General features: G+C 56.9%; 6 protein-coding genes across 14 annotated transcripts; 2 read left to right on the top strand and 4 right to left on the bottom strand.

The window, feature by feature from the left end:
• Positions 1–4,644: 4,644 nt before the first annotated feature.
• On the top strand, positions 4,645–5,250 carry LOC307067182 (transmembrane emp24 domain-containing protein 2-like; the record flags this gene model as incomplete). Its single annotated transcript, XM_079724558.1, is given in 2 exon segments — positions 4,645–5,091; positions 5,095–5,250. Coding segments are annotated over 2 exon segments (603 nt in total).
• A 2,995-nt stretch (positions 5,251–8,245) lies between these two features.
• On the top strand, positions 8,246–20,410 carry PGAP3 (post-GPI attachment to proteins phospholipase 3; the record flags this gene model as incomplete). Of its 7 annotated transcripts, none has more annotated exons than XM_079724547.1 (8): positions 8,246–8,426; positions 9,655–9,752; positions 10,546–10,698; positions 18,173–18,235; positions 18,905–18,966; positions 19,310–19,446; positions 19,700–19,904; positions 20,248–20,410. In XM_079724547.1, 8 exons carry the CDS (start codon positions 8,246–8,248, stop codon positions 20,408–20,410), a joined length of 1,062 nt encoding a protein of 353 aa, XP_079580673.1. The 7 variants fall into 7 exon arrangements, with proteins under 7 accessions (XP_079580673.1, XP_079580675.1, XP_079580674.1 ...); XM_079724549.1 differs by lacking the exon at positions 20,248–20,410 and adding an exon at positions 20,075–20,138; XM_079724548.1 differs by lacking the exon at positions 20,248–20,410 and adding an exon at positions 20,025–20,138 and having other exon boundaries at positions 19,700–19,908.
• Positions 20,411–22,508: 2,098 nt separating this feature from the next.
• On the bottom strand, positions 22,509–24,128 carry PNMT (phenylethanolamine N-methyltransferase; the record flags this gene model as incomplete). The annotated part of the gene is made up of 3 exons (XM_079724563.1): positions 23,818–24,128; positions 23,074–23,281; positions 22,509–22,950 (listed from the first exon to the last, which is right to left on the bottom strand). Exons 1-3 carry the CDS (start codon positions 24,017–24,019, stop codon positions 22,509–22,511), a joined length of 852 nt encoding a protein of 283 aa, XP_079580689.1. The 5' UTR covers positions 24,020–24,128.
• A 2,153-nt stretch (positions 24,129–26,281) lies between these two features.
• On the bottom strand, positions 26,282–27,042 carry TCAP (titin-cap; the record flags this gene model as incomplete). Its single annotated transcript, XM_079724561.1, has 2 exons — positions 26,282–26,675; positions 26,933–27,042. The coding sequence occupies 2 exons, from the start codon at positions 27,040–27,042 to the stop codon at positions 26,282–26,284; spliced, it is 504 nt and encodes a 167-aa protein (XP_079580687.1).
• A 1,800-nt stretch (positions 27,043–28,842) lies between these two features.
• On the bottom strand, positions 28,843–39,327 carry STARD3 (StAR related lipid transfer domain containing 3; the record flags this gene model as incomplete). Of its 3 annotated transcripts, none has more annotated exons than XM_079724543.1 (14): positions 28,843–29,603; positions 30,058–30,151; positions 31,284–31,388; positions 31,478–31,557; positions 31,927–32,022; positions 32,189–32,251; positions 33,981–34,073; positions 34,441–34,496; positions 34,704–34,802; positions 35,007–35,124; positions 35,523–35,576; positions 35,700–35,777; positions 36,167–36,244; positions 39,118–39,327. In XM_079724543.1, 14 exons carry the CDS (start codon positions 39,325–39,327, stop codon positions 29,499–29,501), a joined length of 1,329 nt encoding a protein of 442 aa, XP_079580669.1. In that variant the 3' UTR covers positions 28,843–29,498. The 3 variants fall into 3 exon arrangements, with proteins under 3 accessions (XP_079580669.1, XP_079580670.1, XP_079580671.1); XM_079724544.1 differs by having other exon boundaries at positions 34,704–34,815; positions 35,713–35,777; XM_079724545.1 differs by lacking the exon at positions 35,523–35,576.
• Positions 39,328–52,781: 13,454 nt separating this feature from the next.
• Positions 52,782–60,312, bottom strand: PPP1R1B (protein phosphatase 1 regulatory inhibitor subunit 1B; the record flags this gene model as incomplete). The annotated part of the gene is made up of 7 exons (XM_079724560.1): positions 52,782–52,831; positions 52,926–53,045; positions 54,371–54,577; positions 57,716–57,791; positions 58,209–58,231; positions 58,517–58,577; positions 60,232–60,312. 7 exons carry the CDS (start codon positions 60,310–60,312, stop codon positions 52,782–52,784), a joined length of 618 nt encoding a protein of 205 aa, XP_079580686.1.
• Between the last annotated feature and the right edge of the window lie 7,740 nt (positions 60,313–68,052).

Genomic DNA, 68,052 nt, shown 5'->3' with positions numbered 1-68,052 from the left:
GTGGGAGCTGCTGATTCGCTTCTCCCCTCAACTGCCCCTCCAGCAGGGCCTGCCAGGGCAGCCAAGGAAAGGGGATATCTGAGGGACAAAGGCGGGGGGGGTGGGGGTGGGTAGGGGGGTGCCCTCGGGAGGAGAAGGGAGGTGGCCAGGGGACTTCCAGGGTTGCTGGAGGAGCCTCAGAGTTTGCCAGAAGGGTCCCGTGAGGGACCCAGGGAGACAGAGACAACTGCAGAGGAAAGGGGTGGCAGCACACCAGAACTGCCTGAGACGATCTTTGGGTGGCGGGTGCTGGGTCTGCGGGCAGTGGAAGTGACTGCTGGCACTGAAGAGGCAGGAAGGGGCTCTGGCTTAGGGAGGTGACCTCGAGGGGTCAACAGGCTGGGGTCTGGAACCAGCGGCCTGTGAAATGCCAGTCAATCATTGACCAGCCCCCAAGACTGGGGGCACAGGAGGCCGTGTGTGTGTGTGTGTGTGTGTGTGTGTGTGTGTGTGTGTGTGTTGGCACCAGAGTCTCCTCCTCTCTGCCTACCTCACCAGCCAGTCTGCGGTCAGAGGATTGAAAACAGACAGAAAATGGGAGGAGATGCGGTCCACAGTCCGAGGTCCAGGCCACAAACTGGGGCCTACCCCACAAGGCCTCTAGTCTGGGGCATAGTTTGCTGGGGAAGTGTCTGTATTAATTAGTTAGTTGGAAGGAATACCCTGAGAGTAGGCACAAGGCCTCTCTGGGGCCACAGGAGAGTAATCTAGAAGCTTCTGATTAGAAAACCTGTCCTTCCTGAAGGTGGCCTTTTCAGAACACTTGCAACCTAACCTCTGGGGGGCCCCTCTGTGGGCCCAGGATTAGCCCCAGTCCCCAGGTTAGCCAAGGGGCGGGCCCCAAAGGGCACAGCAGACACGCTGGACCCTGAGCGTGCCGATTGCCTCCCTCAGCCCCTCACCCTCGTCTCAGGAATGCAGGCCCAAGGCCTGCGTAGTTTGCCTTCCTCCCTCCCTAGGCTGCTTGTGCTCTGGGCCTCACCTGGCTTTAATGCCTGTGCATGAAGCACCGGGGCCGTCCATCTTGGCCTGTGCACACACAGCTGTCACGGTTTGTGATCCCGTGTCCTGTGCTGTCGGTGTGTTTGTGCTGGCTGCTCACCATGTGTCCTTACTTTCTCTGGGGGTCTGTCCTCAGACGGTAGCTGGGCCGTGCGGCCTTGAATAAGGCTTCGCCTTGCCATCTGAAATATGAGAGAGTTGGACTGAATGGTCCCTGGTCACAGTGTTTTAGGATTTGGCGTGGGGGTCGTGACCCTTTCAACCCCTACACTTGTCCCTTGAAAGCCCCATTGAGTCATCTGTTTGGCAGATTCCAGATTCCTTGTTTCACAAGCACTGGGTCTTCCTGCTCCATTCAAGCCTTCAGGACCCCAAGCTCACCCCACTTGCTTCTGTAGATACAGACCGCTGGGGTGTGAATGAGGACACTCTTGCCTCTGGCTTTTGGTTTGGGGAAGAGGAGGCTAGGAAGCTTCCAGAAGCATAAAGCTAGGGCAATCATGAAATCCTGATCTGGGGGGACAATTCCAGTTTCAGATGATTTCATTCATGGAACCCGCATTGTTTATGCCTGCCTTTCTTTGCCCTTTCCATCCAATCATCTTTAAGATCTATCAATTCCCCTTCCAATACATCTAAGCTTTTCCCATCACCAGTCTAAGCCTCTGTCAGTTCTCAGAGGTGAAAGCGCTGGCCTTTGATCTTCGTTCTACAGCTCTTGCCCCATTTCAATCTGCCCCCTTTTCCCCCACAATACCAAAGTAAATGTTTCACTATAATTCAAAAAGATACATGCACCCCATATTCATAGCAGCACTGTTCACAATAGCCAAGACATGGAAACAACCTAAATGTCCATCAACAGATGAATGGATAAAGAAGATGTGGTTGGGCTTCCCTGGTGGCACAGTAGTTGACAGTCTGCCTGCCAACGCAGGGGACACGGGTTTGAGCCCTGGTCTGGGAAGATCCCACATGCTGCGGAGCAACTAGGCCCGTAAGCCACAACTACTGAGCCTGCGCGTCCGGAGCCTGTGCTCCGCAACGGGAGAGGCCACAACAGTGAGAGGCCCGCGTACCGCAAAAAAAAAAAAAAAAAAAATAAATAAATAAATAAATAAATAAAAATAAAAATAGGGCTTCCCTGGTGGCGCAGTGGTTGAGAGTCCGCCTGCCGATGCAGGGGACATGGGTTCGTGCCCCGGTCCGGGAAGATCCCACATGCTGCAGAGCGGCTGGCCCCGTGAGCCATGGCCGCTGAGCCTGCGCGTCCAGAGCCTGTGCTCCACGACGGGAAAGGCCACAACAGTGAGAGGCCCGTGTACTGCAAAAATAAAATAAAATAAAAAATAAATTAAATAAAAATAAAAAAGTAAATGTTTTAAACATAAATCAGATCATTTCATTCGCTTTGGTGCTAAAACACCTCCTAATGGCTTCCCATTGCCTAAACTCTTCCCTGTGACCCGAGACCTTCTAGAATCTGGTCTCTGGCCTTTGCTTCAGGCTCACAGCCTTCCACCCATGCAGCCTTCTTTTCTATTTTTCAAAGATGCCAAACTTGTTCCTGCCTTAGGGCCTTTGCACTGGCTGTTCCCTCAGCCTAGAACAATCTGCCCCCAGGTGTTAGCAGGGCTGGCTCCCTCTGGTCATGAGAGTTTCAGTTCAAATGTCACTTTCTCAAAAAGTCTCTGACCACCCAATCCAACGTAGCCTCCACCTCCCTCCCCACTCCCTTGCCCTCCCTCCCTCACTTACGTTGTTATCCAATTATATAACTCAATGCTTGTGACTACATGAAATTTTTTTTTTACATTTTCTCTTTCTTTTTAACTGATGACATACACAGATGGCACAAATTTTTCAAAGTACAAGAATAAAAAATATCCCTCACTTCCCTGTTACCCAGACACACAATTCCCCTTCTCCTCAGAGACAATTATTTCCACTTTCTTATATATCTTTCTAGATACAGTCTCTAAAATAACAAACATAATATATACTCTTATTTTTCCTCACATGAGGTGATGTGTAAACACACACACACACACACATACACACACACAGACACACACACTGTTCTTATACTTACCAAAACTATCATGAAGACTTTTCTATGTCAGGACATTATAAATCTGCCCCATTCTTTTTTTTTTTTTTTTTTTTTTTTTTTGGCTATTGAAAATAATGAACAATGCTACCATGGACAGCTTTGTACTTACCCCATTTTGCACTTACGTAGGTATACCTAGAGATTGTGTAGCTATACCTAGGAGAGAAATTGCTGGTTAGAGAGTCTATGTAAATTACCGGACTACAGGTTATGTATATTTTACACAGTGCTAAATGATCCTACCTAGTGATCATACCAATGTGCCTTTACATTAGCAGTGAAATTATCTTAGTCTTTTATTTGATACTCATTTATTGTCTGTCTCCCTCCTCTGACCATGAGAAGGATGGCACCTTGTTCATCACTGTCCCCAGAGACTTGCACATCGTAAACTGCAATACATATCTGATGAATTAGGAACCCTCATTGTAGACTATCTTCCAATTTTTATTCTAAGAATATGGTCAGTTTGCCTATGAGCCCTCAGCACACTATAATGTTTGCTTTGTCTTTCTCCTCCCTGGACTGGGGAGTATTTCTGATTCACCTATTTTTTTCCTAGTGCAATGGCTGACACCCAGCAGGGCTCAGTGAGCCTGAGTTGAAGGAATGAATCAATGACTTTGCAGGCTGTGAGTCACATAAGAAACCAAATGCAAGGTAGGAAGCAGATTAAGCTGAGGGGGCTCTGTGGGGAAGGAAAGGAGGGTCTCTGTGTTGAAAAGTGGGGAGATGGAGAAGCCTGGTAATTGTGTAGGGCTCTTCTGGCAGGCAAAACTCTCAAGAGATGTCCCAGAGAAACAACACCTCATCTCCCGCCAGGACAACATGACAGAGGTCTCCACCGCCCTCTCCACCTCTAACATAGGATTGTTTTCTCCATCAGGTAGCCATGAGTTTTCAAGGACCTATGAAACGTTTGAGACATGAACAAATTTTCAATGTTAGCTCCAAAATACGATAAGAAAACTACAAAAAATTAATATTTATTCAAAATGTACAAAATGTAACAATATGTCAACTATTTACAGCAACTCAATTCAACTATATATAGTTATTTATACATTTCTTTAATGTGGGTGTTGCCACATTTTAGTATGTTTGATATAATATAGGATGAGGCTTCCAAAACTGGAACCTTAAAAGTTTTAAAAGAGCTCTATTTCTACCTTGGTTTTCTCTCAAAGGGAGAATTCCTGCTTTGTCCGTATTTCATCCTCTTCAATCCTAAATTTCCTCATCTTTAAATGGGGATCCTCATAAAAAGTTTCATCCAAGTGTTATAGTAAGGACAAAACAAAATAATGTATTATAAAAGAACTGATCTATCACACAAAATTGTATAAACTATACTTCAATTAAAAACTAAAAAATAAATTTTTAAGATTAAAAAAAAATGGGGTGGCGGCGGCTGAGATGACAGCGGTGGCAGCGGCGACGGCGGCTCTGGAGGCCGCAGTCCCGGTCCTGGCTTCGGCCCCAGCCCCACCATGGTGACGCTCGCTGAGCTGCTGGTGCTCCTGGCCGCCCTCCTGGCCACGGCCTCGGGCTACTTCGTCAGCATCGACGCGCATGCCGAGGAGTGCTTCTTCGAGCGGGTCACCTCGGGCACCAAGATGGGCCTCATCTTCGAGGTGGCCGAGGGCGGCTTCCTGGACATCGACGTGGAGATTACAGGGCCTGATAATAAAGGAATTTATAAAGGAGACCGGGAGTCCAGTGGGAAATACACCTTTGCTGCTCACATGGATGGAACATATAAGTTTTGTTTTAGCAATAGGATGTCCACCATGACTCCAAAGATAGTGATGTTCACCATTGATATTGGGGAGGCCCCCAAAGGACAAGACATGGAAACAGAAGCTCACCAGAATGAGCTAGAAGAAATGATTAATGAGCTTGCAGTGGCGATGACAGCTGTAAAGCATGAACAGGAATAAATGGAAGTTCGGGAGAGAATACACAGAGCAATTAATGACAACACAAACAGCAGAGTGGTCCTTTGGTCCTTCTTTGAAGCTCTTGTTCTAGTTGCCATGACATTGGGACAGATCTACTACCTGAAGAGATTTTTTGAAGTCCGGAGGGTTGTTTAAAAAGCCTTTTCCTGATGATCTGAAACTCATAATTCACTGTTTACCAAACATCTTGGTCATAATAATGTCATTAGTTTCTACGCTTTTATTTTCTAAACTGTACATTCACAGCTTCTGTTTCTTTGTGATTAATAGATATTGGGGAAAACACTTTTTTAGGAAAGTTATAGTGAAAATTTGACATGTGATTGGCATGATTTCATATTTCAGTTCTTTCTCCATATACAGGTCCTTCCAGAACTCAAAGACTGTAAGTGGACTATAGGTGTATAGTCCTTATTATATCTTCTTTCCTTTTGTTTTCATAGTAAAATGCAGTCTGTTCAGGATAGTACTTTACTGATAGTACTTTACTAAAAATGATTGCACTCTTGGGATCCCTTATCCTGCAGTTCATGTCATTAAAGGTTCATTTTGTTGTTGAGTCCTTATCAGAAACAACAATCTGGATCTTGACATTTTCTATCCAGCCTAATGGCAGAGCTCTGTGACTAGAGGATGCTACCAGGTTGGTACTTTTATACTTTGTCTGTCTTGTTTTTGCTTTAAAGATAAGACTTAAACCAACAACCTTTTTCCCCTTTAAAGTTTTACCTTGAACCTTAGAACTCAATCACCTCCACTTAAAATTGTTGACACAAGCAGCTAATAACCATTTTTTGGTTTCTGCCTAACCTTGTAAGAAGTCTCTATTAAAGCCAATTCTCTGGGTGTTGCAGTGAACGGTGGTTCTTTTTCTTTCTGTGCTGGCACATCCACTTTCTCTACTCTTGGAACGGAGGAGGTATGCATTCACATAATTGGAAAAATCTGGATTTCTGAAGCCAAAGGGTTAAAAGCCTCTTGGATTTCTTTGCAGTGATATAGAGCCACTATTTTATTTTTGATCAGTGGCATTTTGGCTACTGTTTAATTAGTGTACTGAGCATTACTGTCAGTACTAGGGTATTTGTTTTTGTTTTTCTTGGGTCTTTCTTTTTTTGGCACATGTGAATTTTGTATAAAACGAAATGACTTTCTCTTGGCCTCTGATGATGGGTTTAAAATTAAAGGAGCATCTAGTTTTGGTGTGGGGATGATCCAGGATTATGTTGTGACTGATGTATATTGATTACTTGTACATTTGTTTTGGATCTTTGCAAGGGGAAAACTACAAGTAACGAGTTTTATATAATTAATTTAAATTTGTTACAGGTTTTCATGTTCAGGATAAACAATTTTTCAACCTTGGGTGAAAATACTTGCAACAGTTTAAGGTGACTGTGTTTTACCTTAGGACAACTGTTGCATGCCAATTTGTGTGCGTGTGTGTGAAAACACTTCAAAATTGAGTAAAAAGATGTAAATTTAAAATTGGTTGTGTATCTAATCTGCCCCAGGCCCAGTAAATAAACAATTCTTTAAAAAAAAAAAAAAAAAAAAAAGAACCGATCCATCAGATGCAAAGTAGTATTAGCACTCTATTGTTTTCCATCAGCTCCTGGAGGGCTGAGTGGTTGTTTTGTTCATTTCAGCTTTCCAATCAGTATCAACTGGGTGCCCAACTCCAGGGGACACTATTCATGTTATATTTAACTGGAAGAGACACCATTCACAGAAAATATAATGTGAATGAAGCACCCCTGAGCGCCATTCACAGAACATACAACATGAATGGTGCCTCCTGGAGTTGTGCCTTGCCACCTTGGTGCTAGGGCTAAGTGCTCAGGAAATGTTTGCCAAACGAGTGAATGAATAGAATCCAAATCCAATTTTACTTCCAGCTCATTTCACCTCCCAAGATAAAAAGCTGACCAGGGGTGAAGAGAGTGGAGAGGAGGAAAGGCAGTCATTAATCTACACACACACTAATTATGCATCTAGCTACAAGGCGTCAATGCTCCAATGAGACGGGTGTGTGTGTTTGTGCTGGTGGTAGTGTGGGGAGGAGGGGTGATACCAAAGCGAGTGTTCTCCTATTCCCAAAGATCCTCCGGTTAATTTTTCTTGAAACAGGACACCTCTCCTATCTCAGCGTGGTCTGAATCACACTGGTGATTTGACAGCCCTGGTTTGGCGCCCAAATTCTTTCGATGAATTACGTTGTTCATTTACTTAAAAAAACAACAAACACAAGAGCAAAAACAAAAACAAAAAAACAACGCGTTCTTAGCGAGCGCCTACCCTGAGGCAAATTCTGTACTAGTGCTGGTAGTAGAGTGGTAAACAAGACAAAGAGACCACTGTATGTTATAGCACCCTCCAGGTGTTATCACCCCCAGAAGTAGTGTTTAAGTTGAGACTAAAAGAATCAGCAGGAGTGATACAGACGAGGTAGAGCCACGGGGCTTGAGAGACATGACCCCTTGAGGGGAGTCTGGGGCAGACGAGTGAGGGAGACCAGTAGCCAGGGGCCAGATCGTGCAGGGCTTGTGGGGTTATGATTTTATCTTGAGGCAAGTGGGAGCCAGTAAAGAATTTTATGAAGGAGGATGACATGGTCAAATTTGAATTTTTGGAAATAGAGCATGGGCTGGAGGGGTTTAAGTAGAAGTAGGGGGATGTGTTAAGAGGCTAATGCGGCTGCCTCGGCGACAGACAATGATGTCTTTAACTAGGGTGGCGGTGCCAGTGGAGATGGAGTTAAATGGACAGTTCCGGGTACATTAGGGAGTGGAAACCCGACAGGGCTGGGGACAGAAAACTAGCCTTAAAGAAAACTAGCCCTACCTGAAATAAAGAGGCCCTGGAAAAGAAAGAAGACGGATGTTGATAAAATACCACTTTATTTTGCTTCTTAACCCACCTGGTGCCCCCCCTCCCCTAACCCTGACGTCTGTTACATGCAGATAACATTAAGGCGAGGGGCGGGGCAGGCGCCCAGAAAAATCCGGGAACGTTTATTTAAACTGAGGTGGACTTCAGCGGAGAGTAGATGAAAGAACACAAGGCACTTCCGGTTACTCCGGAAGTGGACTCCTAAGCTCCTCCGCCGGCGGAGGGCCAGGGTGAAGGGATGGCTGGGCGAACGGTGCGGCTGGTGCTGCTGGTTGGGGCAGCCGCACTAGCAAGCGGCTCCCAGGGCGATCGCGAGCCGGTGTACCGCGACTGCGTGCTGCAGTGCGAGGAGCGGAACTGTTCGGGGGGCGCCCTGAAGCACTTCCGCTCCCGCCAGCCAATCTACATGAGCCTAGCAGGTAAGCCCCACCCCGCGGTAGGCCCCGCCCATTTGACTTGCCCTGCCCTTTTCGACCCCGAAGACCACTCTGCAATCTGTACCTTAGTTCCTCCCCCGGGTCCATTGTGAGTGTGAATGAGTGGAGCCCCAGAGTGATTAGATAGTCTGTCAACCAGGAGCTTCATTTACTTTTTATTTAGTGAGTCAAATGGGCATTTACTACCTCCTGGGTACAAAGACCTGGAAGGACACTGAAATCAGACCAGGGTCCTGACTTCGGGGCTCACAGTCCCCAAGGGGACTTTAGCCTTCGCAAGTGCAAGGGAGAGGATGATTTGAGCCCCAAAGGACTCTTAGATTAAGTAATAGGGAGGAAGGAATCGTTTCTGGCTTTGAGGAGGTGGGGGCAGTGATTATCTTGGAACATTCTCGAGAGGAAGGGCTTCTGGATGGATGCATTAAATTTAGGCCTGTGGCCATAGTGGGCACTTACTTTGTGGCAGGTGTCAAAATAGTTATTTTTCACAACAACCCTTTGAGGTCAATTCTCTTAACCTGATTTTTGCAGATGGGGAGACTCAGAGAGGTTAAGTGTCCTGCCCAAAATCACACAGCCAGTAAGTGGTGAAGTGGAGTTTTTAGTTCTGGCCTGTTTGACTACACGTTTCTTCTCTTTACTATCCCTTTGCATACCAGACAGAAAGAACCGAGAGTGGAGGCCCTGGACAGATATGGACACATCCAGCAGCTTGGTTTACTCAGGGAGAAGGGTGCATGAAAAGGAGTAGTGGGAAATAAAGTTAGAAAGGCAACATGGGGCCTTAAAAGTCAGACTGAAGAATCTGGGCTTCATTTTCATAGATGGGGTGTAAAATGGCAAGGGTTTCTCCCTGGTGAGTGAGAGAAAATCCTGTGTTCAGGAAAGGCAAATATAAACCCAGGTATCCACAGATGAATCCATCAGATGCCAAAGTCTCCATCTTGGGTGAAAGGAAAAGAGAAGAAACATCTCTCCTTGCTCACTGTACACTCCTACCCCCTAAAACACACACACACATGCCTTTCCCTTATGTATATTTTACACCATCTCTCATCCATCCAAGCAGGAAGCTAGAGTTTTCTGATTTCTTCTGGTTCTGTCCAACCTGCAGGACCTCTTGGCCTGTGTTTGAGTTTGGGCCCCATTCGAGCTCTCTCTGTGCCTCCCCATGCTGGGGAGTTCACCAGGCCATATTTATCTGTTTCAGGCTGGACCTGTCAGGATGACTGTAAGTATGAGTGTATGTGGGTCACCGTTGGCCTCTACCTCCAGGAAGGTCACAAAGTGCCTCAGTTCCATGGCAAGGTGAGTTGGAGGGTCAGGGTAGGTAGATGATGGGGGTAAGATGCCTCTAGTTGGACCACACTGTCCAAGCAGGCCAGGGTGTGGGGTGATGAGTGTGTGTTTGGGGCAGGTACCTGTTTTTCTCAAAATATGCTTGTTATCATCAGATGGGAACAATGTGTCCTGCCTCTGGATTTGAGGATCTGGGAGGCTTTGGAGTCTCCTCAGGGAGTGGTCCTGGGCTGCTTAGGGTGGTTGAGATGCCCACCTTGCTACAAAGACAAATTCCCTGAGCATCCCCCTGGCACACTTTCTGTTGCTTCTTCAGTAGGAGTCTGGATTAAAATAATAATACCCCCTCAGATTGCCCAGCGAGACACAGTTTGCTGATGCCTTTTGATCCAATACGATCTTGTTCTAGAGTGTTGAGGTTGGCAAGAATTATTCTCCCCAGTTTGTCACAGAGTAAGCTGAGGCTCAGAGGGCCGTGGTTAGTGGTAGAGGAGGGATTAGGACCTGTGTCTTCTAGATGGCAGGTCTGTGCTATTTCCACCAGGCCATGCTGAGCCATCCACACTGCCCCACCTGGTCTTCCCAGTGCTGTGAATGCTGTCCAGGATAGAGGGATAACCCTCAGCCAGGGACTGCAGGGGAGCTTGTTGATCTGAAGAGGGACTGCCCCTGAGGCTTTGGCCAAGGTCCAGAGCTGTGGAGCCGGCCGGGGGCCTGGTGATGCAGCAGGTCAGGCAGAGGTAGGTTGGACCAACTGGGCGTTGCTTGCTCCTCAGGCCCCCTCCATGTGCTCCTTTTTCAGTGGCCCTTCTTCCGGTTCCTGTGCTTCCAAGAACCAGCTTCTGCTGTGGCCTCTTTCCTCAATGGCCTGGCCAGCCTGGTGATGCTCTGTCGTTACCGCACCTCCGTGCCAGCCTCATCCCCTATGTACCCCACCTGCGTGGCCTTCGCTTGGGTAGGTAACCTGGCAGGATTCCTGCTCGACACCCTCACCCAGGAACGAGGAACCCTTAGAGCCCCATTATCACCCACCTAGCTTCCCCTCTGTTTTCCAGGGTTAAAGTTGCAGCTATGGGATGGTCGAGCCTGGGGAGAACAGGGAAGGTGCTGAATCAGGCCTTCCCTTTCTAGCAATGCCTAGGTCAGGCTGTTTGAGAGAGGGCAAGAGAGGAAAGAAACATTGTTCTTGTCCTGAAGCAGGAAGCTGCTAAAACACCCAGCAGGGCAATTTTCAAACACAGAAGGGAGATGGGTGGTAGGGAGCATGCGGGGACCACAGGTCTTTCCAAGGACCCCTCTGGAAGGTTCAAAGCACTGTCCACCCCAGCTGAGGCCTGGAGGCAGTAGCAGCCACAGCACTCCATCTAGAGTTCAGTCTGGTCTTAGACCATCCCTGGAGAAGCTGAAATATGTTCCGAGTATCCAGAGAGGGCTCTGAGCTTCACAGAATGGCTGGTCAGAAGAGCCCGCATCCAGAGCCTGGAGTTGTGTGAGAAGCAGGGACTGTGGTACAGATAGGAACCACAGGAGCCTTGGGGAGGGTGTGAGAGTAGGAGGTGGCAGTGGATGTCTCTGGAGCCGAGCTACCACTGTAAAGCCTTAGGGACACAGCCCACACTCACTCACCTTCCTGCCATCAAAGCAGACACTCGTTCATGTACTGAGCACCTGCTATGTGCCAGGCACTTTGTTGGGTGCAGGAGATCCACAAGTATATAAAAACAGACAGGTCCCTGCCCTCTGGTACTAATCACATAAGCACACAATTGAATATAAAAGGACAGCTATGAACAAGTGCAGTGGAGGATAGATGTGTGCTGCTGTCGGGGTGTGTGATGGGGTCTAGACCAGTACAGGGCAATCCAGGGAAGCCTTCCCTGAGGAAGAGGTGTGTGAGGTCATGTCAGAATGGTGAGTGAATGTGCACTGGCAGGACAGAGTGCAGGTTATATGAGGACCTGAAAGGCCAGGAGGCCGACCAGGCAGGAAGCTGGGAGGGGGTGTGAGGCGGGTGGGCAGCTGGGCAGCAGGTGGAGCCTGGAGATGGATGGGGATGGAGAGCCTGGAAGGCACAGTAACACTTAGATCTCGACTGTCGAAGCCTCACGAAGCAACGAGGGTTGGAGAGAAGGGGCTTCGTGAATAGATTTGCTATTCTGGCTACTGTGTAGAGACCAGGTTGGAGCGAGCAGGAGTAGATGTGGGGCCTAGTTGGTAATTTTAGCATAAGGCACAGTAGCGAGACTAGAGAGGTGGCCTGGGTCTTGGGAAGGAAGGTATTAAAGAGAAGTATGTTTGAGCTGTGTTTTGGAGGTGACATTAAAATTTTTTAAATGTATTTATTTTACAAACAACTACATAGCTGTTACTGTGTGCCAGGCACCATTCTAAGCATTTTATAAATATTAACCTTGTTAATACCATAACAAGCTTATGAGGTGGGTAGTATTATTGTCCCCAGTTTACAGATGAGGAAACCAAGGACTGGAAAGGTTAAGTAATCTGCCCCGGAGCCAGGGCTTGAATCTAGGCATCTGGCTCCAGAGTCTACACTCTTAGCATCTTGGCTGTGTGGATGACCCCTGTGCTTCTGCTTAGGAGACAGTGATAGAGCCTGTGGATGCGGTCACCAGGGGGGAACTTGGTGAGAAGAGAAGGGGTCTAGGATGGAGCCTCGAGGAACCCCAAAACTTAATGGCTAAATAGAGGAGGATGAGCCAGCAACAGAGACAGAAGGAGTGGCCAGAGGGGGAGGTGGAAAGTGAGGCCGTCGTGTGGTTGGGGGAGCCCTGGGACAAGGACAGGAAGGAGAGAGCAGGCCATTCTCCTGAATTCTGCTTCAGTCAAATAAAATGAGACTGAAGGCCGCCCCTAGATCTGGGGACCCTGAGCTCTCTGAGGACCTTGGGGACAGTGATAGTGTTGGGGTGCCGGAAGTCCAGGCCAAACCTCAGACTTGAGAGATGGGGATCGGAAGCAGGGCCGCAAGGAGGCTGTCGAGCCTCGGGGTGATGCAGCTCCTCCCTAGCGCTTCCCATTCAATAGATGTTCATAATTTTTATCAGTTATGGAACACAGATTGCGTGACGGGCATGGTCCTCAGTTCTGTACATACATTTTCTCACTTAATCCTTGTAATACCACTGTGAGCTTTGTGGAAGGCTCAGAGGAGGGAAACCCTGCCCCAAGTTAACAGCTAACAAGGTAGTGAGTAGTAGAGACAGGCTGGCACCCAGGGCTGTCTGGCTCCAGGGCCCGAGCACCTAGTCCCTCTCTGGGCTCTCTCCATGTGCTGTGCGAAATGCTTATGGAGCATCTGCCGTGGGTGGAGAGAGGGGTTAGCACTTGTGGTAGCTGAAGCCCCTGCGCCAAGGAGCTAAGCCAAGCGGGAGGTCCAGGTCCTGCCAATCTGGGTGGCAGGATGGAGGCAGAGGTGAGGAGGGCTCAGGGAGAGAGCTTTGGGAGCCGTGAGGTGGGGAGATCATATCGTCCGGGGGAGAAGTCTTTCAGGGAAGCCCAGAGAGGAGGAGAGGCTTCATCCGGGATTCGTAGGCCTGGTCAGGCTTAGACGTGTGCACATGGCGGGAGAGGAGGTTAGATTCCAGCATTCCAGGCTGGGGGCACAGCAGGAGCAAAGGTGCAGAAGCTTGTCAGTGTGGGGCCTGGACAGGCAACCTTGGGAAGGTCAGCCTGACCACAGCGTGGCTGGGTGAAGGGGCGGCGAAGGGGGGTGAGATGAAGCAGAGAGGGCCCCACGTGCCAGGCTGAGGGGCAGGGGCTCTTGTGTAGGCAGGGGCCTGGCATCAGCCCAGCCTGTCACAGGCATGGGTGGGATACAGCCACCACTTCCTGTTTTAGGCGTCACACGGAGAAGGGAATTTGGTCCTGGCCAAGAAAGCAGGAAGGGTGGGGAAACTGAGGACAGTCCACCCGTCCCCTTTCCCTTGGGGCTCTTCCAGGGACACTGCTGCCTGGCTCACGGCTTTACTGCCCCCCCCCGCCCCTGCCCCTGTTAGCACAGGACAGCCCTGCCTGATCTCTCTGAACTAAACTCAGAGCCTCCTTGGGTAGACGTGCTGGTCTGAGGGTCCCAGCCTTCGTCTTCACGACATGCGCCAGAGGCCAGTGGTCACTTCACAGCTCTTGCCTTGATCTCCCTGTTTCTTGGGTCTTTCATCTCACTGGCATCTGCCACTCAGCTTCCTTCTTGGTGAGGATCATACCTCCCAGGTGTACCCTGCCGTCCAGCGTGACCAGGGACCCTTAGGGACAGATCAGGAGATGTTAGCTTGAGAGAGGACAGATACCTGGGGCCTGTGTCACAGGGCACCCGACGGGATGTGGTGTCCTGGGACATGAGACCCCCTGCGTGCCACCAATTGGCCCTTGAGGGACACAGTCTCCGTGCCCACACTCCCTTTGATGATCCAGTTTGGATTTTACACTTGATCTTTAGTCCCATGTATGTTTGCAAGTGCGAAGGATCCCAAGCTCTGTGGAGGGTGTGGCAGTGGACTCTGTCCTGGGCTGGGTTTTCTGGAACAAGTGGGGCTCCTGATTTCTGGTGGGGTGGGGTGGGAAGGCCCCCCCACCTGCTCCAGCTAAGCTCTTGGGGAGGGGAGTGGGTCTCAGTGTTTTTCTCTGGGAATTAGCAGAGCTAATGAAGCTTTGGCACAAGAAGTCAGCCCCTGCCTTGACACTTAGACCTGGACTTAGGGTGGGCAGCAGCCGGGCTTTGGAGGAGCCCTCCAAAACTCTGCCCTCCACAGACCTTTGACTTCGTGGAATCAGGGGCCCCTGCTCTCTGCCAAAGCTGCCAGGCCAGGCCAGTGCCCCTTCATCCAACAAAGAAAGGTCCTCAGGATGATTCAGGGAGGTGGGGACTAACTGTACCCTACCTCTGCTGAGGAAACTGTGAGAAGAGACAGGTTAAGGCTACAGCAGAATGGTGGCTAGACTTCAGGAAGGACTTCCCTACGGTCAGATAAGAGCCAGTGGAACAGGCAATGGCAGGCAATCAAGGGGTCCTTTTTGATGGTGGAAAAAGCCCCCCTTCTCTAGTCTCTATCCACTTCTCGCCCACTTCTTCCTCAGGAGTGAACTGGGGCCAGCTTGCCCTGCCTGAGGCCTCTGGGGGGGGCCCAGGATGGCAGCAGGCATCATAGTTAACATTCTGCCTCCCCCACTTCTGAGACACCGAGCTATTTAAAGACCCACTTGTCCCCACCTCGGTGGTGTCAATGACAGCCCCGAGCGCTGGGGCTTAGTACTGGGGTCGAATTCCTGACAGATCTGGCTCACTTGGCATCCAACCAGTTTCACGGCTGTGATATTTTTGTCTCAATTTTCCTATTTTCCAACAGACTGAAACAGCCTCCTGCTCTCCCTCCGCCCAGCCTGCCTTGTCCCCCACCAGTTCCACCCTCGTTGGCAACCTGCCCCGCCTCCCCCTTTCCTCGGTGTTTACGCAAAGTTCTTGGTGTCCATCGCCCTCCTGGCCTGTCTGATTGACCAGTTATCCCCCACCGGCCCCCATTCTACTCAGGCTCGGCCGAGGAGTCTGGGAGCAGCCGTACACTTGGGCTGTCCCTCCCTTCGCTTGAGTCTTGATGACAAACTCGAGTGAAGAGAAGTAGCATCTCTTCGGTGCATCCTGGTGGGGTAGTGGCTCAGGAGCAGGGACGAGGGGCCTCTTCCTACAGCTGAGGCATCTGCGTTCTGGGATCAAGAGACCCTGGGGCCCTGTGGTTTGCCCTGGAACATTGTGACCTTTGCGGGGGTGGGTGTGTGTGTGTGTCAGGTGAAGGGAAGTGGTAGGGGGTCAGTCCCTGGACATGATGAAGGAAACTGACATTTCTGGGTCACCTAGCGTGTGCCAGGCCACAGGAACAGCCACCACTTACTGAATGGCTTCTTTGTGCCCCGTATTTTGCAGACATCGTCCTCACAACCCTCTTACGCAGTGGATGCTATTATTAACCCCGTTTTGTAGGTGAGGCAGCTGAGGCTCAGAGAAGCTCTTATTTGTTCAAGATCACACAGCTGTTTAGGGGCCGAGGCAGAACTTGAACCCAGAGTCCATCTCCTTACGGAGGCTCCAGACATCCTGCCCCGAGCCTGGAACTATGGGATGAGCCTAGGCAGTTGTGGGGAGACCACCCCTTCTTGGCCTAGACCTCCCTGGCCGGCAGGGAGAATGGGAGGCAGACTTGGGCTCTTTGGCCTCAAGTCTGTGAAGTGGTGTGAGGATCCCACACTGGTCAACAAGGTGGGGAGAAGTAACTCCTAATGTTTAACCCTGTTCCTGGGCACTGTGCTGTACACTGTACTTGTATTGCTCATTAAATCCTTATCAATACTATGATTATTCCCATTTTACAGATGAGAAAACTGAGGCACAGCAAGGCTAAATAACTTGCCCAAGGACACACAGGAAATGCAGAGGCAGGATTTGAACCCTGGCAGTCTGGCCCTAGGGTCTGCATTTTTAATGACACTATCTCCCAAGTCTGTGGAGAGGGTCAGAAGAGGAGCCCCCCATAAAGGGACACTCCCCAGGGGAGAGGGGACTTTTCAGGGGTGCAGAGTCCAGGCTTCAGGTGGGTCTCTGTGAGTGGAAGGCCCCCTGGGGAGGCGGTTGGACAGGGGACCAGGCCGCCCCCAGCCTCATGCCATAGAGCTAAGCCCTAGCCCTGTGCATCCACCCCAGCCCCCGGCCACCACTTAGCTCAGTCCTCCTGTCACCTCCCCCTTCCTGCCATGGGTGACAAGGAGGCCTGGCTGGCTGCCATTCCCTGCTGCCTTCCCCACCACCTCCCCCTCACGTTGGCTCCAGGGCTACTCCTCCCCAAAGATGTCCCTGTTCCTCGCCTGCCCAGGAGACCTGGCCCATGGGATCGCCTGGGCCCCGTCTCCAGCCCCGGGCCTGCTTCTCTCCCCACGCTGACCCTGAGTATCCCAGACTCTGCTGTGGAAAACGACCCGTTTTCCAGCCTCCGGACCATGCCTCCACTGCTGTCTCTGGGGAAGGAGCAGCACCAGGGGTGGGACAGGACGGCTGTCCTCAAAGGAGGAAGCAGCCTGACCTGGACTGGTCACCTGACAGCAGGGCTGGAAAGGGGACAAAGGATCACTGTGACCAGCCCCTGATTTGTCCCGGGGGAAGCTCGGGCCCAGAAGGACAAAGCCTGTGCCCAGGTCATGAGAAGCATAAGCAGCGAGAGTCAGCCCTGGACCCAGGCCAGACAGGCTTACAGCGGCCTCCCTGAGCCTCCAGACACTGCCAGCTTTGCAGTAGAGCCCAGGCCTCCAGCCCGTCGCTCTTCCCATTTCCTCATAAGCCCCCTCGAGCCTGCATTAGGGAGCTCATCCCACCCTCTGACCTTGCTGCTGCCTACCGGACGGAGAGTGGCTTTTTACCCCGCTCCCTCTGTCCCCTGCCTGGCCAGTTTTCCTGGTGTACTGGACCCCACTGAGCAGCTCCGGGCCTTTACCCGTCTCTGGCAGGCCTGTACCACCCTAGTGCATCCATCCCCACCTCCAGGGCATTCCAGGCCAGACCTTGGCTGTTTCTCCCTTTGACTGGTTTCCCAGCCCTCCAGTGTGTGTATCTCCACCCCAGCCCACCCTTCTTTCAGTACGTTGGGCTTCTGCTGTGGACACAGCAGTCCCTGAAAAACATGCCAGCGCCAACTCCCACAAGAGGTGGGCCTCATTTGCAAGGTGATCTGTGCTCTCTCCTGGCAGTTAGTTTCCAGGAGGAAAGGCCTCCAGCGTTCCCTTGGGCCCTTGCCCGCCGCTGCCCCTCCAGCCCCGCTCCTCCCCTCCTCCCAGAACTCGGAGCAGCAGCCACTGGCCTGGCGGGTCGGGCCGGCCCAGCCGGGAGGAGGCTGGGCTCCGCTGGCCAGGCGCCTCCTCAGAGACTTGGCCCCAGTGGGATCTCCTTGATCTCCCTCCCTTGCTTGCTTGCTCTGGACACACCCCAAGCTGGCTCGAGCCCCTCCACCCCACCCACTTCATTCCCGCCCCCAGAGGCTGAGGTCACTGGCTCACCTGGCCCGGGTGGGGCTGTCATCATCACCTGCCAGTTGGGGGAGGAGGTGAGGTCCCCCGGGGGCTGTTGTCTTAGCCACTGAGTAACCAGGGAACTTGACTCTGCTGGAACTGGTTCCCAGGCCAGGCCGGAACCTGTGGAGGCTGCAGCCCCCGTGGCCTTGGGGTTTCAGGGTGGTGGGAAGCTGAGCCTGACGGCCCCGGGCTGGGTGGAGGTGGAGGGACACGGGTTTGTCCAGTCCATGGGCTCCAGGGCCCAGGGGAAGCATGTTTCTCAGCTCTGTAGATCCCTTTCCCCACAGTGAGATGGATGTGAGCCCTCTGGGGGGTCTTCCCCACCTTGGGGCACCACACTCACCAGCCACTTCCCTCCTCAGGTCTCCCTCAATGCTTGGTTCTGGTCCACAGTCTTCCACACCAGGGACACCGACCTCACAGAGGTGAGCGCCCTCCCACTCCAGTTTGTGCTGGAGACAGTCCCCAGCGGAGCCAGGAGCCGCGGGGCAGAGCTGGCTCTTGGTTCTCTCTTAGTTCTCGTCCTGACTCGGTTTACGGAACACTTGCTCTGTGCTGGGCCTTTTAAACCTATTCGTGCACTTGAGCCTCACTTGACCCTTGTGAGGCGGGTGTGATTATTGGCTCTTCGTCACCGATGCGGCAGCTGAGCCTTGGACGGGGTGAAATCACTCGCCCGGCATCATGCAGCCAGTGAAGGGGTGCAGTCCACACTTGAGCCCACAGCTGCTGAACTCCAGACCACGCTCTGAATTCTGCGCATGCTCTTACGTTCTGGAGTCTTGGCGGGCACCCTCTACCGATACCTCTAAAGCCTCGCTGCTGAGCACACTTTTTTTTTTTAATTGTATAATGTGAATACAAGGGTCAGTCTATTGAATTCAGGCATGAAACAGCGATAGACAAAAGGAGCACGAGACACGTCCCCACCAGCCATAGGCCTAGGACTCCCACGTTAGACTCTGGCTGGGCCTCTGCCACCCCTCCCTGCCCCCATCCCTAGTGGGTCCTCTCTGGAGCCTGCCCTCCACGAAGCCTTGTCTCCCGCCTGTTGCCCACACACTGGTCCCTCATCCAGCTCTCCTTGTCCTCAGAAAATGGACTACTTCTGTGCCTCCACTGTCATCCTACACTCAGTCTATCTGTGCTGTGTCAGGTGAGCCCGCCTTGGCTGCTGTGGGAGCAAAATCAGACCCTGGGGGCAGAAAGGGGTCACCAGTCTCTCCGCTGGGGGTGCTGTCCCAGGGCTTTCATCTCGCACATGCATACGCTCCAGACAGCTCTGGATAGGGACCCTGTGGTGGGACCAGGGGCCCTGGCTCTTTCCAAGGAGGTTGGCAAAGGCCCCCAGGAATTGGAGGCCTGCCCTGCTAGCCCGTTTTGATGGGGGAGGGGGCAGCGGCTCCCCCACACTGCTGCTGGGGTGAGGGGACGCTTCAGGGAATGCTGCTGCGGGGACGGGTCACCCTACCTCTGAGCAGCTCTGGGTGGCGGGGCAGGACCGTGGGGCTGCAGCGCCCGGCCGTGGCCAGTGCCTTCCGGGCCCTCCTGCTGCTAATGCTGATGGCGCACGTCTCCTACCTGAGCCTCGTCCGCTTCGACTATGGCTACAACCTGGCGGCCAACGTGGCTATCGGTGAGGCGGGACAGGGTCTCTGGGGGGGCTGGACCATCTGCAGAGCTGCTGGCTTGGGGTGGAGGTGGGCATTGGTGCTGTTCCCAGAGGAGGAACTTCTCGAGAGACCCTTAGGGGGAGGGAAGGGGAGAGGATCGGGGGTGGGAGGGGGGGGTTGGGAGGAGCCCCTGCGGGGGGCCCTGGGGTCACAGAGCTTCCTTCGCAGAGAAGGAGGTCCGGGAATGAGCCTCTCCCCGCCCCCACCCGCACCCAGGCCTGGTGAACGCGGCGTGGTGGCTGACCTGGTGCCTGCGGAATCGGCAGCGGCTGCCCCACGTGCGCAAGTGCATCGTGGTGGTCCTGCTGCTGCAGGGGCTGTCCCTGCTCGAGCTGCTAGACTTCCCGCCTCTCTTCTGGGTCCTGGATGCCCACGCCATCTGGCACGTCAGCACCATCCCTGTCCACGTCCTCTTCTTCAGGTGGGTACTCCTCCCTGCCTAGTGCTCACCTCCTCCGTGCCCGTCCTTGCCTGCTTCTTAGAGGCCTCCGTGCACTGGTCACCCACTGCCCGCTCGCCGCAACACCCCACCCAGCCCCCAGGGGACGCTCTCAGAGCTGTGCCTCAGTGGGCTCCTCCCTCGGCCCACAGCTTTCTGGAAGATGACAGCCTCTACCTGCTGAAGGAATCAGAGGCCAAGTTCAAACTGGACTGAAGGCCCTGGAAGCGGGTCTGCCCTCTTGGCGGCTCTGTCCCTCCCTGCTGGCTCCCCTTCCCCGCCCCGTCCCCGCCCCAATCCTTGAGATGCCTTTTTTTCCTTTTAGCATCTTGAACTTGGACATGGAGGGTGTGGGACCAGAATCATGTAACCTGCCCACCCCCCTGCTCACCCCCACATGGCCCTCACAGTTCTTGGTGTCAGTTCAGACCTGGCCTCATAACACCTGGGGCTGGAAAATGGGCAACCCCTCCGGTCCCTGGAGCTGAACTGGGCTGGAACTGTGTTAGCTCCACCGAGAGGAGGGCTGCCTCTCCCTCCCCATCAGCTTCCTCCTCCCATCCCCTCACTGCCTGGGTGGTTCCCAGAACCCTCTGTCTAGCTGGGAGACCAGGTACCACAGGCCTTTGGGGATATAGTGGGGTCCCCTTCTGTTACCCCCATGCCCTCCTCCGGGGCACCACTAGGTGGCACTAGATGCTTGCTCTTTGGCTGCCCAAGTTTCAAGGCAGGTCTCAGTCTCCCCATGGGATCTAGAGGGACCAAGCTGTTGGGATTGGGGAGCAGCCTCACCCAGACTATTGCCCCATTCAGACCCCCAGGAGGCCTCACCACACTCCCTCTTCGGGGCCAGGACCCCAGAGAACCCAGGACAGGAATCCCTTTGGCCCCTGTGCTGCTGTTCTGGTTGGGAGCCCGCATGTGAGTGCGTAAGGGAGACCAAGTGTGTAGGTGATGGGATGGTGGACACCGGCCTGGGGTGTGTGGGATGCTGGGTGGGGCAGTGTGTGTGAGCATTGGCCTTGTGCAGTGTGGAAAGCGGGGGTGTATGTGAGTGGTTTTGAAGTGTGGTGTTGGGGGGCAGGCGGGTTAGTGTGGGTTAGGGGAACGTGCAGAGACTGAGTGGAGGTGCAGGGGAGTGTGAATGCCACACAGTGGGGGGGAGAATCAAATCATGTCGACAGCCATTTACTGAGCACCAACCCTATACACAGCCCCAGGCCAGGCAGAAAGCCAGGGTGTCCCCAAGATCTGGCAGGGGTGAGGGTGTCCAGGCTGCATGCGTGTATATGTGTTCCTTTCTTTTGCCCCCCTCTTTACGAACCTCATTGGGTTTCTGCACAGCCCAAGATCTCCCCCAGAATCAGCCCCTTGGGAGGCAGAGGGAGGAAGAAAACTGGGGATCCTCCTTGCCTAGACATGGTTGGCCAGCCCCTACCCCAGCGCCCTGCCTGCTAAGCCCCTTTGCCACTGCCTGACCCAGGGGAGGGCGGGGGCAATCTGAGGGCGGAGGGGAGAAGGCTTTGGCTGGGTCTGGTTTCTGATCTTCCCAGAGGCAGGCAGGGGCCGTGCTGTACCTACACCCTGGTAAAGGTGACCCCTGCCCGTTGCCAGCAGCCATAGCACATCCCCGCTCCACAAGGACAGAACGTGGAGCTGCAGAAACTTTCCATCCAAAGGCAGAGGCTCTGTGACTGCAGCAAGGAGTCTGGAGTCTTGCTTGTTCTCTGCCCTCTTGCCTCTCCCTGGGGGTAAGGGTGCTGAGCTAGGGCTCCCACCTCAGGGACTTGGATGACCTGTAACTTCTTTTGATACTAAGAACTATTTTAAGGTAGGAGGGTGGCAAGGGACATTCTTAATAAACCAATTCTCAGACTCACCTAGCCTTTTCCGGCTCATTTGTGTAAGTAGGGTGGGCTGGAGGGAAGAAGACAGAGCTGGCTGGAGGCAAGAGGCAGATGGCGTCTCTACCTGGGCCCGTGGGAGTGGGGATGGCAAGGACCAGATTCAGGGCAACAGCGGATCTGGATGGAGCTCCCGTCCCGCCCGTAGTGGGGGCTGGGCGGGGCTGGTGCCTGTTCTTCCCCTCTGACTTCCCTTGGCCTTTGGGCCTGGATTGTAGCCCCACCCCCTGCGCGTTCTCCTAATTATCCCCCTTCACCTCCCCTCCTGGGCTCCGCTAAGTGCTAAGCTCCCCTACTATTTATTTGTTCCTAACCTTTCCGAGCTTCACCTGCAAGCAGGGTAACAGGACCTGCTGCCGAGTGTGAGGACTGAATGGGCCTAGCAGGTGCCTGGTGCACGGCAGATGCTGAATGAGTTTCCTCTGACCCTGGCTTTCCTTAGTTTGGGAAGAATGAGTGTACGGAAACCTACCTTCATGGAAGCTTCTGGAAAAAAGGCCAGGGTTGATGCCTCCCATACGCCCACAACACAAGAGAGAGCTCTGGGCCCTTGTTGCTTCCCAGGAGAGCCACAGACTGAACTTACACCAACCAGCATGGACTTATTTCTTTATTAGGTGCCACCTCAGGCAACAGGGAAGCTAGGTGGGTGAGGGCCGCCGGCACTGTGTGCACTGGGGCCTCACACCCCCACCTTCTTCCGGGCCCAGGCGAAGAAGATGCCCTTGACATCATCTACGCCTGTCCGAAGGTGGGAAGGCATGACGTAGGTGCGCAGATCCCTCACCTCATAGCCGCTACGCACCAGGGCCTCCCTCACCTCCTCCTCGCGCACTGGCACCACTGCCAGCCTGGCCTCCCCAGCCAGGTACCATGACTCCTCCAGGGCCCCGATGAGGAGGAGGTGTCCCCCAGGCCTCAGCAGTGTAGTGATGTGGTCCAGGGCCCGCTGGAAGCTGGCAAGGTCCGGACTCACAGCCTCTAGGCAGAAGGCGGAGACCAGGGCATCGGCAGGCAGGGGCGCCAGGCTCCCAGCGCCCAGGGGCTGGGGCTGGTGCACGTCGATGGGCAGGATCCGCTTCACCCTGGCTCGCAGCTGGCACTCCTTCTCTTGGCAGGATTCACTGTTCGACTCAGAAGGCAGAGTCAGGACCAGGTCCCTGGACTGCCCACACCCGGTTCTCTGTTGCCTCCCACCAGCCACTCCGTGGGAAGCCCCTGCCCAACCCGCACGCCCCAGCCCTTACCCTTTGCCCTCGATGAGACAGACATGCTGGCTGTACACGCTCCAGTCCAAGGCCCCAGGCTCGTCTCGCAGCCAGAGCCCCAGCTCCTGGCGGTTCACCTCCAAGAAATCTGTCATGGTGATGTCCTCAAAGTGGGCGCAGGCGCTGAGCAGCTGGTAGATAGTGGGGCCTGAACCAATGTCAATGAGGGTGCGTCCAGACACCTCACCTGGGTGGGGCAGAGGAAGCAGGCCCTGGTGCTAGGCCTGTGCCTGCAGCCCCCAGCCTCAGTCACGGCCTCCCTTACCTGGGGCTTCTTTCCCCTCTCTCTGTTCCTTCTCCCCCTGGAAGTGTGTCTCTATCTGGAAAAAGCATTAGCTCTGGAGTTAGACTAACCAGGGTCTGAGTCCAGCTCCAACATCTGCTGACTTTTACCTTGGGAAATGAACTTAACCTCTCTGTGACTCAGGTTGCACAACTATAATCTAGTCACCTACCAGTGAGGGTTAAGTGGGGGAAATCTCAGGTGCCTGGCAGCTTCTCTCCTCCGCCTTTGCCCCGCCCCTCATTCTGCATTCCCCACCTCACTTCTCAAGTCTGGGTGTTCTCCCTCCCGACCCCACCCCTTCTCTCTCCTCTCACGTGAGGGGTGCTGCTCCGCTTCCTCTTCTGTTTTCACCTCTTAGCTACCTGTCCCCATCTGGCTGTCGCGTGCGCACCCCTTTGGCTCCCTGATGACTCCTTGTCCTGTTTCCCCGCGCTCACCAGTGGCGAAGGTCTGCGCCAAGCAGCGCAGCTTCCAAGGCCCGACGCCGTCGGGGCCGCTCAGGTCCCCCCGAGGGGGCGCGTAGTTGTTGCGGAGGTAGGCGCGGGGCTCGAAGCGCTGGTAGGCCAAGGCGACTGCCGCCCGGCCCGGGTCTGAGTCGGGGGCCGCGCCCGCAGCGTGACTCAGGTCTGTCCCGCTCATGCTGCTGCCGCGGCCGCCCTCGTCCCCCGCTCGCCTTTATCTGCGGCCGGACCCCCGCCCCACCTCTCCTCTGCGGGGGCGGAGGCTGAGCGATGAGCCGCCCGGGGCCACGCGCGCTGCGTTTCCCCTACCCCATCCATCTCCTTTAGTGTCGGAGCAGCAGACACACGGGGGGAGCATCCGTCCCCGCCCCTGCTCCACAGTTGCTCCCGGCTGCCCTCCACCCTTGGTCTCACCTGCCCTGGTCCAAGGCCAGCTCCCGCGCCCTGCCCCTCCGCTTCGTACCCCCAGACTCCTTAGACCCCTGCGTCCGCCAGCCCCAGCTCCGCCCTGTAGCTCTTCTCCAGCTCCGGCAGCCATGCACCCCTTTTGCCTGGCATCCCTTCCCTTCTTTTTTGCCAGGGTTCAAGCTAGCCCTTTCCCCCGTTCCCAGCTCCCAGCGCCAGGGACATCTCCGGGACACCCTGTCCAACATCCACCCCCCTTCCTTAGTGAGGTCACCCCAACTCCCCTTCTCCGCCTCTCCTCTAGGCCTCTCTTTCGTCCCTGTCCTCCAGCGTTCCCCCCGACCCCGCCCCGACTCCAGAAAGGACAGTCCGTTCTGGCCTCCGCCACGGTCGCCCCGGGGCCCCAGAGCAGAGCTCCGGCCCCGCCCGTCAGATGGCAGCGACGATAGGGCAGGCGAGCAGCGATAAAGCACTTAGCAGACGGAACAGCCCGGGCCTCCCCTGCGGGCCCTGCAGGCTCCCAGCCGCGTATCTGGGGGCTGCCGAGGGCGGAAGGCTCCGGACGTTCCCGACACGTCCGGGGTGAGGGACCCAGGTGAGGACGGAAGGGCGCGGGGCGCATTCTCCAGGCTGCCAGGGGTACCAGGGGACGCGATCCGAGCCTTCGGGTGCCAAGGGACTAGGTGTGTCGCCTGGTCTGGAGTCTGACCCCCTCTCATCTCCCAGCCCACACTCCAGCCCCCTCTGGGGGAGCAAGGCCAGGCCAGCCCTGCAGATTGCTCGGCACTCCAGGTACCAGGCTGTCAAGATGCCAGGGTCTCCCTTCCTATCCTCCCAAATGGGAAGTGGATTCTGCGGGGCCATCTCCATGGTCTTCCTGGAGTGGGACCCTCCTCTGGCTAAGTCTAGTGCCTCGCGGCCCTGGGTAGGCTACCAGCCCCTGGCCTCCTCTGTGCCACACCCTTACCCTCACCTTGTCCCAAAGGGAGAGCGTCTTCTTGTTGGACCAGGCAGCCAGGTTGGGACATGAGTCACCACAACAGCTGCAGGGGTCACAGACAGGAACCTGACCCCCCCCCCACACACACACACCCTACCCGCAAGAACCCACCTTGGGCTCCCAGGGCAGGGAGGGTGGAACACCTGACCCCAGCCAAGGATTGATTCTGTCTGGATTCAGAACCAAGAGAGAGGTCAGCCTTGGGGTCACTGACCCCATCCACACCCTGAGGCACAGCTAACGACAGTCCCGGTGCCAGCCCCTTCCATATTCTTCCTGAGGTCATTTAAACAAACCCTGGATGCCAGCTGGCCTCCCGGGCACTGCCCAGTGCCAGGGGACTCACACAGAGGCCAGGACTGCAGAGCAGAGTCAGGGGCACTGGACGGACAGCCACCCTGTTTACATCTCTGTCCCTGCAACCCTCCCCCCGCCCTGCCCGGGAGCATGGGGTGACCCACTAGCTCTGCCATATTTAGCTCAGATGCAGGGCCTGTTCCCAGAAGTGAGCGTGGGGGGAACACCAACGGGCGGGCCCCTCAACCACCAGGAAAGAGACGAAACTCTGGCGTGTGACTGAGCATTTATTGCAGCGCTAACAGAGGGTGCTGGGGGCTCCACCCTGCCTCTGCCCTCTTCACGTCCCCCTTCCTCCGGTCTTCTCCAGGCCTCCCTCCTTCCCTGACCATTACAGGTCCCCTTACGCTTTTTCTTCATCCTTCTCTGAAGCTGAAATCTGGACTGGGGTCATTCCTCTCAGGGACCTCTTACCCTCACCAGCATTTTCTGCCTTTCCTCCTGGGGGTGCTCGGCTGTGCTGGCCCCCAGCTCTCCACCCTTACTGCCCACCGTCTTTGCTCCCTCCCTGTGGGAACTCAGGAGACCCAGGCATCCTGGCCTCTGGCTCCCACCTCCCCTAGCCCCCAACTCTGGGCAAACTACAAAGCTTCCATGGCCAGCAGCTCCCCTCCGTGGTCCTAGCCAGGAAGGGCCCAGCCCAGGGCAGGCACTGTGGAGCCCAAGTCACCGTCCCTCTCAGCCTCTCTGTGCTTCCTGGGACATGGAGCGAGACAGGGTGCGGCACAGGGCGCCGGGCTTGCTGACAGGCACCACAGGGGGCAGCTGCTTGGTGATCTCGGCCACGTCCTGGCGGTCCACGCACTGGCCACCCAGGGCTGCTTCCAGTGCCAGCAGCTCCCGCAGCTGGATGGGGGTGTCCTCGTGCTCCTCCTTGGTGGCGCCCACCTTGGCAGGGGTGAAGATGGGCAGCGGCAGCATCCGCTGGTAGGGCAGCTGGTACTCCTGCAGCCCGTGGCCCAGGATGCCCATCCGCATCACCAGCCAGGGGGAACGCTGCACCAGTGCCTGGCACCGCCCCTGCCGGTGGTAGGTCTCCCGCCGCTGGGCATCTTCCTCATGCAGGGAGCAACTGGGAAGGAGAGGGCACGGGGACACTGAACTCCTGAGAGCTGCTGCCCTCCAGTCACACGCTGAGTGGCAGGGCTCCCCGGGACTGCCAGGACCTGGGGTGCTGGAGGGGTGACTCCACTTTGCTCCCCCCAGCGGGAACTCTCCTGGCCCCCACCCCCCCGAAACTTCTCCTGGGCTTTGTGCTCTGGCTTCATAAGGCTCAGGAAGGGTGCTCTAGGGGAGGGGAGGAGGGACCCCCAGCTGGCCAGCACTCACCCCTCCTCAGGCCGTGTGGACAGTGTCAGATCCCTCCACTCAGCCCAGAAGGCCTCTCGGCGCTCACAGTTCTCCTCGGACACCTGGCAGCTCAGCTCTGAAGTGGCCATGATGACCGCTCACTCTCTCTGGGCTCTGTTCCTCCCAGGCCCTTTAAATAGCCCCCTCCTCCCCCTCCCCCAGGGGCTATTTTCAGGCCCTCTGGCGTCAGATGCTACAAGCAGAGCCAAGACTCACTGCTGGGGGATTCTGGGCCCAGGGCGGGGCTTGGGGTACCTGGACTCTGGCTGCCCCCAGGTCAGAGGTCAGCTTCTGAAAAGCTCAAGATGCTCCCGTGGGGGCGGGGTCCTCAGCGTGACACCTCCAGGTGTCTGACACTCCTCAGGCACCGTCTGGGACCAGGCACGTGCCCAGCCTCGTGCCACCTTGGCACTTGCCCTCTGCCCCGCCCCTTCCCCTAACCCAGGGAGGACAGCCGCTTGTCTGTAAACAGAGCAGGCCACAGCGGGAACCGAGGCCCCCTCTGGGCTCTGTACCAGGCCATCGTGTCCTTCCCCACTGCCTGGGCTCAAGGGCACAGCCCCTGACTATCCCCTCAGCAAGAAGGGACAGTGCCGCCATGTCCTCGGGCACCCGCCCCTGAAGGCTTGGCCCCCGACCACCACCTCACCAGCAGGGGCAACGGAAGTTAATTCCACACGTGGGATCCTGGACGCCAGCCTTTGCCAGGTGTCCTCCTTTCCCATTGGGCCAGTAGGGTGGGGGGAGGTGTGGGAGGTGGCCCCAGCTCTACCCCAACACCTCCGGTGGGGGGAGGTGGGAATCCAGGGGCTCCAGGGAACGGCACCCAATCTGGCTCTAGCCCCAAAGCAGCCATAAACAGGCTGTGTGACTATGGGTCAGCTTCTACCCCTCTCTGGGCATTTTGCCCCCTTTCTGTTCACAGTGGCCGTACCAGAAGAGTTCTGGGTCCTGCCAGCTCCAGGGTGCCACTGGGCAGGACCTGGCTCTCATCCCCAGGGAGCAGGCCAGTAGGAGGGCTGCCAGGACAGCCCAGCACCGAGAGCAGCGGCGCGTGCTGCTGGAAGCTGGCACACAGGGTGGAGGGCGTGGGGGAGGAGGAATGAAGGCGTCACTGAGTGGACGAAGCAAAGGGCACCAAGAGAGGCAGGGCCAGGAGCTGAGCTGAGAACCTAGTGGTAAGGCCCGTGGGCACCCAGCTGCGGCAGGACTGCATCCTCTTGATGACCGAGCACTACACCTGACTCTGGGTATCTTTTAACCTTACAAAAGCCTTTATGAAGTAGGAAATGGAGGCTCAGAGAGGTACATTTGCCCAGGGTCGCACACCTAGCCAGGACCAAGAGGAGACCCCGCCCCCACCCCGGCTCTAAGCAAGTCAGCTCCTCGGGAAGCCTGAAGGCAGGGAGGGAGGAAGGCAGGTTTTCTGGTGGCCCCAGGGTGATGGGGCAGAGACGGGAGGTTAAGTGGACCCCAGAGGCCGGCATCCCGGAGGTGCATCAGTGACCCGGAAGGCCAGGCCCCACGTCCAGGCTTCCCCCCCGGACCCCAGCCTTGGGACCCCAGGGGCAACCAAGGCCTGCTGTGGGTACTGCCAGGTCTCTCCCTACCTCCCTCCTCCCTATCCTGGGCTGGAGACCTTAACGTGACCTTCCCTCACCGGAGACCCGGCAGGGAGGCGGGGAATTTTTCTCTGACCAGTCATCTGCCCAGCTGAACCATTCAAGAAAGTTGGGGGTGGTTCCAGGAACTGGGTCTCCACTGGCTCCGTCCTGGCTCTGCGAGGCTGTGAGAGGGTGTGTCATGTGGTGGCTGCAGCAGTGGCTCCTTCCCCCACCTCCGAGGTGCTGCTCTTCTCTTCCCTCAAGAGGCCAGGCTGGAAGGACTGCTTTTTTTTTTTTTTTTTGAGTTCATGTTTTTAATTGGCTCAAATTACAAAGGTCCCCAAGGAGGCCCTGGGCTGGGGGAGGCAACCTGGAGAGAACCTGGGAGAGGCAGGCCCCTGCCAGCGCCCACCACTCCCACCTGCAACCTACACCCCCACAAGTGCAAGTGGAAAAAGGTCCCAGACCCTTTAAATAATCCTAAAACACCGTGATGAGAGAGCAGGCGGAAGAAGGGGGTCCTACGCCTGCACACTGGTGACAAGGCTGCCCTGACTTCTGTCCTGCCCAGGGTCCTCCCCCGCCAAGTCCGAGGTTCCCATTCCAGACCCCGGCCTGGCCAGGTGGGGACAGCGGATCTCCTCTTCCAGGAGGCAGGGACGCCAAGTAAACGTCGGCAGGATGGATGGACCCCACTGGCCTCAGCGGCAGAGTCAGACGCTTGAGCTCTCGACCTGCCCACGGCCAGGGCTCCCAGGCACAGTGAAGTGTGTGGAGGGTGGCAGCTTGGGGCCCAGGGGCTGCTGTGGGAGGAAGCTCCTTCCTCCCCACTGTTTGAGGCCAGGTCCTCTGTGGGCAGTGGGAAGCCCAACCGGCCCCTCCTCTGGCTCTGGAGGCCGTGGCGACAGGACCCTGGCCCGCAGGGTGGTGAGGGGGCATGCTCATGCCCGTGCACCCAGCTCTCCGATGCGCTGCCGCAGGTGAAAGGCAAATTCAAACATGGTGGCTGCGAGGCTCTGGTGGATGAGGTACCGGGGCAGGCGGCCCTGGGGGAGGCGAGAAGTTCCAGGAAGGCTTGCCCTGGGCAGGGGCTCCCCCTCAACAACTGGCACCAGCAGGGGCTGCTCTGGTCCAGAACACAGGTGCAGCTCTGGAATGCAGCCTAGGCCGCCCTCCCCCCCACCCCCTGGCAGGAAGAACATGCCGTGCCTGGGGCTTGGCATGAGTCACACAGACAGACCCGGGAGGGGCTGGGCTGGCAGCCAGCCACCCTTCCTGGGGGCCACGGGAGTCAGAGGTAAAAAGCGGAGGCACAGTTCCTCCGGCAACTCAGGGTGAGAAGACCATCTGGACCCTGCCCCCAGTTTTAGAGTAAGAAAGGAGGCGGAGAGTAGGGGAGGCTCTGAGCAGAGCAGGGAGCGCCCAAGGTCACACAGCAGAGTCCCCTCCCCTCCACAGAGCCTGCCCTGCAGCCCCGGCATGCCCACCCGGCATGCCCACCTTGAGATCTGCATTAAGGATCCAGATGAAGGTGCAGGCTCCAGGGTTACTGGCTGACTTGAGCACGACGAAGCCCCCGGGACCATTCTCTCCCCTGAGGAGAGAGGTACCAGTGGGGGACCTTGGAGCCCCTGGCAGAACCCCTGACTCCCCACCACGCCCCATTCTTGGCCCACCCTGGACTGGGGTGGGAGAGGGAAGGGAGCTGCTGGTCCAGCGAACCCCTCGCTGCCTGAGCAGGGCCCAGGAGGGGTGTCCCAGAGGCCACAGCATACAGCCCTCCACCCCCACCTGCCATGTGACGCTCGAATCCTCCTACAACCGCCTGCCGATGTTTGCACACCCCCAGTGGCAGGGAAGCCCCAGCTCACCACCTTCCCAGCCCTCATCTAGTCGGTCCAGGGATTCTAGGTCCGCTCTAGTCCCGAGGGGGTGGGCCGGGCGGGCACTCCTCACCAGGGCCCGGCTCTGGGAGCGGTGCAGTGCCACTGGGCTCCAGGAGGGGGCGCCTTCTCAGGAGGCGTCAGGCCTGAGCTGTATGGTGCCCATCCCATCTCCACTTAATTCGCCTACAGCTCCCCTGACTCCATAGATAAGGAAGCTGGCACCCAGAGGGGAAATGAGCTTGCCCATCACCCAGCAAGTCTGCAGTGGTGGCGAGACCAGAGCCCCAAGCTGACACTCAAAGAACAGTGCTCTCTGGGGAACCCCAGGACAGAAGGGGAAGAGTGGGTATCTGGGAGGAGGTCACCTGCAGGGCTAGGATTAGACAGCAGGGCAATTGGAGGAGGCCCTGGAACGGGCAGCAGGGAGACTAAGGCCTCTCCCTTTGGAGGCACTTCCAAGCGCTGCGGGAGAAAGGCAAGGCCGCGGGACAGGCAGAAGGGGATGAAAGCGACCCGAGTCTCCTCAGGCAGGAAGTCGATGGTTCAGAACACAGAGCCTCCTGCTCAGGTCCCCCAGACCAGTGCAACCTCATGGCTCCCAGCCCCCTTCCCCGGGCTGCTCCCTATTCATCCCCATTCACGGTCTATCCTGGAGCTGCCCTCCGGCCTGGTGGTGGGTCCAGCCTCCAGCAGATAAGCAGGATAGGGACAGCGGGACTGGGGACAGGAAGGCAGGCTCGGCAGGAGAAAGTGCCCAACTGTACACACCGACCCTGCCCTGTCCCCACAGCTGCCAGGGGAGGGGCCGGTGCGGACGACCCCAGGCAAGGCTCAGCTCACCTGACATATTTGTGTGTCGGGGGCTTGGCGCAGTGGGTGGTGGCGATGCCCGATGACAGGTATCGGTCTCTGCGCCGCTCGATGCGTCGGACGTTCACAAAGTCCCTGGAGGGGGTAGGGTTAGGTCAGGGGGTGCCGAGAAGGTCCAAGGACAGGCGGCCTGGCTGAGAGGAGGGAGCTTGGGGGCCACTCACCTGGGGGAGACCACACCGCCCGCGGCCCCCGAAGACACATCGTAGGAGATGAGGGTGTTGTCTTCTACACGCTGCAGGATCTGCGGGCGTCAGGGCAGACGTGAGGTGTATCCACCCCAGGAAAACCCCAGGGAAGGGTCCCAGCATCTCAGGAAAGCCCCAGGCCAGCCTGCTCTGCGCTCAGGTCCCTTAATTAAGAGCCATTCCCATTCATGGGCGCTGGCTGGGCCAGGCGCTCTGAGCATTTCCTCCTTCCATCTTCCCCACCCTCTCCAGGAGGCACTAGTACCACCATCCCCATTTTACAGATGGGGAAGCTGAGGCACAGAGCAGTCCAATGACGTGACCTGGGTCCCCTGGGGGTCATGATCATGCTGGGGTACAATCTGCCATGTCGCTCTGCCCCTGCCCTGAGGGGTGCCCAGGCCTGGCCCCCTGGCTCGGCTCACCTGGCAGGCTGTCACCGTCTTGTTCCACAGCACCATCTTCTCGGGCTGCAGGATCACCTCCTGGTATACCAACTCCGCGGGGCAGGGCAGGAAGGTCTGGAGTGGGGCGGGCAGAGGGCTGGGTGGTGCCAGGTGTACTCGGGCACACCAGCCCTTCCCTCCTGGTTGGGAGAAACCTGCCGGCGGGTCCCCCTACCCCCGGGCTCTTTCCTGGAGTCCCAGGCAGAGCAGGAGGCTCCAGAACACCTCTTCCCTCACTCACCTTCAGGATGAAGGTCTTGCCATGAAAGGGAACCTCGATGGTGTACACAGTGTCCCCATATTCCTGTGGCAGGGATGGAAGGGTGGCAGGGAGGTGGGCAGAGGGCAGAGGGGAGCCTGGGGGGCAGGAGTGGGTGACAGGCAGGGCAGGTTTTTAACAGCTCAGGGTAGAAAACTCCGGGAGTTTCGGGATATCTGAGCAGCCATTAAAGAACAGTGGTTCTGGGACCTCCCTGGTGGCACAGCGGTTAAGAATCCGCCTGCCAATGCAGGGGACACGGGTTTGATCCCTAGTCCGGGAAGATCCCACGTGCTGCAGAGCCACTAAGCCTGCGAGCCACAACTACTGAGCCCACATGTCACAACTACTGAAGCCCACATGCCCACACGCCTAGGGCCCATGCTCCAAAACAAGACAAGCCACCGCAACGAGAAGCCCATGCACTGCAACGAAGAGTAGACCCCGCTCGCCGCAACTAGAGAGCCTGCACGAAGCTTTCTACAAAGACCCAATGCAGCCAAAAAACAAAAAAGTGGTTCTGCCTCCTTGCCTCCTTCATTGTTGGTGGGAATGTAAGTTGGTGCAGCCACTACGGAAAACAGTATGGAGAATCCTCAGAAAACTAAAATTAGAATTACCATATGATCCAGCAATCCCACTCCTGGGAATATACCTGGACAAAACTATAATTCAAAAAGATACACGCACCCCTATGTTCATAGCAGCACTGTTCACAATAGCCAAGACATGGAAACAACCTAAATGTCCATCAACAGATGAACGGATAAAGAAGATGTGGTACGTATATACAATGGAATACTACTCAGCCATAAAAAAGAACAAAACAATGCCCTTTGCAGCAACATGGATGCAACTAGAGATTATCATATAAGTGAAATAAGTCAGAAAGAAAAAGACGACTACCATATATCGCTTATACGTGGAATCTAAAATATGGCACAGACGAACCTATCTACAAAACAGAAACAGACCCACAGACATAGAGAACAGACTCGTGGTTGCCAAGCGGGGTAGGGGGAGGGAGAGGGATGGACGGGGAGTTTGGGGTTGTAAGATGCAAACTATTACATTTAGAATGGATAAACACCAAGGTCCTACTGTATAGCACAGGGAGCTCTCTTCAATATCGTGAGATAAACCATAATGGAAAAGAATATAAAAAAAGAATGTGCATATGTGTATAACTGAGTCACCTTGCTGTACAGCAGAAATTAACACCACATTGTAGATCAACTGTACTTCAATTAAAAAAAAAAAAAAACAGTGGTTCCGACAAATGTTCTGCAATGAGGAGAGAAAGGCTTTTGATATCAAGTTTAAAGGCTGGAGCACAGCTGCGGCTGCAACCACGAAGGACTGTGTCTCCAGGCTGACAAGGGCTGCCAGAGGAACTGGCCAGAGAAAGGGATGAGGATGTTTTCCCTCAAGCTCTCTGCCATCTTTTTAGATAATACTGTTTTGACCGTGAAACAAAACACCAGACACAGGGCCGAAGCCTGGCTTCCCCTTCAAAGCTGGAGCCGAGGCAGCAGAGTAGCCGGGGGTGGGGGTGGGGTGGGGGTGGGGTGGGGGGAAGCAGGGGGAGGGGCGGTGGGAATGTCCAATGCAGCCCAACCAAGTGGCTGACCCCAGGGCTCAGCCCCCTCTCCTGGGGTTAGGAATATGGTTCCAACCCGTGCAATCTTTGGGCTTATTTCTCAGGCCTCAGAAAAGGGAGGGAAAACTCCCCACAGGAAAACTCTCAGGATCAGGTGGGAGACAGGTTTCTTACATTCTTCTTCTCAAACTTCCAGTTCTCCTCCTGGGCCAAGATCTGGTCCACCACCGCCATAGCCTCCTTCCCCTGGAGGATGTACTCCCGTTCCTGGCCAGGGATGGGAGTCAGGAAGGGGTCAGCCTGGGGTCTGCACCCCACCTGCTCTTTCTGCACCGGGCTGGGTGGGAAGCCTGACTCAGCCAGATGTCCAGATGCCGGGTCTGGGCCGGTCTCCCGGGCCCCGCGGGCTTCCTGGGACCAGGTGCCGTGGCTGCGGCTGCCACCCCCGGGCCCCAGGCAGGAAGCAGACCAGTGGGCCTGACCGACAGTGGGGCAGACACCCAGATGGACACGGACTGGCATTCAGGCTGCCTAAGGTCTGCCTTCTGCTGGGAAGCCCCTGCCCACCTGGCTGAGTGCAGCGCTGGCCCCTCCTCCAGGGTGCCCACCCGGGGCGGGGTAGGCAGCCAGATACCTGGGCAGAGAAGCCTTTCTTCCCAACAACTTCTTCATCTGATTCATTGTCAGACCCTGCAGAAAACAAGCAGAGGACAATGGGAAGAGGTGGAGAGAGTGGTGGCGGGGGGGAGGTCGGGGTACAAGTGCAATGGTGTAGGGGTATGAAAGTGGGTATGGCAGAGGGCTGCTCGCTTCCCCCGGGGAGCTGACATGAACAGAAAGAACAGACCCAGCCAACACCCCTCCCCGAAGGCAGTTCTCCCACCCACCAGCCCGCACCTGCAAAGGATTCTGGGGGTGAATAGAACTGGCCCTCGGACAGGGCGCCGGAGAAGAGCAAGGGTCCTCGGGCGACAGCAGCCTGGGCAGCAAGATACCCTGAGGGAGCAGACGTGGGCAGCCATCGCCCCAGACCAAGGACAGTCATGCCCCAGCAGCCTGGGGTCCCCCGGCCCAGGCTCACCCTAAGGCTCCTAGCGGCAGAGCTGGCGAGAGAGCTCAGAACTGGCTCTCAGGCCCCAAACTCTCCTCTCCTGGGTGGGGCTGACCCTCACTGCACCCCCCCCACCCCCCAGCACTCACATCGCTCCTCCTCAGCCTCCTGGGGTAGGACTTTGAAGTCAAGGAACCAGGTCTCCAACCAGGCGAGGACGAAGGAGACGATAGGGAGCAAGTAGCCGAAGGCCCCTTTGCTGAGCAGCTGTGGAGGGAGGGGGCTGAGCTCCACGGCAGGGAGTCACCTCAAACCCAGAGCCCCACCCTGGGGCTACCAACTCTGGCCTACACCCCACTCCCGGTACCAGCTGTGGGGACCCTCTGTGGCACACGCCTTCGAGACGGATGGATTAATGAGTTCTGCAGCAGGATAAACTAAGGTTAGGCGAGAGGCGGAACTTTCCGTCCTTGGGGTTGCAGCAGCGTGAGTGGGGAAAGCCAATGAGGATGATCCCTTAGAACTCTCAAAGGACAGGATTCCCCCTCACCCCAACCCCGACAGCAGGGTCAGACACCCAAAATCAGAGGAGCGGTCCCTTCTTGGGAGAAGCCCATCCCTCAGGCCAGATGCCCACCAGACCAGCCAGACCCTGAGCCACTGACCTCAGAGAGGATGACCTTGACAATGAGGAATGCACTGGACACCAGCGTGGTGACCTGCCCAGGGGAGGGAAGGAGGAAGAGAGCGAGCACAGAGGCTGGGGAGTGAGTCCTCCTCCATCCCATCTCTTGCGCCAGCCCCGCCAGGGCCCGAGAGCTGCCAGGAAAGTGGCATCTTACCGCAATCACCCACCAGTGCCGGAGCCGCAGCACAGCATAGCCCAGGAGCAGTCCGGAGAAGCGGAAGAAAGCCAGGACCTGGTGTGGGGGGCCGGGGAACCATCACGGGCAAGCCAGTGGCCCTACCCCTGCTGAAGGCGGGCCTCCCCGTCCAGTCCTGCTGCCTGAGTTTCCCTCCTCATGGTGTGTACACCCCAGGAGAGGATGGCCGAGGCCAAGTCAGTGTTTCTTTGGGGATGATCCGGAGGTGACCTTCTTGGATAGGGGTCTCTCGTCTTCCCCTCCCACTTGGGGCTCTCTGAAGGTGGGGCCTCATTTAGGAAGCCGTTTGAATACTGAGGGTCCCCGGAAGATAGGAGCAAGTCTCCCTGATCAGATTAGGATGTGTGTTGCGACAAGGAGAGAATCCAGCGAAAGAGTCACGCTCTTATGCCCTCTCTGTCCCCAGGATCTCCAAGGCCACTCACAAAGATGTCAAAGAAGGAAGTCTTAAAGCTGTAGTGGATAATCTCCTGCTCCAGGTTCTTCTGGATGCCCGTGTTGGTCTGGAAGAGAGAGGTGTGGATAGCTCTGCAGGCAGAACCAAGTCCCCAGGGCTGCCCCTTGTTCTCCCGGCGGGGGGGGGCGGGCGGGAGGGGGAGAAGGTAGAACCCGGAGGAGAGGCTGTAAATGCTCAAGAAGCCCCTGAGGCAGCAGAGGAGCTCAGCCAGGGGCCTGAGACCCCAGCACTGTTACTGTTTCTCTAAGGATCCAGGCAGCCTCAGACACTGGCGCGCACACTGCCCGGGAAGAGGCAGGCCTGGAGGGCCCTGGGGCTGTGCAGGAGAGGCGCTGAGCCCTATGCAGGTAGGTAGGGCTGGCACACAGGGTGCTGGGAGCATGCCTCTCACATAATTTCACCTCCCTCCCACCACTGCGGTGCTCTGTCTTCCCAGCCGAGCATCCATCTGGGGTGATGGGGGCCGGGGGTGGGCAGTGGTGTCAGACGGAGCCCCGGGTGGCAAATCAATTGATTAGGTTTGTGCTTAATGGGCAAACTCCGTCATGCTGCTAGAGAGGATGGCATTCAGACTGAGGAGACTGGTCCTTGCCCCCGCCCCTGCCCTAGCCACCCACACATTTTCAATGGGACCCCTGAGACCCTGGCTGGGGAGTGAGGGGTCTGGATGGACACTGAGAGCTAGAGCCGCCTGAGGCTTCAGGAGGAATGGGGTGGCAGGCTTACGCCTCTGCAGGTGGGGCGCCAGCCCCCGGAGAAGCGGGGCACAAGGGGACTCTCAGGAATGGGGCCTGGGAGCCCTGAAGGGGAAGACCCTCCACACCTAGACCGGGGCTTCTGATCTCCGGCAGATGATATGAATTGGGGCAGTGGGGCTTGGGGGGCTTGTTAAAAATACAGATGTTCAGCCACTGGGTCTGAATCTCAGGCTGAGCTGAGGATCTAGAATGGTTATAAAACTCCCAGGTGATTCTGATGCTCGGGGCAGGAGCCAGCAGTCTGGACAGCCCCTCACTGGACTTCGAGCCCCTGGCACATCCCCACTGAATGCCTCAGCCTCAAGACCGCTCTGAGCCCTGTGGAGTCTGACGCCTTGCTGCCCCTGGCCTGACACCCCACCCCGCCCCAGCTCGGTCCGCCTCTTCCTCCTGACTGCTCCCTCTTGGGCTCCAAGGCCCCTCCCACCCCTAACAGACCCTGTCCCTCAAGCTTTGTCTTCCACCATTTTTCTCTTTACAGAGAACTCTCCCTCTGCCTGGGTACCCGCCTGCCCACTGCGTGAGGACTCAGGACAGTGGAGTTCCAGCCCCTGCTTTGCCACGGGCTACGAGACTTTGGCACAGGTCTTATAACCCGGCCAGGGTCGTTGCATCCACTGGGCAACACACAGTCTGTTAGAAAATTAACAATACGTATGCTCCAAAATATGAAAATAAGATGACAGAGCTGAAAATTAATAAAATTTCAGTTAAGTGTCTACTGAGTGAAACATTCTGTTGATTCTATGAACTATTAAATCCAGCACTCTGAAATTTCTCATCACATTTGAAAACAATCTGGAGGTGAGATGTTCGCACTTTGCAAGAATTCCCAAGTCTGCGTGATGACTGCTAAGCTATTACAGCCAATACAGCCAGAGAGTTTCGAAAGTAAAATTATCAAAAAATTTTTTCAGCTCTTTTCTGGCAAGAAAATATATATACTGAATGAAGGATGTGGGTGAATTTTAGTGACTGCTTTGAGATGCTGCACGGGACCTTCAAAAGCAAGAATGTCTAAGACCTCGGAAGCTCTTCAAGCGGCCCTGAACCTTGCTGGGCCTCAGCTCTCTCATCGGTAAGATGGTCCCGAAGGCCCCGTGGCTGTGGCTCCTTCTTGCTGAAGGGGCCAGCTCATCCCTGTGCACAAAGGCCAGTCACCCTCAGAGCCCTGCCTTGCTTTCCAGCTCAACACGCCTGGAATCAAACTTATCCTCTTCACCCCTAAACCAGTCCCTTCTCCAAATTCATTTCTAGCACCAGTCATTCTTCTGACACCTGAGCTTGCGATCTGGAGGCAGGGCACCTGCCATCCAGAACTCTGACCCACTTTGTACAAGGAGAACAGGGGGTCTCAAAGAGGCTGAGTCCCTTGCTGAGGTCACACAGTTACTACAGAGAAGCTGGCACGGGACCAAGCCTGGGATGCCCTGTTCCACGGCTCCTGCCTCTGTATCAGGTCTTGCCCTGCCCTGTTAGCACCCGGGGATTAGGCCCCACCACCAGCTGGCCAAGCACTGCACAGGGAGAGAAGGGGGCAGACCCTGCCCCGACAGGCAGCTCCGCCTCCAGACTGCTAGGTGGCATCTCACCAAACCCAAGAGGCCAAACTGGGGGGCACTGAAGAATGCCCCAGGTGGGGAAGGAGAGCTGGGCGCCACTGGGAACTGGGAGTTTTTACTGGTTGCTCCCCACTGTACCCTCTGCTTTTAGCACAGTATCTGGGACACAGCAGGGGCTCAAAAATGTTTGTTGAGTGAATGGAGCCAGAGAGTAATGTAGAGCAGAAAGAAGACAAAGGTTTCAGTAGCTCAACCAGAGTCCTCTGGGCTCCCTCCTCCCTTCTCAAGAGTGTCCGCTAGGGGGCAGTATGGCGCAGAGGTCAAGAGGGCGAGCTCTGGAGCCAGAGTCTGGGTTCAAACCCTGCCGCCTTCACATACTTGCTGAGAGACTTCAGATAAACGACTCAGCCTCTCTGAGTTTCTTTCTCTGGAAGATGAGAACAGCTCTTCTTATCATCTCATTCTTCCTTTTACCTAGAAATCAGCGGCCCCCCCTCCCACCACCGCCAGAGGCAGCCCTCCCACACGGCAGACGGAGTAACTGAGGCCCAGGCAACCCCCACAGCGCGGCTTGTGCCTCCAGCCTTGGCCCCACTCACGTTCAGCTCAATGATCCAGAGCAGGGAGATGAAAAGCAGGTCGAAGGTGACAAAGAGGCAGAAGGTGCGGCGGACGTCGGAGATGGCCCGGCGCTTCCCGCGAGGCGGCGAGGAGAGGCTCTGGCTGTGGGACAGCGATGAGCCGAGGGAGGCCACGGCTGGCAGGCTGCGCTCCAGGTCGCGGGCCGGCTCCCGGGACAGCTTGCTCATCCTGGCGGCCCCCACCTCCAGGCAGAGAGGGCCGGGCCTCAGAGGCACGGCTGCGGGAAGACGGGGCGGCTGGCTCAGGTCCTGCATGTCAGGGTCCTGCAGGTCCCGGTCACCTCCCTCGTCCCTTCCCACGCAGCCCCCGGGGACCCCCTCCGCCCCAGCCTAACCCGGTGGCCCAGGGCCCTCTCTGCCTAATTTCCCACTGCGGCCTGACGTTCGGGCTGGAGGCGTCTGAGCATCCCTCTCACTTGTCCTGCTTCTACACCCGCCGTCCCTGGCCAAGTCTTGCAGCCCCACGGTCACCCCTGGAGGCCTCTGGGATCCTCCCCGATGTCCCGGGGGCACAGCCTGCTCCTGCCAAGCGCTGCCCTGTGGTTCAGCCTCCGGGCCTGCCCCCACCCCCAGGAGAAGTCAGTCCCAAGCTCTGTTCTTTGTTTTCCAAGCACAAAGCCACATTCCCTCCCAGCAGCCAGCCCTACCCTCCCACCCCCTAATCCATGGCGACTGGGAGGGACTTCCTAGAGCACAGTGCTCTGTGCTGGGGGCGGGATGGCGGGATGACATCTTCATCTCCAGCTATGTCCCCACCACTGCCACCTCAGGCCCACCCAGCACGGCTATCTCCCGGCGCTCCCCCGGCGCTCCAACTTGCTCCTAATGGGCGCGTCTCCAGGCTTCCTCCCCCCCCACCCCGGCAGCAACCACTTCCCCACACGACAGCCAGAGAAGGCTTTTCAGAACATGAATCACATCCTGCCATTCCCCACTTAGAGCCCTTCAAGGGCGCCCCCCGGGTCTGAGGATAACAGCACCCGCCTCGTGATGCCCTCGCAGGACGTGGCTCTGCCTGGCTCCTCGCACCACTCCTCGCACAAGGCACGGGCCCCGTCTCACTACGACGGCCGCCCGGGCCTTCTAGGTCCCTACACGTGGCAGCCCGGTCCTGCCTCGGGGGCCCTAGACCCAGCTCTCTGGGCTGGGTGGAACGTTCTCCCCAGTCCTTTCAACGGGCAGCCCCAAAGCCCTCTCCTCAGAGCCTCCCACCCTCCTGTCCCCAGTCCCAGTTAATTTACGGAGCTTCACCTTCTTCAGTGAACTCTCACCATCTGAAACCATCTTACTGATTGTTCTGCAAACTCCGCGGTGCAGGCCTTTATCTGACTTGGTCCCTGCTGTCTCCTAGGACCTAGCACAATGCTGGCACTTAACAGGTGCTGGATAACTGACTGTTGAATAAGTGGATGACCCAGAGGGTCTCCTGGCCCGCAGCTCCATGCTACATGGTAGAGAGGACCAGGGTAAACCCAGCCACTACCCAAGGCTCGCCCAGAGCTCCAGGGCCCACATAACACTGTGCCCATGGCCGTGTTTCGTGCCCACACAGGGCAGGATGGTTCCTCCTATTCTTCAGATAAGACAGCCAAGGCTCCGAAAGGGTGAATGGACTTACCCATCCCTCACCTGCCTGTGCAAGCATGAGGCTGAAATCCTCATGAACCCTAGAGACAAAAGGGGCCCTGGAGCACTCCCTCCCTGCCATGCGGGCCCCAGGCCTAAGGTCTCTGCTCTACCAATTTGCTGGCGGGGGCCCTCAGAGGCCCTGTCCCCTGCGCGGGGGAAGGAAAGGTTTAGTCTAGAGCCAGAGAAGAGCTGATGCAGTGTAGTGGGGCCTGAGTTTCTGGGACCCCATCGAGGGGTCTCCCTGAGTATTCTCACACGCCAGCACCAGGGGGCAGGTTTGGGGGCCGGTGGAAGGGGAGCCCTAGATCTTTGTGCTTGATCCTGGGAAGGCAAGATCTAACCAGTCTCCCCTCCAGATTCGCCGTCCCCTCCATACCTTTGCTACGTCTGCTACCTTCCACGCCCCCCACTCCATCTACTAAGACCAAAACAAGCCCCCCGTATGTGGCCAGCAGGGGGTTCTGAGCAAGCCGGATCACCCATCCCTCTGCCTGTGTGCCAGTGGACACAGAGCTGACTGCTCTCAGCAGAGGCACCAGCCCAAGGCCATCCCCCCTCTACCACACTCTTGGGATCCCCGTGACAAGCTCACCTGGAGGGTATTGAAGGAAGGCTGGGCCCAGCTCTGGAAGGCGGCAGTCAGAGGAGGGGATGTGACAGGCCGCAGGCGATGGGACCCCCCAACGTCCATCAGCTGGATCTGGTGCCAGGCTGCACACTCAGCGCATCCCTCACCGAGAGAGGGCCGCAGCCGCAGGGCAGGTGACATTTGCTTGCCTCTAATAGCCCTCTTGTCTCCCTCTCTCCTCCCCCTTTCTGTCTCTCTCACAAGCTACCTCTCTACCTTTCTTTAGAAGTGTCTCTGTACCCTCTCCCACGTCCGTCTTCATTTCGCCCCCTCTCTGGGTCTTCCTCTCCTTCTCTCTCCCCTCTGTGAGTCTCTCTCCACCCCCACCGGATCAGTCTCCCTCACGTTTCTCTCTCTCTCCCTCTTCCCTATCTCATGGCAGGGCGCTGTGACTTCCCCACCCCCAGTCTGCTCCCGGGTCTGTCTGTCTTTCCCCCTCCCTCTCTGGGGACAGGACTTGGCTGGCAACAGCTTGGGTGTGAGACACACTCAGAGCGGCGATAGCACTGACACTCACACACCCAGATATCCCTGTGGAAGCGAGACACAGACGGGGGCTGAGAGCAGAGGTACTGGGGGAGCCCGGGCGTGCTGCGGACGCAGAGCTGTGAGGGAGCCGACCCCGGGAGCTCTGAAGCAGGGGTGGGGGCGGCTGGCCAAGGGGCAGAGAGAGAAGGCTTCTACATTACCCTCCCCCAGGAAAGAAACTCCGGGTCCAAATAAGCAAGAGCTGGTAGGGTAGAATGGGCCCTGGTCAGGAGTTAAGACCTGAGCCCCAGTTTGAGGGCAGCCACTAACCCTGAATAGCTTTGGGCAAGTCCTTCTTAGCCAACCTCCGTTTCTCTATGTGGGAAAAAGGTCCATGGTTTAACTTAAAACGAAACAGCAACAAGAAAACCTTACTTAGAATCTCAATAGACGGGAATTCCCTGGTGGTCCAGTGGTTAGGACTCTGTGCTTTCACCGCCGAGGGCCTGGGTTCAATCCCTGGGCGCAGCCAAAAAAAAGAACCTCAATATAGAAAACAGATAAAAGCAGGACTGTATGGGTCCTGCCACAAGACGCGGCCACAGAGAGCCCCACCGGCCAGCCTTTCCTCAGACTCCATCCATGGTCACCCCTGAGGCGCCTCCTTGGGTGTGGTTTGAAAAGAACTCAGACAACTTCAAAAGGCTTTTGAGCTCCCTCCGACCACCTGCCAGTCTAAGAGGTGAAAGCCACCTTGGCCTGGAACTGCCCTGACCCTGGAGGATGGAAGGTGGCAGCTGCCGGCAGAGCAGCTTGGCCTGGCCTCCTTGCACCGCCCCCGCCAGGGCTGCCACCCAGCCCTCTGGGAGCAGCGCCCCCTGCCAAGCCCACCACCTGCTGTCACCGGCCCTTCCCAAGCGCCTTCAGAGGCGACGGGAGCGGAGCAGCACGTGTGGCGTGAAGGAGTCCGCCTGGGCTGCCTGCAGACTTGACACTTGATGTGTTTGCGGAAGCTGAGCTGCTGAGGCTTGGGGAGAGTGGCGGGGAGGGAGGGGAAACTGGAGGTTTTATCGTCTGTCCTCGGTCTGAAGGGAAAGAGGTGTGCGGAGGAGTGGGCAAGGCAGGTCTCTGGGCCCAGGCAAAGCTCAGCGGGCAAAGGGGAGGGGTGGGCCCTCACACCCCCTCCCAGGCCTTCTCTTACTCGCCCCAGGAAACACTAGCCCGAGCGCAGCAGCAGCTTTGGGTGGGGCCCGACTCAGCAAACAGCAGCAGGCAGCTGGTACTGTGCAAAGGGAACTGGACTCTGCGGCCAGGGCTCAAGTCTCAGTCTGCCCTTCCCAGCCGTGCGACCGGGGCAAAGAGAACCGTCCTGAGACTCGGTTTCTTCAGCTGCATTAAATAAAGGGAACGATAATATACTTAATGCCATAGAACTGTCCACTTGAAAATGGCTGAATCGGTAACTGTTAACGCTGTGTGTGCTTTACCACAATAAAAAAGGCGGCAATAATTGCTCCCGCCTCAGGCTGGCATTTATGTACGGGTCGGGAGAAGGACGGCAGGTGCTTGGCCGGTGGGGGTGGAAATGGAACCAGCAGCCGGCAAGGCCGTCCAGGTGAGAGGGAGATTAAGTGGGGTGCGGGAGGGGGTGGGGCTTACACCCCACAGTAGTAAAATCACCCCCAAAGGCCTGAGTTCAAATCTGACCTCGGCAGTTCACCCGCCTGGTGAGCCAGAGCAAGCTGTCCGAGCCTTCAGCCCAGGTTCCCTCATCTTGTGCACTAAGGGTCCAGCTACTGCAGCTCCAGGCAAATGTGTCTCCCCAGGGAGGGGCTGGGCTCTGGAGCGCGGGGCCTGGGACTGATCTCTGATACCCCCCCTTCCCACTGGTGCCTGCTCCCCCCGCCCCCGCCTCCCCCAGGGTCCCATCTCCACGGTTCTTAGGTGGCAGGGGCACAGACAGGGCCCTTCCCAGGCCTCAGCCACACCCGAGGCCAGAAGCTCCAGCCATCTCTCGGCAGCTCCCAGCCGGCGTTTCCTGGCCAAGGCAAGTCTGCGATGTGAGCAATGTCCCTCCCTCACTCACTCAGCAAGCCTCCAAGGCTGCACCTGGAAACGGGGGATACCTGTATTGAGCCTGGGCCACCTGGCGGATCAGAGGAGACAGCGGTGCGTGGGGAGCACGTAGGACAGCAGCTGGCACCACAGAGTAAGCGTGCCATAGACGTCAACCACGGCCACCAGGCCACCACGGCTCCCTCGGAGGCCCTCTCACCCTCTCCTCTGCCCAGCTTCCCACAGAGGGCTGGGCCAAGCTGCACAGGTTCCAGCTAGTGTTCCCTCCACCAGCTGTGCTCTGTGACCCCGAGGGGACGGAACACGTCTCATCTATATCCAGAAATGATTCTCACTTCGGAGCAGTGTGGCTCCTCCAAACCCTCTCCCCAGGCTGAGGGGACAGGAGACACGGGCTCAAAACACACCCCCCACGCTGCATTGCTCAGGAAATGCTGGCACTAGCCACGAGGGCTTCCCTGAGGGGTCCCTAACTCAGCACAAATCAGGAGGAATCGATGAAGCCAAGAAAGGACTGGATGTCAAGCCAGGAGAAGAGTCGAACCCTGGATTCCCACCTTACTAGTCATTGAACCCCTCTGTGCCTCAGTTTTCTCCCTGTAAAATGGGGGTAACAGTAGTACCTACTTCTTGGAGGTATTATAAGGATTAAGTGACTTATTACACATAATGGCCCAGAACAGTCCCTGACGCAGAGTGATCGCTGCGGAAGGGTGAGCTAACATGACACCCCTGCCTCTTCTTTGGCGGAAACACAGCCTCGAGCTCTGACTGCCTCTGGGAGACGGCTTCAGGCCAGGGCTGGGGTTGCTCTGGATCAAGCCCCTGTAAATGCCCAGGTTAATGGAGAATCCACAGGGGGGCAGGAGGCAGAGGCTCTGCGTGCAGAAGAGGTTGGCCTTGGCCTGTGCCCTGCTGGCCGGCCTGGGTGGGAGCTGGCTCGGGGACGGAGGACAGCAGACAGAACAGGCCTGCAGACCACCCACAAGAAACAAATCTGGGCTGGCAGTGGCCCACGCTGGCCCCCTGCAGACATCCTCTCCTTTACTCACTGCACCCGCTACCAGGAGCTGTGGAGATAAGGAGACTGAAGCTCAGAGCGGCCTGCCTACAGCCCCCCAGCCTGGAGGGGGCAGAGCTGACCCCAGGGACACGTGGGCTTCCCTCAGTGCCGGGCTGGGACCCTGTCAACCCAAACGTGGCTGCCTCCAGCGCCTGTGCTGGCTGGGGAGCGAGGTGTCAAAAGACCCCAAAGAGCTGAACAGCCCCCCAGGCAGGGCCTGTGGAGAGCCCAGTGCCCTCCGCTCCACATCTGAACGATCAACAAATCCTTCAAAATCCAGCCAGTAGCTGCCACTGCTCGCCACTACCATCACCCTGCCCGAGCCACATCTCTCACCCGCTACAGCTTCCTGACCGCCTCCTTGTCCTCGTCCCAAGTCTATTCTCAACACAGCAGAGAGATCCCAGTAAAAGTCAGACCACACCTCCCAATGCCCCAAACCTCCAACAGCTTCCAGCTGCCCCAGAGTAAAGGCCCAAGTCCCCACCCTGGCCTGAAGCCTCCTCCTCCCCTGGAACCCTCTGCTCCAGCCACACCAGTCCCTCACTGTTCCCTGGACACGTCAAGCATGTTCCCACCCCTGGACCCTTGTTCCTGCTGTCCTGTCTGTTCCTCCCCTAGGTCTCTGTAATGTCCCCTCCCTCCATTCTGGTCCCTTTGGAGAGGCCTTCCCTGAATAGCCTCTTTAGCCCCACCCTCCACCGCCTTACTCTGTTTTATTCTTCTTCACAGCACACATCACCCCAGACACATTATATGTTTGCTGGGCTGTTTCCTGCCTACCTTCTTCCACTGGAACAGGGACTCCCATGCTCTGCTCACTGCTGCGTGCCCAGTTCCCAGAACGGTACCAGGCTCACAGTAAATATTCACGAAATGTGCTGAACGGCTACTTCCACCCTCTCCTGCAGCATCACATGCACAGGTGCACGTTCACACCCAGCCCTGGAGGAGCGGCCCCACCTGTCCAGCCTCTCCTGGAGCTGGACTCCACCCTCTCTTGGTGTTTCGTGCTGCCCAGAGCCCCGGCACCTCCGCTACCAACAGGCAAGGGGGACTGGTTTCCTGGGGACCCTCAGGCAGGGTGGCAGCTCTCCTCCCCTTCCCTGAGCCCCAGCTCACAGACAGAAGACTGGGTGAGGAGCCAAATCCCTCAGATAGCAAGGGTCCCCAGCTCTCTCCTCTTGCTATGGGGCTGATACCCCTCCCCCAATTCTCTCCAGATCACTGGCTGCTCCCAGGACACGCCATGGCCAGCTGGTCTCCCTTCTGTGCCTCCAGTGCCTCTGTTTCCTCATTTTGGAATGACCTCCTCCCCCTGGGGGGAACTCCAACTCTTCAGAGACCAGTTCACAAGGCACCTCCTGGGCACACCTCACCCTCAGCCTCAGGCTTCCCCAGGCCTACGTCTCGGGACTCTGCCTCAGCACTTCCCTCCCAACACGCTAGACTTGAGCCTCAAAATCATCTCTCCTTAAGCCCTTGAGGCCCAGTCTCAGTGTCTGGCCATACATGGCACATATCTAGTAGGTTCACTGGCCTGTGGATCTGTAATGCCTACCCTGGAACAAGGGAAAGGGTGTGGGTTTGGGGGTTGGTCAGCAGACCTGGAGTTGAAAGCCCAAGGCCATTCTTTTTTTTTTTTTCTCACTGTTGTGGCCTCTCCCGTTGCGGAGCACAGGCTCCGGACGTGCAGGCTCAGCGGCCATGGCTCATGGGCCCAGCCGCTCCGTGGCATGTGGGATCCTCCCGGACCGGGGCACGAACCTGTGTCCCCTGCATCAGCAGGCGGACTCTCAACCACTGCGCCACCAGGGAAGCCCCCAAGGCCATTCTTCATTAATTAGGCTGTGTGCCCTTGACCAAATCACTGAGTCTCTCACCTGTAAAATGGGGATGGTAGAGTGCTCACTTCACAGACCTATTGAAAGGATCAGAAATAACACCTGCAATGTGCCTGTGTTTAAATAACAGTAGCTATTACTACTATTAGGGGCCACAGTGTTAGAGGCAGGGCCCTGGGCCGGGCATGTGTAGCATGGCACTCTGCCCAAACTGAGGGTCCCTCAGTACTGCTAGATGGTAGGATGGGCCCTGACCTCAGGGAGCTGCTCGCCCAGGATGGTACACATTAGGCTCTCCTGTAGTTCAGGGCTCAGTGGCCCATGCCATCAGCCTCGACACAGTTGGCTTACTGGCACCTACTCTGCCCCACCCAGAGGGCTTGGGAAGTTCCCTGGAGAGGTCGGAATTTAAGGAGAGGACAGGGCAGCAGTGACAAATAAGATATCAAAGCCCAAGCCAGGCTCTGTTTCTCCCTTCCTTTTGGGGAAGTGGAGACCGAGTACAGTCAAGCCAAGAAACCATATTCATCACTGTACACTCCCTACCCCTCCCCAGCCCCCAGAAGGCTCTGACGGTACAGTTTACTGGAAAATCCTAACAAACTGAGATCTACTCAGCCCTCCAGTTCCCTCTACATGCCAGGCCCTGTTAATGTTGGAGATGCCCCCTGCTCTGGGATTCTCTGACCCCTGGCCTACCCAAGGGCTGGTGAGTCAGGCCCCACCCGACCCCTTGGTGCTGTTGGATAAAAATGGGGGCTAATGAGGTCAAGTTCTCAAGGTCAGTCTGGAAAGAGCCAGTCATCTTCCAGGGCGATCTCAGTCCTATCAGCCTACTTGAGGGAAGGGCTCTGCAGGGGTGGGGGTGATTCAGCACAGACTCCTCCCAGCACCAGCTCTGACCAGACAAAAGCCAGGATCAGCCTCTTCCCAGGCAGGAAAAGTTCAGAGGGACACACAACGGGCCGGATGGGATGCCTTCCTTGTCCCTTATCCCACTGATGTGGCAGCTGCCCCTTTGAGGGCTGGGAGCCTGAAGCACTTTCTGGGAGACAGCTGTGGACCTGGAGTCAGAAGATGGTTCCTTAAGTTCCTGCTGAGACACCTCCCAAGTCTCAGCTTCCTTGTCTGTGAAATGGGGCCAACCATCTCTACCGTTCAATGCAATAAGTGTGAGCTGTCAAACGTACAGATTTTTGGTCTCACCCACGCCCCCCTCCTCCAAACAAGTCTAGGTGTGGGAGAGCTCAGTTTACCGCAGCACGAGAACCGAGAGCGTACGGGGTGCCAGACACTGTGCTGGTCCCTGGGGATATTCAGGGGCTCCGGGTCTGGTGAGGGAGGCTGACAGAGAAATGTACAGTGCCATGCTGTGATCAGCACTTCCAGGGAGGAACGAACAAAGGACCGTGGGCTCCCACAGAAGGGAGCATCTGACCCCGGCTAGAGTGGGTGAGGCCAGGAAAGCCACAGGGAGGAGAAGCCATTTGACTCAGGCCTCCACGTCTACCAGCGGGAGGCAAGGAAGATGGGCATTCCAGCCACTAACAAAAGCCCAGATTCAGGTTTAAAGCACAGGCCCAGCCCACAGGAGTGCATGCTGACCCTACCCCAGGGACCTGTCCCCAAACACGGGTACCAGGCCTCCAGACCTCCCCAGGGCATGGTCCCTGCAGGGGACACTTCTTCATGGGGACACTTCTTCATGGCCAGGTGAGGAAAGGAATCCCCAGCCTTGGCAGCAGAGGCTGCCTCTGCCCTCCTGCCCACCTCAGCCCCCTCCCCTGCAAGAGCTCTCTATTCAGAGGACCCAGCTCTCCATTCTCTGAGCCCACCCTGGTCTCTACCTCTTTCTGGTAAACTCATTTTCTCACTCTAATACGCCTCACTAATTGTCAGCTCCTCTGGAAAGCCATCCTTGGCCTTTTTCTTTTTTCTTTTTTTTTTTTTTTTGCGGTACGCGGGCCTCTCACTGTTGTGGCCTCTCCCGTTGCGGAGCACAGGCTCCGGATGCGCAGGCTCAGCGGCCATGGCTCACGGGCACAGCCGCTCCGCGGCATATGGGATCCTCCCGGACCGGGGCACAAACCCGTATCCCCTGCATCGGCAGGCGGACTCTCAACCACTGCGCCACCAGGGAGGCCCCTTGGCCTTTTTCTTGCCTGGGTTCCCAGAGCTCTGTGTACATTTCTCTAGAATTAACGCTTGCCATGTAACATTTACCCATTTCCAGATTCATTTCTTGAGCAGAAATGACAAACAGTCATTGAGAAATGACAAAGAGTCATATTCATTGACAAAGAGTCAGGCTTTGGGGCTCTGGGACAGAATGAGAAGGAAGCCACGTCAACTGTCCTCAAGCACTTTATGAAACTAAAAGTTATGGGCTTCCCTGGTGGCGCAGTGGTTGAGAGTCCGCCTGCCGATGCAGGGGACACGGGTTTGTGCCCCGGTCCGGGAAGATCCCACATGCCGCAGAGCGGCTGGGCCCGTAAGCCATGGCCGCTGAGCCTGCGCGTCCGGAGCCTGTGCTGCACAACGGGAGAGGCCACAACAGTGAGAGGCCCGCGTACCAGGAAAAAAAAAAAAAAAAAAAGTTATACCCACTGTTCTATATTATTCTTATGTAAACCATAATAGCTAACACTTATTTATTGAGCACTTATTCACAAATGAAACATACACTATTTCATTTAATACTCACAATAACCGTCAGGTAGGCACATTACTACCTCCATTTGACAAATGAGGAAACCGAGGCAGTGACTTCATCAAGATCACAAAACAGTATCAGAACGCAGGAAGTCTGATTCAGGAGTCTGTATTGTCAATCATCATGCTATTATGGACAGCTGCTGCAGGGATTCAGATGGGGCAATATTTAGCCTTGGGGGTGGTGGGGGGAAGGTGGTCCAGAGGTGATGCTGCCTGAGCCGAGCACTGAAGGACAAGCAGAAGGTAGCCCAGCAGGTAAGAGAAGGGGCTTTCAGGCAATGGGGCTGGTGCATGCAAAGGCATGGAAACACAAAATGTGTGGAAAAGCTCATCCTGCAATGCCATATTATTGGACCTTAGGGTACACATAGGGTAGGGAAGAGGTCAGGTCACTGAGAGCTCTGTAAATTGTGCTAAAGATTCAGTCTTTCCCATAGGTAATGGGAAACCATCAAAGGGTTTTAAACAAGGAAGTAACATTATGAGATGTGTTTCTAAAGTCTCCTAAGAGGCATTTCCTGGTGGCGCAGTGGTTAAGAATTCGCCTGCCAATGCAGGGGACACGGGTTTGATCCCTGGTCCGGGAAGATCCCACATGCTGCGGAGGAGCTAAGCCGGTGCGCCACAACTACTGAGCCTGTGTTCTAGAGCCCGTGCTCTGCAACAAGAGACGCCACGGCAAGGAGAAGCCCTCGTACTGCAACGAAGAGTGGCCCCCACTCACCACAACTAGAGAAGGACCGCGTGCAACGAAGACCCAACGCAGCCATAAATTAATTAATTAATTAAAAAAAATAAAAGTAAAGGATCACAAGAGTTACAGTTTGGAGGCTGGGTTGCAGGCAGCCATGACTGGAAGTTGCTGGGAAGTCACTGCAGTCATCCTGGTGAGAAACACATCAACGGGGTGGTAACAAAAGAGTTAGAGGCACAGGACCAGGTGTGAAGCATGTTCAGGTCACCTCTTAGATATGGAAATTGAGAAAGAAGAGGAAGTATAATTCTCAGGTTTCTGGCTGGGATGGGGCCGTAGAGAAAGAATGAATCTGCAGGGGAAAAGAGCAGCAGTTCAAGTTCAGACGAAGTGAGTGGCAGGTGAAGTGGAGCTGTACAACTGGTAGCTGGATGGCCAAGTCTGAGGCTCCAGGGAGGGGCACTCCGCTGAAGATGTAGATCTGGGCGCGTTTCGGGTATTTAGGTGGTGTAAAGCTGAAGCCATGAGAGTTGACGAGACCACCCAAAGTCAGTGTACAGAGTAAGGGACTGGGCAAGAGAGGAGAATGTGAAACGGTATTTCTACAGTCAGAGAAGTAGGAAGAAAATAAGGGGATGCTGACGCGGAGGAAGCCAAAAAAGGGGGAGAGAGGCACGTATCAGCTACTTCAATTACGAGTTAGTATGCACCTCTAAGAACTCAAGAAAGATACTAAAGGGCCCTTCTGATGTCAATTAGGAAGTCATTCACTGTCATTTCCAAAGGAAGTTGAGGGAGACCGGATGACAGTGAGACGAAGACCTACCGTAACTTGTAGATATATTCCTCCTCATTCTCAGGCCCTGACCCCTCCCTATACCCAACTCCTGCCCTTTCATACCCAGATACCGCCCCCTCGCTTCTCCGCTCACAAAGAAGACTTAGGCTTTGGAGGCCGATCCGGGACGCCCTTCCCGGGCTCTCTCGAGTGGGCGGGGCCGCGGACGGTCAGCGCCCGAGACCCTCGAACCCGGCGCGGGGTGGAGCAAGGCCAAGCAGAGGAAGGGGGCGGAACCTGGGGCGCAGGGGGTGTGGGAAGGGTCGGACGGAACTGTGAACGGACACCGGCTAGAGAGGCGGGATCTACTGTTAAGACGTAGCCCTCGTACCACCACCCGGTCCCACTGACCTCTCGCGGACCCACCTGCTCCATGTCAGCCACGGCCCCGGTTCTTCTTAGCCCCAGCCGGTCTCCGCGGCCCCAGCAGCGCCTCCGAAAGGAAGGGGATCTCCCGGCCGCGCCACTTCCGCCACTGAGTCCGCCCCCGAGAGCGAACGTGCGCAGGACTGCAGCCCCGCCCCCAAGCCCTCGGGCCCCACCCCCAGGGGGCGGAAGTGGGGGCTGCAGCTAAAGTTAGGCCTGAAAGGATCTTCCTAACGGTAGGGGAGTTGGAAAGAAGCCCAGGGGCATCATCCTTACTGGGCCACATAGGCCTGGCACTGTGGAGAACAAAGGGGATCTTCCTGAGGGGAGGCCTGCGGGGCTGGGGGACAGCCCCTCTTTCAGCCATCCCCAGCAGGACCTAGAACTCCTGTGGTCCTTCCCAAGAGGGCTCGGAGCTTGTCAGCAGTCAAGGCTGCAAACTAGAGGACTGGACACTAGGGTCGAGGACCTGACCCTTGGATGACCACTACAGGGTAACAGGGAAACCTGTTACCTCCTCCCTCTCCTTTCCCCTGAAAGAGAAGTCTCAGCAGTTATTTACAAAGATTTATTACAGCAGGGGAGCGGTTCAGTCCTGGAGTCAGGGAAGGAGAGAAGGGGGCGGAGCAGCTGGAGGACAAGGAGAGCCTGGCTCCCCCACCACGTGCCCCCCTAAGGACTTATACTAGGCGGCATTCCTGGCATCAAAGCACAAACAAAATGCAACAAAGCAGCCTCTGCCAGTCCATCTTCCAGGCACCCAGGCTGGGGAGCAGTTGATAAGGGGAAGATTTCCAAAATGTCGAGGCTGTGGAAAGGATGCCTGAATCCTGGGCCCTGGTAGAAGCCAGTGGGAGGGGTGGTGACTTGGAATTCCCCAGGGGATGCAGAAGGATCTATGGGCACTTCAAGTTCTCAGTACCCTCTTTCCCCAGATCTTAGGGTCCTGCCCTGTGGGTTTCCTGTGCCCAGGGGAGAGGGTCTGGGGAGTAGACTTGTGAAGGATGAACCTTTGTCCCCCATTTACTGGATTTCCCAATGCAAGCTCTCTCACATCCCACCACCCACTGGGTGAATGGGGGAATGACTGGCAGGGGTAGGCATCAGGCAGCAAGTGCCCAGGGACTCTGGGCATCGGCCAAAGGTGGGCAGACAAGCAAACACAGACCAGCCCTAGTCTTCTAAGTCAGAAGCCGCAGCCCTAGCAAGTGAGGGGAAGGGTACAAAGTAGGGTGGGGACAGGGTGGGTTTCTGGGGAACAGCAATGCCCTCGCCGCCTCTGGGAGATGCAGGGCTGGTGCCTATGTGCCAGGTTCAGGGTGAGCAGGGCGCTGTGGCTCCTCCCCAGGCTCTGCAAGGCAAGCAGATGGACTTAGGGTCTGGCCACGCCCACCAAGATCCCAGCCCCGCCTCCCCAGCCCCGCCCCACCGCGCCCAAACCTCACCATTTAACGCCGGATCTTCCACTTGGTCCTCAGAGCTTCCGTCTCTCTGGGGCTCATCCAGAGGAGGCGGGCGCTCCCAGGGACCCTCCAGACCTTGGCCACAAGTAGTCTTCTGCCCAGCTGGGGACGGGAAAGAAGGGATAAAAGCACAGGCTCTGAGTATCCATCTGGCTGTCCGGGAACAGGAGCTGAGTCTCTCAGCTGGCTGTGGCTAAGCTCTCGGAGGGTATCATGGTATAGTGGAGAGAGCACTGGACTAAGACAGCTCTTGCAACGACTAGCCATATGACTTAGATAGGTCCGTTGTTACCTCTTTGAAGGGGATGGTAAGGGAAATTGTGTAGACTGCCTTAAATAATAGTTACTACCCTGCAGCCCAGCACTGGCACTTAGGAGCTGCTCCAAGATTGGTGGCAATTGATACTGCCCCTTGGTCATCTTGTCATTTGACCCACCGCCCTGCTGCTTTCCTAAGGGAACAGTCTCCTCTCACCTCCTCTTCGCCTGTTCTGGGGGGTCCCAGTGGGAGTTGACTCACCTGTTCCAGCTGGAGCTTTTGCTCCCATGGCCGATGCCCCCGCTGCCAAGGCAGAGAGGAGGCCCACGCCATTTTTGAGGGGTGCAAGGGACGGACACTTCAAGCAGGAGTGGTTGGCTATTTTTCATCCCCATAAATAATGGCACCAAAACGTTTAAGGTGCACTGGGAGGGATAGATGTGGCTGGCCTGGGCCTAGAAAGAACAGTCCTGGGAGGGCTGAGATCTTCCTGCCTAGGAATTCTCTGCGCCTTGAGACTCCCTGTGGAGATTTTGGGATTTGGGGTCTCTAGCTCTGAGGCCTTCTGTGTAGGTTTCATGCCCCTCCCTGGCCCCTCTCTTCCCAGGCAGCTGGGGTTGGAGCTGCATGCAGCCAACGCAGCTGGTTCTTGAATCCTACATTCTCCATCTAGACACTAGAGGGCACCCTCTCACCTCCAGCCTAGGAAATAAAAAAGGGGAAAAGAGCCACAGGTTCCTGGAGAGGACTTATCAACCAGCCCTGTGCCTCCCAGCAGAGACCACATCCTGTGTTCAGAAATGCAGGCGATGGGGGCACTGGGCACTCTTAGTCCACTATCCCCCATCTCCTTGCACCTCCCAACTGCCGTGGATGGAAAGTCCTTTCTTGGGTCTAGCCTCAAACCTCAGGTGGCCTTGCCTTAATTCTTAGGGAAGAGAGGAATTAGTAGAGGAAACCTGATTGGGAGAAGGACTGAGTCAAGGATGGGAACAGCCCAGGTGTCAGGTAAGGCTGACTGCAAGGCATCCTGTGGGATGAGAGAGCGGGGAGGCCCTTTACACGTGTGAGAAACTGTGAACCGGGAGGGGGTGTCCCAGGACACTCAGGGGGGATCCCACCTGGTCTGTGGTGGTGGGACCCAGGCTTCACAGCCCGGTCAGCTTACCAGACCCCCTGCTGCCCCTCAGGATTTCAGCCTGGCTGTCCTCCTCCTCCTCCTCCTCTTCTTCGTCCTCCTCCTCCTCCTCCTCGTCTTCCTCTCTTGGGTAGCCCAGCTCCCGCAGCTCCCCCAGCTCATCCTCCTCCTCTGAGGCCTGGTTCTCACCCAGGTTGCTGATGGTCTGCAGGTGAGACTCAGCAATGCGCTGCACAGCTGGCACAGGGGGACCGGGAAGGCAGGGGTCAGCCAGGCCCAAGAAGCGGGAGAGGCATGTGGCCCAGTCCCCAGCCTCCTTCCTGTGGGCCCGGGGCAGAGCTAATCCCCCGCAGGGGTCTAGTTCAAAAGCTAAAAGCTGCAGGTCAGCCTGCTGGGGGCCAGGCCAGGGCAGAAGCAGCAGGGGGTAGACTCTTGATCATGTTTGGCTCTTAAGCTGTCCAAAGGTGCTGCTCTCCCAGAGGCTGGCACCAGGCAGCTCCTGCCAAGCCGGACAAGACCAGGCGGGTACAGCAGCAGCTTAACATTCCCTGGCTGGGGAGCTTGTCCACCAGCTACAGCCCCTGGAGAAGGCACAGGGCCTGTGGGCCAGGCCCTGGGGGATTTGTCCCTTTCAATTTCTAGGGGAGTGCCCAGCCTGCTTAGGGCTCACTGCTACCCCGATCCTGCCCACCACCCCATGCTGGGCTTGGTCCCCACTCCCTGGCACTGCCCCATCATAGATGCTACTCCACACACCTCTGCCCCAGGCTCTAAGAGGTAGGAACAGTTCTGAGGCTGACGACATAATAGTCTGCAGCCAGTGAAGTCCGTGCCTGGGGATGCGGCGTGCTCAGACGCGGCCCCCACAATCTTGACCCACATCCCCAAGCTTCAGCTCCCTCTGCGGTGACCTAGAAAGCAGCGAACACCACCCACCCCCCCCAACGCCACCAAGGCCTGCTGGGATAGGACCTAGCGAGGGAACAGTGTGGGCAGCTGGAGAGAAGTTTCCAAAAGATGGAAAGGACTACGGGGTTAGGAGAAAGGGGCCAGGGCTGGGGGACTCTGGGAGGATGGCAGGGGTTGAGGGGACCCTGGGAGGAGTGGCTGGGACAGAGGCAGCAGGGGGGCCAGGAGCTGGTGGGATTTTAGAGCATTTGGGTCACTGAACTCAAGGCCCGGAGACCAGATGCTGATGAGCTGGGACCTGCAGTTGCTGCAGCTACTCCTTGCTCCGCAGGCAGCCCCTCCCCTCAGAAAGCCCAGAGCGGGCCGATCCAGGCTGGAAACCTCCAGTGTCGGGAGCAGGGCACCGCTCTCCTGCCAGCTCAGGGACAGGCACAGAGGGTGCATTGTGTCTGCCCGCTGCCCTGCCTTGCCCCGAGCTCCACCCGGTGCCTCCTGCTGGCTCTGGGCAAGCTACCCAGGCAATAAAAGTGCAATAAATTACCCCGCCCTGTCCTTGGGGAGAGCTTCACCTTGAGGCAAGTGTGAGGGCTCGGCCTTGCAGGACCCCCCTCAAGCCAAGACTCAGTGTCCACCCTTCCTTGGGGGCCCTGAGCTTCTCCACCTACAAGTCCCCCACCCTGCCAGATGCTTTCCCTGCCCAGAAAGGAGCCAAAGCCTATAACACAGTGCCCTGCAGGTTCAGAAGGGTCCCCTGAGCGTTGGGGAAGGGAGGAAGGGAGGAGAGGAGGTGGCAGCTCGAGCAGCCGGGGGAGGAGAGTTCAGTTCTTCAGTTCGTGAGCCACAGCATCAACAATAGGTGTGCGCAGCCCTGTGCTGGCGCCCCGTGAGCCTCCCGCGTGCCTCGCCTGCCTCGTGCCTCGCAGGGCTCTCTGGGGTCTCCTCCTCATCCTCCCAACTGTCTCCTAATCCCTCTGTCTCCAGCTCTGGGAACCTGAGTTCCCCCTACCCAAGTGTCCCTTTTTAAGCTCCAAGGTCCCCAGCACAGCCCCCGCACCCCTCTCCTGGCCCCTTTCCACCGCCCTGCCTCGCCCCACTCAGACCCTCCTTAAGTTGCAGCCCAAAGGGGCCGCGGGGGTGGGGGCACATTTCTGGCCATCTTTTTCACCCCGGCCCCTTGCTCACAATCAAGAGTCCAAGGGCGGTTCTTCCCTCTCACAGGCACTTGCCCCCAGCCCAGCCCAGGATGGGGAGGAGAGAGGTTTCTCATATTCTCTCCTGAGAAGATGCCACCTCCTCCCTCATGCCTGCTTCAGGGGCTGGCCTTCCCCACATCCCTACAGGTAGGAAGGCCTTCCAAAAGCTGAACCCACGGCCCGCTAGCTGTCCCTGCATCGTCCTGTCCTTGAGGAAGAGAAAGGGCGCCTGCGCTTCTCGCCTCTCCTCCCAGTCTCTCTGCTCCCAACCTTGGCCGGCAGGCTGACAGTTGCACCTGTAGACCTTGGCCGGTTACTGGGAGCTCATTAAACCCACCCGGGAGGGAGCTCTCCGCACACCCTTCTGGTCCCCTCCCTCCCAGCCTCCGTGGGAGGAGGGGCTGGCCAGGCAGGAAGAGCCTCAGGTGGGAGCTGAGGTGGGTGTAGGAAGGCATCCATCCTAAGGCTTCGTTAGGAAGAGACCCTCCCCGCACCCCCACCTGTCCCACCTTCTCCTCCAGGTGTATCTCCCCCAGCTCCCCCCGTGGAAGCCAAGTCTCCAGGCCGGCCCTGAAGACCCCTGTGATTTCACACCTGCTTCCCTTTGCACACCTTCCTCCCTGTCCCTGGAATGCCCCTCCATGCCTGGCCTGCCTGTTGAATTCTGATTCTGGCTTCCCATGCAAGCTGAAACAGCCTCTCCTCTGTAACTCTCCCTGACCCTTTGAGGTGAAGGGCCCCAGGAGGGCTGAGGCCAAATCTTACTCTTATTTTTGCCCAGCACCCACCAGGGGGGCCTGGCATACACTAGGTGTTTGATAAGTGAGTGCTATAGGAATGACTTGCCTTTTGGTGTAGAAAGGAGAAGCAGGAACAGAAGCATCAGTGTGCAGACCTGTGCAAATGGCACGGGAATGGGAGAGGAGAGCAAGGGGTGCAGCCCAAAGAAGGTGCCCTTCGGGGAGAGGGAGGGGGAGGTGGTCCAGTGCATGCTTGCAGAGGAGGCGCAGAGACGATGCCTACTTGTTACGTGCCTCTTTCCTTTCAACCCCACAACCTGATTGCGAGACCCATGCCACCCTTTTCAGCCTCTGGGCTCCTTCTTTTTACAAGGCCAAATTAAGAAAGAATTGGTCTCTAAGTAGGGATTGGGGTGGGTACCCAAGACTATCCGTGCCCACCAACAAAAGCTCAACATGTCACACACACAGCCCATGTCAGCCCAGCTGCAGGGGTCAAGGGGACAGCCCAACTGATGGGTGGGGGACAGTACCTTTCAGCGAGGGGGGTGTGTAGGCACAGGGGTTGGGTCTCTTCGACTTGAGGTGGTGCCCCTCTCCTGAGGCTCTCTGCTGGGGAAGTGCCAGGTTAAATGGGCTTACAGAGGCCCCTTGCCTTCACCCCCCCTCCATTCCATCCCACCAAGGCAACCCAGGCAGACTGGTCTAGCCTCTGTTCCCAGGTCCAGGCCCAGGCACTGCCGCCCCTCGGGTCCTGCACCTCCTGCACCGAGGCTGAGGCTAACTGGTGGCTTTGGGAGGGGCTCCAGAGCCATGGCCTGGGCTCAGGCCCAGCCTGAGTCTGAGCAGAGGAAAGACAAGGGCAGAGTGCTGGTGGCACCCTGGCACCAGGCACTCTCACTGAGGTGCCAATTGATATGCTAATGTCCTCCTGGGTGGCACCCTGTGTTAGCTGGGAAGTAATCCCCTCCAGCCCATCACAAAGGGCCCTGGCATCCCTCCTTCCAGCTGCCCCTGGAAACTCACCTGGTGGGGTGAGGCCTCCTCCTCTGAGGGAGGCCACCAGTGAACCGAGCCAGGAAGAAGAGAGAAGAGGGAGAGAGAGAAGAGAGAAAGAATCTGAATTACTTTCCCCAAAGGCTCAGCCTCTGTGCCCTTTCCCTCCTGGTGTTGGGAGGTGCCTGGTCAATAAATGAACCCAATGGAGTTGGGCTCCCAGACCTTAACCCCCGCATCTTCTGCTCAGTCTCCTACTCATGGGACTTTGGCAGGAGCCCCAAGAAGGCATCAGGGTTAGGATGGGGCCAGGACTAGGGGGCAGGGTAGGGGCCCACCTGGCGAGGAGTGCTCTGAGAGCCGGAACAGCATGGCAGGGGTTGGTCTCCTGCGCCGGATCTAAGAAGACAGAGAAAGAGATGGGGAGGAGGCGGGGGCAGACAGACACCTGCAGCCCACTCCCCACCCCCTACCCAGGCAGCAGGGGACAAACAGTGCTTTGGAGTCCCCAGGGAACCTTTGAATCAAAGACTGTCAGAGCTGTAAGGAACTCCATAGCTCACCCAACCCCCTCATTTTACCAAGGTGAAAACCCAAGGCTCAGAGAGGTTCAGCAAAGAGCTCAAAGTCACACAGCGTGCCAAGGCAGGGAAGGGACAAGAAAAATGTATCACTGGCTCCCAGCTGACGCCCATCCCACTCCATGGCTACTCCAGAACTGCCACCTCCCTTTCTTTCTTCCCCTACCAAGTGCCTTCCTCTCTCATTTTTGAAGACATCAGACCTCAGGACCTGAAGCTGGCTGTGGAAGATGCCCCATGGGCCATGGCACCCACATGGCCCTGCCTACCTAAGGTCAGCTCAAGGGCTCCAGGGCAAGTGGAGGGAGGCTGAGCCTGGTACTGCAGGCACCTCCAACCTCACACTGAGGCTCAGGTGTGGGTCTGACCCCCAGACCCACAGGGGCCTGGATGTGGTCTCTGGGGGCCTGGCTCTGGGTCCCTCTAGCAGTATCTCTCAGGCTGCAGAACTCTTCACCCAGTCCTCATAAAAAACAAAAAGTTGCCCTCCTTGGTACATGAGCCAGGCTGAGCCGGGGGGTGGGGGGCGCACTGAGCACTCCTAGTGACTCCCCCCTCCCCCCAGCTTGGCAATCAGACCAAGTGTCAGTTAATTAGGTCCCCTCTGAGCCCCAGGGAAATGCACAAAGAGAACCAGGTGAATGAAGCTGAAACCGCCACCTCCCTCTGCCAAGCTCCCAACACTGCCCTCCAGACCAAAAGCTGCCTGGGCCGGGGACGCAACCCGCCCCCATGGCCGCCTAGCTCTCCCCAAAATGACTTGGCTCCACTCTCACCGCGCTGTGGGGTGCCAGCTGCATCTCAGCAACAAGTGAATGGCTGGGCTGCGGGGTGGCGGGCAGAACCCTCTTCTCTCCCTCCATCACATCGCACCCCCCACCCCCACCTCAAGCCCTTGGAGGCCTCCGGTCCCCAGAAAGGCTGTCCAGAGAACTCAGTTGTCTGTGGGAGGACTTCTGGCTTCTGTGATGACTGGTCATCATCCCCGCCTCTCCCCGCCCTTGTTGCCACGCTCTGGCTCTGTCTAGAGGCCAGAACAAGGCTCTGGCGACCCCAGCCCGGGTACGAAGGGTGGAACTAGACAGAAAGCCAGAGCGTGGGGCAGCTGGGCGGAGGCCTGCTCTGTGTAATGGGTCAGTGTACCACGTTTCTCACATCTGAGCGGCACCAGTGGTCCGCGTGGGAGTTTAGGGAAGGAGGACACTGTGCAGGGTCCAGAGGACCGTCTGCCCTCCCTGGGGCCGCCCGGGATTCTCCCGCCCCGGGATCAGGACCGAGGCCCCAGGCGAAAAAGTTGCACGAGTCTCCAGCGAACTTCACGCGCTGCCCCACGTCCCCGCCGCGTCCGAGGCGGGCCCGGGACTCCTTCGCCCCCGTCTCCCAGGCCAGTTCAGACCCCGGAGCGCAGACGAGCCCGGGTGTGGAGCGGGGGTGAGGGGGTCGCCGCCGGGGCTGGGGCGCAGCCCCCTTACCATCTCCACCTGGCGGGGGTCGAGCTGGCTGGGGGGCGCGGGCACGGAGAACTGGATCTTCTTGCGGTCCTTGGGGTCCATGGCGGGCGGGCGGGCGGGCGGGTGGGCGGTGGGCGGGGCGCGCGCCGCGGGGTCCGGGGCTGCGGTCCAGGCGCGCTGCTCAGGGCGCCGCGGCGACAGCGGGCTGAGTGCGGCGGGGAGGATCAGGAGGGCTGTTCGCGCACAGATAAAAATACCGCGCCGGCGAGGGGAGGGGGCGCGGGGGCGCGGGGCGGGGGGCGGCCGCCTGCTCGCCTACCCCGCCGGGCTCCGGGGCTCGCCCGTGCCTCGGTGCCTTCGCGCCCGCACCCCGGGCTCCCCGGCTCGCGGGTCTGGGTCCCTGTCTCTCCCCTCCTTCCCTCGCTCTCTCTCAGTGTCTCTCCGCCCTCCCTCTATCTCCCTTGCTCCCTCTCCGCATGTCTGTCTCTGTCTCTGCCTCGCTCCGTCTCTCCGGGTCTCACCCTCCGGCCCCAGCCTTGGAGTGCCCAGCCCGTCCCCTCAGCCTGGGACTGGCGCCCGGGAGCTTGGTGGGAGGACTCAGGAGACAGGGGCCAATGAGCGCCGAGGAGCGTGTTCTCCCGGGGCCGGGAGGAGGGCGGGGAGTGTGAGCCAGGACCCGGGGAGCGGGCTGGGGGGCCCCCTGCCGTCTCCCCAGAACTTGAAGCTGCATTATTGATGGAGTCCAGCAGGGAGGATAATGCGGGCAGGCCGAGGGGAGAGCAGCAGCGGGGACTCTGGCTTTAACCCCTTCCTGGCGTGGATACTTGGAGTTTCACGGGGAGGCCTGTGAGGTCGTGGAGACAATACCACCAGCCTGCCACGCTGTGAATGGGGGTGTCCTAGAAAGCGAGTGAGCGTGGAGCGGGTTGTGCGTGGGAGGACACGTGTCAGTCATCATGGCAGGGAGTGTGTGAAAGTGAGTGCCAGGGGCCCTGTAGTGCCTATAGCTAGGGAGTGTGTGTGTGTGTGTGTGTGTGTGTGTGTGAGGGGGGGTGTCGGTGTGGTGAGAGTGTGTGCGAGTCTATGTGAGTAAGTGTGTCAGAGTGTCAAGGATGCGGGTGTGAGTGGCAGGGTGTGGGAAGACTGTGTGTGTGCGGGGGAGGGGGTGAGGTGGGGGAGGATGTCAGAGGCTGTCAAGGTGATGGGCAGGCTGTGCCAGCTTGCGGGGGGCGGGGGGGAGTACTGTATCCACAGCTCCAGCCTGTACAGTAGAAAGGGATGAGGCTGTGATCCTGGGCGCACTCCCGTGGGGGGCGGGGAATGTGTCCCTGCCGTGAAATATCCTGGATTCAAGTGCCTCCCAAGATCTATTGTGTGGGAGACAGAGGCAGCCCGGGGGAGATAGAGTTGGGGGTGTTGGGGGCCAGCCTGTACCAGTACATGTGCCATCACGTGTGTGAGTTTGGTGCAGGAATAGAGCAGGGGGGAGAGGTGTGTGCGTGCTCGTTTCTGAGGTGTGAACCTCTCTCTCTGCACAGGCGTTTGTGTGTGTCTCTGGAGGGGAGAAAGGGGAGGAGATGGCCCTGTGGTTTGGAGTGTCCCTGTTTATCTGTCCAGGTCCTGGGTATCTTTGCAGGAACCGGTGTTTCCCTCTGCGGGCCTAGGGGCGAGGGACTGAATGTCCCTCTGCGGTGACGAGAGGGTGTGTGTGTAGACGTGTACATAGGCATGTGTCTTCCTGGGGCTCTGTTTGTGCTGGCTCTCTTCTCTCCTGGTCACCCTCAGGCCTGGAACAGTCAGGCGTCCCCCTCCCCCCACCTGGCAACTTTTCCACTCCCAGCCCCAGTGTGCTGGGTCCTTGGCAGAGCAGAAGGAGCAAGAGGCCAGAGGAGTCTTGTGACAATGGGGTCAGGGGCACAAGGCAGAGCCCCAGAGTCAGCGCCCACTCTGGGGGTCAGGAGAGGGTATCAGGAGGGCAGAGCTTTGCCCATGGGCACTGGAAGCCCTGGCTGCTCAGCGCCACTCCCCCCAACCCCCAGGCCTGGCTCAAGTCCCGCTGTGTTTGTTGACTTTTATGCTTGTGGGGAAACAGCCAGATGCCAGGTTGCTGGCCCAGGGGTGTGGGCATCTCTGGCAGCCCCTGGCTTGGCCCAGACCCCTCCTTCAGCTGGGTTACGGTGGTAACGACCAATTTGGCCGTGCACATGAGGAGGTCCTGGGAGTCGGAAGGGGCACAGGAAAGCCATGGCTCAGGCAGTAACCTGAGTGGCCACTGGGCTAAGAGGAGGCTGAAAGGCCTGTGGCTTCCAGTGCTGGGGAGGTGGGAAGGTCCTGGTTGGGATGAAGGGGACAGAGGACAGCTGGGTGGGTAATGAGAGGACAGGGACAAGGAGGCATCACTACCAGTGGAACCTCACAGCCCATCCGAGCTGAGAGGGCCTTGGGGAACACAGCGGCTGAGGCTCCTTTGACCAGGGAGGCTTGGAGCTCTGGGTGGCCCTGAATCAGGAAAAGTTCCCCTGACCCAGGCTGGGGCAGCTGGGAACGGAGATTCTCCTCTCTTGGCTAAGCTTGGAAGATGGGGTCTTCAGGGACAGAGGGGAGGGTCTTTGCCCTCTTTCCCCAACCTTTGCCCAGGCACCCACAGCTCTGGCTGCTAAACCCTGGAGCCAAGAGGGACGGGGGAACCTCGCTGACAGAGGAACAGTCACAAGGGACGGACAGGAAGGAGGGGAAAGGGAAGGAAGGATGGCAGAGACAGGAGGTGAGAGAGAGAGAGGAGGGGGAGGTAGGAGACATCGGAAAGAAAGAGCGAAAGAACACGTGTGAGAGATGGGGAGACAAAGGGGGAGAGAGAGAGCCTCACGACAGAGAGAGGCAGGAGACAGAGATGGAGAGGGAGCAAAAATAGCTCGGCATTAAGATAATTGCAGCTCACAGCTCTGCCCTCCGTTAGGAATTAAATGAGGTTTTATTACTTTGATTTTTCTCTCCTGGATCCTACGCGACTTCTCAAGAACTTGGGGAAAAGTTTTTCAGGTGGGCGGCCAGGTGGCGGGGGCTGCGTGGGTGACAGAGGAAGGGAAAGGGACTTCTTTCTTGGGGGAGGGAGGTGTGGGCAGGGGCAAGGAGTGGGGAGGGGCTGGTGAGGATGGGGGAGCCCAGCAGGGGCTGGGGGAGGTGGCCAGCGTCAGGCACATCCCAGGGGAGCTGAGAAGCAAGGGGCCAGGGTGGCCTCCATTTTCTTTGACTTAGAATTAATCATATGCAAATGAGATGTAAAAACAATATGCCACTCCTCGGTTATTATTCTTGAGTTAGAAACACAGGCGTTTGGGTCCAAGGAACAAATTCAAGACCTTGTTTGACTTAACTCCCATTGAACTATGGGTCTTTCTGCTTGGACTGACAAAGTTTGTCATAGGGTGTCTATTAATGTATAGTAGGTGTGAGCACACTATTTTGGGCACACCGTTTCTCCTCACATCACTGCCTCTTGCCTGCCACATTGTCCGGCATACAGGAGGCACTACATTCACCTTCTCTGGAAGTGTGAAGCCTTTGTTCTCTTTTGGGGAGGTGGGGAAAGAGTTCAGTCGTGAGTTTTCCCTCCTTTCTTCCAAGCAAGATATAGTCTAGTGGACATAATAAACTAGGTAGATTGGACAGACCTGGGTAGGAATCTTAGCTCTGTAACTTACTGTGTGACCTTAGACAAATTCTTAGCCTCACCGTGCCTCAGTTTCCTCGTGTCTCAAAGCCCACCTTACGTGGTACCTGTGACGATTCGAAAAAGTGAAACTAATGAAGTCCCCAGCCCAGTGCAGGGCTCCCCGGTCAGTATTCAATAAAGGTTTCAGCTTCTCTAGAGCGCTAGGAGTGCAGTTCGGAAAACAGCCAGAAGGTGGCGGGGTCGGCCAGTGTTTGGGCTGCTGCGCTGCTGGCACTGCGGGTCTGTAGCTGGGCATCACATCCCTGACCTTGGCACCCCGGAGCTGAGTCAAGCTGGCTGTGTTGGCATGTGGCAGCTGGAAGGGAGGCCCCCGGAAGCCCCTGGAAGCAACCTTAGAGAAGCCAGGGAGCGTTAGCTGGGCACTCTGGGGCATCTTTCCCTGCCGCAGCTGGTGGGGGGCGGACAGGGGGCGGGATGGAGAGCGGGAGGGAGAGACTGGGGATTCCAAGGCCCGCCTCTGGGAAAACCCGTGGACACCGAGAGAAGAGGGCAAAGGCACCCTCAGTAGGGACACTGGTGACACCAGGACAGGTGGGCCATCATCTGAGACACTCATTGACACACATTCATTCATCCATCCGTCATCCGATCCTTTGCCCATTCATTACATTCACATTGGGTGCTTTTTAAAAAAATCAACTCTATTGAGTTAGAGTTTATATACAATAAAATGTACCAAGTTTAAATATAAACTTCTATGAAACACTTCCATACAACATGTGACCACTATCAATACAGATATAGAACGTTCTCATCACCCCAAAATGTTCTTTTGCCCCATCCAAGTCAATCTCCCCTCCCCCCTCACTGGGTGTATCATAACTCTTAGCACACTATTTTGAGACATGTCCTACCCACTATCTGTCTTTGCATCATCACCTGCCTGCCATAGTGCCCAGAATACAGTAGCACTACATGCTGCAGAGGGGATGGATTGAGGAATGAACGAATAGATAAATACGTGAGTCATAGAAATTGGCAACGCGTGACGTATATGGAGCATTTACTCCGTGCTGGACACGGGGCTGGGCCTTTTATATGTATTGTCTCATTTAATCCTCATTAGATTCACTCCGTTTTGCAGATGGGGCAAATGAGGCTCAGAATTTCTGCCCAGAGCCTGGGTTCAAAGGCAAACCGTCTGACTTCAGAGTTAAGTACAAGATCGCTTGCATACACTGAACTGGGCTTCTCTCTTGCTCAGAATTGGACCGGGTTTCTCTCTCTCTCTCTCTCTCTCTCTCTCTCTCTCTCTCTCAGCCCAGTTTGGACCAACCTGGGTGGGAAGCAAAAATCAATGTGCGGAGGCTGCCCTCTGGTGGCAGACCTGAGTACAGCGGTATCTGTTCCCTCTGGCGCCCCCAGGTGGGATGCTGTTGAGAAGAATGAGCAAGCCGGCAGCCCACGGCGGGGGCAGCGTCAGCCCCGGGCACCTGGAGACCCCCTGCTCTGGCCACTGCCTGGTGCCCCCCGAGGTGCCAGCTGAGGCTGCCCCCGAAGAACGCCAGCTGCCGGAGCCTGCCGCCTCCCACCCCCTCCACCAGCCTCACACACACTCCAATCCCGGTCCAGTCGGCTGCTTCCATTCCCTGAAGAAGAGGCCCTAAAGTTAAAACAGCTGTTAATTTATAAACCAATTTTTCCGTGACTGCTTAATAAATCGCCAGCAGCTGCTCTGCCCCCGCTCCTGCCCAGGCACCCGGCCCCGAGGGCTGCACGGAGAAGCTCAGAGCTGCCAGCCCGCCCCTCCTGCCTCCTTCCCCCAACTCCCCAACTTGCCCCCAGTCTCCCAAGAACTGGACATGTGTGGGGGAAACCCCAATGAAACCCAGCTTCTCTGGGCTTCAGTGGAGTGGAGTGGAGAGGGGAGGATGATTTTTCTACAGCCCAAAGGCCATCCCTCCCAACGCCCTAAAACCCCCAAACCCAGGACTCCCAGGCCCAGAGGGTAGGTGTCAAAGGTTTTCTTAGTTCTGGGGGAGATGAGGTGTTCAGGTTCCCTAGAGAAGTTCCCCTGAGCAACTGGGAGGCGAAGGGAACCTGGACTCATCCCTGAGCGCACTGGAATCTCAATTCCCATATCAGGGTGGTCCCCCTGACAGATGCTAACAGACTCACTGACCCTGCTGTTCTCTCAAGGGTGGGGGGAGCTGGGAGGCGGCAAGGAATGCTGGGATAACATCCCCGCTCTGGGGAGATGCCCACACACACTCATCCCCAGGATAGTGAGAGGAGAGAGCTGGGCCTCCAGAACATTCACTTTGCCCAACTTCCACCAGCATATAAAAGGCACCGTGAAAATCCACGCGGGGTGGGGGTCTTGTGAATGGCAGGCATGAGACATGTTCTTTGCATCTGCAAGTTCCAAAGGCAGCCAGGGCGAAAGGCCTGCTGCTGCTGTGTTCCCTGACGCTGCTGGGCAAGAGTCAATCCAGCCATGCTGGACTTCCCTAGTGGCACAGTGGTTAAGGATACGCCCGCAGTGCAGGGGACACGGGTTCGATACCTGGTCCGGGAAGATCCTACATGCTGCGGAGCAAGTAAGCCCATGCGCCACAACTACTGAACCTGCGTTCTAGAGCCCGCGAGCCACAACTACTGAAGCCCGCGTGCCTAGAGCCCGTGCTCCACAACAAGAGAAGCCACCATAATGAGAAGCCCTCGCAACAAAATGAAGAGTAGCCCCGGGCTTCCCTGGTGGCGCAGTGGTTGTGAGTCTGCCTGCCAATGCAGGGGGCACGGGTTCGTGCCCCAGTCCAGGAAGATCCCACATCCCGTGGAGCGGCTGGGCCCGTGAGCCATGGCCGCTGAGCCTGCGCCTCTGGAGCCCGTGCTCCGCAACGGGAGAGGCCACAACAGTGAGAGGCCCGCGTACCGCCCCTGCTCGCCGCAACTAGAGAAAGCCCACGCGCAGCGATGAAGACCCAATGCAGCCAAAAATAAGTAAACAATTTATTTATTTTTAAAGAAAAATCCAGCCATGCCCCTGTAGACACAAGGAGCTCAGTAGGAAACGGCGAACAGTGTGGCAAATCACACCAGGTCAGAAGTTCAAATCCTGGTCTCCCACCTACTAGCTGTGTGACCTTGGGCAAGTAACTTAACTTCTCTTTCCTTCCTCGGTGACTCCATTTATAAAATAAGGATAATAATTACAGAACTGTTGTGAAAATTAGACAAGCTGAGGCACACGAAGTGCCTGGCACATCGTAGGTGCTTACGGTAATGTGACAGTATTATCTTTCTCATCCGCCTGCTGGAAAGAGCAGAGACTGGATCTCCTAGCTCCCCACAAGTAGCAAATCTTGGGGTGGGGTTGCTCAGGAGATTTCCACAGGTGGGGGCAGGTAGGTGTTCTGGGGACAAAACTGAGAAAAAAAACAACCCGGATTTCTGAGTTATATGGTTCTGACTGGGTTCTCTCATTCTGGGCCCTTCTGTTCCCTCCCATTCCTCCACCCCACAACCTCCTCCTGACTCAGGTAGCCATGGCCTTTCCCCAGCCTGCTTCTTGGAAAAGAAGGAAAAGCTTCCACCTAACTCCAGCTCCTGGGAGCCCCACCTCTCAAGAAGCAAGTTCTCCCCACATTCTGTCTAACTGAATTCCCTTCCATTTCTTCTCTTGTTCTATTAGCTGTCATGACCCTTTCCTGCCCCACACCCAGAGACCTGCTGGCCTCTGCTGTCACGCAGGCCGCAGGCCGGGAGTGAGCCCGACTCTGCTACATCCTCCCTGTGTGCCCAGAGCAACTTAGTCAGCCTCTCTGAGCCTTGGCCTCCCCAGCTCTAGAATGGAGAGAATCCCAGAACCTACCTCCTGGGTTGTCATGAGGGTTGAATGAGACTCTGCCCATGAAGTTCGTATCCTTAGCACAGGGCCTGGCTCTCAGCAGGTGCTCAGGACATAGTGGTGGAGAGAGAGGTGGCAGAGTGTGGTGGAAAGAACCCGGATGCCAGAACTAGACTGTCTTGGTTCAAATCCCACTCCACTCCTCGCAGCTGAGTGACCTTGGGCAGGTTGCTTAACTGTCTAGTGCCCATGTTTCTCCATCCATAAAAGGGCCTGTGATACGTCACTGGGGGGTTGTGAGCCATCTAGAATTCTCAGA

Source organism: Hyperoodon ampullatus (genome assembly GCF_949752795.1).
Source record: "Hyperoodon ampullatus genome assembly, chromosome: 19".
Lineage (NCBI taxonomy): Eukaryota > Metazoa > Chordata > Mammalia > Artiodactyla > Ziphiidae > Hyperoodon > Hyperoodon ampullatus.
The sequence above is the reverse complement of the archived record's forward strand: the minus strand, read 5'-3'. Positions and strand labels throughout refer to the sequence as shown.